This window comes from Pinus tabuliformis, chromosome 6, assembly GCF_031772625.1.
Source record: "Pinus tabuliformis cultivar Carrire ecotype Pingquan chromosome 6, CPIR1, whole genome shotgun sequence".
Taxonomy (NCBI): Eukaryota; Viridiplantae; Streptophyta; class Pinopsida; order Pinales; family Pinaceae; genus Pinus; species Pinus tabuliformis.
In genome coordinates this window covers 2,019,903,777-2,019,975,865 of record NC_142292.1, presented here as the reverse complement: position 1 = coordinate 2,019,975,865, position 72,089 = coordinate 2,019,903,777, and the positions used below count along the sequence as shown (strand labels likewise).

General features: G+C 38.1%; 1 protein-coding gene across 3 annotated transcripts; it reads left to right on the top strand.

Moving 5' to 3' along the window:
• Nucleotides 1–40,360: 40,360 nt before the first annotated feature.
• On the top strand, nt 40,361–52,610 carry LOC149267360 (rhamnogalacturonan I rhamnosyltransferase 1-like). 3 transcript variants are annotated; one of them, XM_089432338.1, is made up of 8 exons: nt 40,368–41,012; nt 49,756–49,823; nt 50,013–50,101; nt 50,255–50,420; nt 50,500–50,789; nt 50,890–51,094; nt 51,188–51,345; nt 51,779–52,610. In XM_089432338.1, exons 1-8 carry the CDS (start codon nt 40,751–40,753, stop codon nt 52,026–52,028), a joined length of 1,488 nt encoding a protein of 495 aa, XP_089288464.1. In that variant the 5' UTR covers nt 40,368–40,750; the 3' UTR covers nt 52,029–52,610. The 3 variants fall into 3 exon arrangements, with proteins under 3 accessions (XP_089288457.1, XP_089288464.1, XP_089288468.1); XM_089432331.1 differs by having other exon boundaries at nt 40,361–41,012; nt 50,013–50,420; XM_089432342.1 differs by lacking the exon at nt 40,368–41,012 and having other exon boundaries at nt 49,756–49,831.
• Nucleotides 52,611–72,089: the final 19,479 nt, after the last annotated feature.

Sequence of the window (72,089 nt, the reverse complement as noted above, 5' to 3'; positions counted from 1 at the left end):
AACCAAGTATATTTGCTACTTATCAAGAAATAAAAAGAAAGAATCTTGCACTTAAGGCCACTACATTCTCACAGTTTTGGAAGCAGACATCTACTTCCCAACACAGGCTCCTCTCAACCTTTGATTCAGAAAAAGGAAAAATGCAGATTGCTTTCTTGGAGCCCAAGGTTCCTCAACCTCAGTCAGCAGATGATTACAAGCAGTTAGTTTTCTCTTTTGATACAGGAACAATCCATCCCATAGACCAGATGGATTTGCACAAACAGTCTGGTGAGATGATTTTTAATACTTTAACTAATTCTTCTATGACAACTGGCAAACTTCAAACCACTATACATAATATTCACGCACAGTTAAAATTAGAGAAAGTCTCTTCTCTAGATAAAGATACAAAAATTAAATCTTTAGAGGAACTAGTGATCAAATTGGGATATGATCCCAATGATGCAAAAGAAGCAGAAGAGAAAATCAAAAGTAAAATACAGTTATAGCATCATTGAGAAAGCAGCTAAAGCTTCCTTCAACTAAAGATCCACAGGCCAAAGGATTTGGAGAATTGGAGAAGGAAAACGAAAATTTGTTCAAGCTTATTATTGAACAAAATGATTAGATTTCTAAAATGGAAAAGGAAATTGAAAAACTTATGAAAGAAAAAGAGGAGCAGACTGCCCCAGTGCAAGCAATTCCATTGACTTTCATTCCAACAATAGGTACAACAGTAGGGGAAACATCAACTTCAGCAGCAGCTTCAATAGCAAAGACACAATCCAGCACTACACCAGCATATTTGACTAAAGCAATGAATGATTTGTCTATCAAGGATCAAGAGATTGAGAAACTGACAGAGAAGTTAAACAATTTACAAGAACAAAAGATCAGAGTAGATAATACTTATCTGGCAGAACTACAAAAATCACATAAGATTTCACAAAGAATAGAATATTTAGAGAGCCAAAATATTATGGCAGATACCATTGCACAAGCTAAAGAGAACATTTGGGTGGAAATAAATGAAGAAATTACAAAAATCTGGCCATCCATAGAGATTATCTTCGAGCAAGATAAATTAGTACTAAGATCAAAATCTCTGATAGCTAATGTCAAGAGAGAACTTGACAACAAACCCAGCGATGCAGTTGCTATAATCAAATTCCTGAATTCAAAAACCAGAGAAGAATTAGAAGAGTTGGATATAGAGGACAGAACAGATACCATCTTGGAAGTAAGAAAAAATTTCACCAAGAAAAATCTAATGTTGCAATTAGAAAACAAGTCTGACAGTTTGCAAACGATGGTACAAAGATTTCATAAGAAGTTCAATGTTTTGTATCAAAAGGGTCTCCTTGGACTACAAGGAATGGGAGACGAATTAGTCAAGCTTGAAGACTATCAGTAGAAATTATTTACCATTGCTACAGACAAGTCCAAATTTGCAAATATCAAAGGTACTATTACAAGAAAGGCATTCATGGAAGGCCTCAATTATGATCTACTGATCAAGCATGAAATAAGCCATTTGTTTCCTGTTAAGCCTACTTTTGAAAAATACACAGAAGTAGATGAAGTCTATTAAAAGTTGATCAGATTTTCACTTCTAGATGAAAGAAAATGGGAAAGGTTATGTGAATTACTAGAGTAAAAGTTAGCAAACATCCAGAAGAAAGTCAACAATGAGGCAATTTTTTTCAGATCCAGTCATCACCAGAAATCCTCAAAAGCAGTGCCAACGACTTCAGCAGTTTTCATTTCCCTATATTTATGTACTATTTTTGTAGAAACAGATCTAGATATTTTTCCAATGTATCTAGATATTTACTTTAGATAATTTGGGAACACTTTGTATAAATAATTCCCAATTCGAATTGAAAAGGGTTGCACCCTTGGACTAAGTTTATTTGAAACAGAATTACATGTATATGAAGTTGTCTGATATCAATAAAAGGATTCTGAATTTGTTTCAAACATCTTGTTATCTCTGTGAGTTTTCTTCATGTTATTCATTCCATTCTATTATTTCAACATGTATTTAATTTTATGAAGAAATATGAGTAAGATATACACTGAATATCAGTCTATCTTAAATCTCCTACGAAGTTATAATCAATTACAGAGTATTTTATTAGACTATTTGTCTAAATGAACTCCTCTACATCAATTAATTGTCAATTCTTCATGAATTTAGATGCATTTTTGTTAGAAAGTGAACATAGTTTACTATCATTTGTCTTATGATTATTTTAAATATTCTATCTGAATACTTAAAACTCATATTTTCTTTGAATTCTTCATTCTAAACCTTTTAAAGCTAAATTATTGTTTAGAAGTGAAGAAACAACCCTTTCATTGTGTTGAAGAGAAATTAGGACACAATACATGTTTACATAAGCTTAAACATTGGTCTTCCACAAATTAAAAAACAACCAAAATATTTTAGATGCTCTGGCATAATTACCTAACCTAGAATTATCTCAGAGGAAAACATCAGATTGGCGTCGTTGTCGGGGAACAAAATTTGAATCTTTCTCCCTAGGACAATGATTAAGATTTTCCTTTAAGGTGAATAAAGGATTAGCAGGTTGAAATCTTTCACCTGGCGACTCCACAAGCCAAATTGGCTTCTTCCAGACATACCAGATCCCACTCTGACCCTGAATTATATTCCCCATTATTAGATCCAGAGAGACTGGTAAGAGAAGCTTCTTTAAGAAGAAGATTAGAAGCTTCCACTTCTTTTTATGTACCAACACAACCTAAAATTGTTTCAGTTACTGATCCTTTTGAGCGAGTTCCAATTCCCCCAGAATTGTTTGATCTACCCCCTAAGGTATTAGAACTTTTTTCCAGAGGAGTTGATTTGTAGTTAGCCCTTCTAGTCCATCAATTAGAATCTTATCAAATCCTTGAAACTCTTTTAGAATCACCTAAGTCAGAACAAGAATTTGATTTACACTTGCCTGAGTTAAAACCTACTAATTTTATCTCATTGGTTGTACATTCTTTTGCATCTACTTTGCCGAAGCTAAGGACACTTTTTATGTCTATACAAATCCTTTATTTGAAACTAAAGGAAAATTTCAACTAGAAGAGCAAAAGTTAGTTATCCAATCACCATTAGTAAAAGGTTTAAGAGGACCTCCTCCTACAACCACACCTCCATCTTCCTCCACAAATTCATCTTCATCTACAACATCTTCTTCAGAATCTTCCTCATCTTCTACAGACTCATCCTCATCTTCAGATATGGCTTTTCAACCTATCATTCAAGCTAGGTATGCTGCCTTACAGCTCCCTCGTCAACTTAATAATTTTCCTGATGGGTATTTAAAACATCTACCTAGATTTAATGGAGAAATTGGTCTATCTGCTGAAGATCACCTAGCTGCCTTTTTAGATTTTGCTGATAACATGAATATTGAACATGAAGATGTGTATATGAGGTTGTTTGTCCAATCACTTGAAGGAAATGTTAGAATTTGGTTTAGACAACTAAGAGCAAATTCTATTCCATCTTGGAATCAATTAACAAACATCTTTAAAAATCAATGGGGGGTTAAAAAGGATCCTGTATATTTTGTTACAGAATTTGAAGAACTGAAAAGAAATCTTGGTGAACCAGTGGCTGACTTTATAAAAAGATTTAACAAATTTTATCATAAGATGCCACCTGACTGTAAACCACCAGTATCAGCAACTAAAGTTAGATTTTCTAAAGCTTTTGATGATGATTTCGTAGTCATGCTAAGAGAAAGAACATCCATCACCCGAGAAGACATGCAAACAAATGCCATATAAGTTGAAACCAATAGATCAGCATCAGCTAAACTTAGGGCTAAAGCAGAGAAGGCTAAAAGAAAAATAAAATCTAAGGAAGAGGGTTCTTGATCAAAAAGTACAAAGGAAGATCAAAAGATAGATGAAATCACTTCACTTCTTACAAATCTTTCAAATAGGATTTCGAAAATGGAGGCTCAACCTAGAAGAATTCAACAAATAGAAAATAGACCTTAAGCTCCATTTAGAAGAACTACCCAACCACAAATTTTGCAAAGACCTAATATTTATCAGCAAATTCAACCTCCACTAATGATTGATGATCAGGAACCTGATGACACTGGCCCTCTGCTTACAAATGACATGAATAGTTTTGATAACTCATCAATTCAAAATGCCATTGTCCCCCTCCCTCAAAATCAATTCCCACAACAAAATCAAGAAAACTCACATGTGTCAAAATATCAGGCCTTCTCTGAATTCTTAATTGCATAATTAAATAGAAGATATGATTTAAGACCAAGACTAGGGCCCGGTAGACCTCCTAAGAATCCCACTGTAAATGAACCACCAATTAAATCTACTGAAACTCAGACAACAATAATTCAACCATTGAATCAATCAAATGAACCAAATTCAGTTGATAAAACAATTTTGGCTACTTTCAATGTGGAAAGAGAGCTTGAAAGGGTCAAAATACTTATTCCCTTATTTGAACTTTCCAAAAATCCAGGGTATAAAAATCAAGTTTCTAAATGGATTCAATCTTCAAGTGTTGATGTTGAAGGAGATGTTATAAGCTTGCAAGATGAGAAACCTTTAGTAATATTTGTTCCCAGCTACGATATGATTGATGAAAATGTACCACCTTTTTATGTCACTTTAAAAGTTCATGATTTTATGTTATACAATTGTATGTTAGATTCTGGGGCTTCCCATAATCTGATGCCTAAAGTGATCATGGATCAACTTCAATTACAGGTTACTAAACCCTATCATGATTTATATACTTTTGACTCAAAGAAGGTACCTTGCCTTACACTTATAAAATACTTAGTAGACACCCTAGCACAAATCCCTGTTAAGAGTGTAGTATTAGATATTGTAGTGATAGACATTCCTTCTAAATTTGGCATGTTATTGTCTAGATCATGTTGTGCCAAATTAGGAGGAAGCCTGCAAATGGACATGTCTTATGCTACTATTCCTGTATATGGAGGAGAACAACTAAGATTATAGAGGGAGGTTAGATTCATGAATATTATTTGTAGAGCTGATCAAGCAAGAAATCATCCCGTTTATGCAGTTGACCAAGATTTTGGATGTTGTTGAGATTGCAACAAGATGATGGAGCTTAGTGAAAAGAGTCGCCTTCACTAAGTGGGCCCGCAGGAAAATTATGGCAAAAGTTCTATTTTTGATCCCAGCAGGGATGATCACAGTGTGGGTGACCACAGTATGAGTGATCACAGTGTGGGTGACCACAGTGTGAGTGATCACAGTGTGAGTGATCAAAGTCTATTTTTAGACTGGGTGTCAAAAATAGAAAAGTCAAATATTATTGTCTCATAATAATATTTGGACTATAAACTTGATCTTATTCTCTTGGAGCACTTTAGGATGAGCTACGGATGTGGTACATGCAGATCCCAGAAGGAAATACGTGGTTACCTATGGGATGACTAATATTTGCATGCAGGACTTCAGTTAGAACTCAAGTGAGTTGAGTTTAGTGGACTGGAGGTGCAGTTGATGGAGTTGTGTTCAGTTTATCTTTGTTAAGCTGGTTGTATTTAGTCTAACTGGCAAATAGACTAGAGATGAGTTGGGTGAATTAGTTATTAATTAATTCACAAGTTATTAACTCATAATGCAACTATAGAATACATCAGTTAACTCAGTTGCGTGTCAGTGCATGTTCAGTTCAGCAGGGACAGGTGTTAGAGGATCAGATTGTTATCAGTTGTGACTATAGTTGTGCATGATGATTTGCACAATCAGAGGGATTGAGTATGCCAATGAATTGGCCAATATCAAGATTTGTAGCCTGTGCTCACATCCAACACAGTGTGAGTGATTCTTTGCAGGTGAAATACGAGTTTGGTAAACCATTCTCATCAGTTCTTGAGCAGGTATTGAGCTGGAGAGGCAGGCAAGCAGTGGAATAGATTTGGAGATCAGATCTGAGCTGTATTGTGTGTAACAGGTGGAGCTGGTACTGGATTGTTTGTGATAAGCATTGTACTTTGTAATGTTACATGGTCTCAAACATTAATATACAGATAGTGTGGGGTTTTTAGCGAGATGCTTTCCCCGGGTTACATACCGTGTTAATGTGTGAATGCTCTTGATGCTTTATTGTTATTGATGCTGCTATATTGATGATCAACGTAGAGGAGCTTATGTATTGTGTATGTATTCCGCAATAGTACATGATCAGGATAATCTCTGTTGAATATGTGTTAAATTATTCAAAATTTCTACATGGTATCAGAGGGAGCTAGATAATTGTAAAAAATGTTTCTACATGGTATCGGAGTTGTTGATCATCAGATCTACTATTCAGGAAGTGTCTACATTCTATTTCTTCAGGCAAAGTCTGTAATCGGGCTAGGTAGCCTCTGGATTCATCCTTCCTTTGGAAGGTGAGATATCTGGTGAATGCCCATACAGTCAATCTTTGTACGAGAAATATTGTGTTCTCACGAATTCTAGATCGGAAGCGGTTGAGTTGGTTGCTGGTGGAATTCGAATTTGCAGCAGTGTTGTTGAAATGTCTTTCAACGGATTGCAAATGTTATTCCAAAGCAAGAGCGACTTGGCGCTCAAGGATAAACTCAGAAACAATAAAGGTGAGAATGGATCTTCATCAAAGGTATCTGATGAAGAGAATTGCGCTTTGGCTGCCAAAGCAAAGAAAGGGAAGTGCAAGAAAGCTTCTCAGTCTGGTGCGAAAGGCAAGAAGCATGATATGTCCAAAGTGAAGTGTTTTCATTGTCACCAGCATGGACACTATGCCACTAATTGTCCGCAGAAGAAGAAGAACAAGCAGGTTGCTGGATCTTCAGCAGGAGAGGCTCTAGCCTCACAGTTTGAGCTTGATTTTTCATTGATCGCATGATTGGTTTCAAGTGTGATGGGATCAGTGTGGTTCTTGGACAGTGGTGCGTCTTTTCACATGATGGGAGATAGAGATTTGTTCTCTGATTTGGAGGAAAAAGATCTTGGAGTGCACATCGAGATGGGCGATGATGGTAGATACAGTGCGACCGGTATCGGTACCATTTCCTTTGAGAGGGAGTCTGGTAAACCCTTCGTATTGAAGGAAGTCATGCATGTTCCAAGATTGAAGAAGAATCTTATCTCAGTGGCGATGTTAGAAGATAAGGGGTATGATGTTGTTTTCAGCGAGGGAAAGGCTTTCCTGCGCAGCAAGAAAACTGGTGAGACCCGGAAGATAGGGGTTCGAGTGAGGAACCTTTATCAGTTGCATGTAGATGGATGCGCAGCAATGGCGGGCAAGGCAGAAGGATTGGTGAGCTGGGATGATGGCGAGTTGTGGCACGGGAGATTGGGTCACCTTCACCATGGAGCCTTGAAGATACTGCAGCAGATTACTACAGGGCTTCCTAAAGGCACACTTGCGCAGTCAGATCAGTGCAAGGGGTGTACTTTGGGGAAGTTTGTGAAAGCCACCTTTCACGAGAAGGATAGTCGCGCCACGACGATCCTTGAGAGAATTCACACAGATGTGTGTGGACCTTTCTCAGTTGCTTCGACAGCAAAACACAGGTATTATGTGATTTTTTTTTTATGATTTCTCTCGTAAGTGCTGGATCTTCTTCACGCAAAAGAAGAGCGAGACATATTCAAAGTTCTGTGAATTCAAAGCACTGGTCGAGAAGGAGTCGGGGAAGAAGGTGAAGGCTCTTAGGAGCGATAATGGTGGTGAATACATCTCGGACGAGTTCAAGGATTTCTGCAAGGTAGAAGGGCTTCGAAGAGAGCTCATAGCTCCCCATAACCCACAGCAGAACGGGGTAGCTGAGTGGAAGAATGGAATGATTGTGGGTGCTGCACGGGCAATGTTGCATGATCAGGGCCTACCCCTTCACTTGTGGGCGGAAGCATGCAATACAACAGTTTATGTGCAGAACCGTTGTCCTCATAGGATACTTGGCATGAGTACACCCGAGGAGGCTTATTCTGGTAAGAAGCCTGATCTTTCTCATTTGAGGATTTTTGGTGCTAACGTTTACATGCATGTGACGAAGGATGCCAGGAAGAAGTTGGAGCCGACCGTAGAGGTTGGGATATTTTTGGGGTACACTGATACGCCCCACAACTATTGTGTGTATTTGCCAGACAGTGGTAAAACTGTCGTGCGACGGGATATAAAATTTCAAGAGGAGAAAGCCATGAAGTGTTCGCTTGAGAGGGAGCTACACTTGCATGCAGATGAGGAGCTATTAGTTCCTAAGGATGAGCTTCAGGACGTGGATCAGCCACAGGACGAGGTTCATGGAGTGGAAGGGACCACTCATGCAGCGCCAACCATCAGAGGGCGAAAGCGCTTGACAGAAGCTGAGCGACTGGCTCAAGATGCAAAGAAAGTTGTAGGACCACCTACAGCCCAACGCAGGCAGAGACAGTCACCTGATCGGTACACTGGATACATGGCTCTTATGTTCAAGTGTGTTGTGATTGAGCCATCCTCTTTCGAGGAAGCTGTGGAGGATCCCGCATGGGTAGACGCCATGGTGGAAGAGTATGATTCTATTGTCAGAAACAGTGCATGGGAGATTGTTCCTAGACCAGAAGGGAAATCAGTGGTGGGTTCGAGATGGATCTACAAAGTTAAGCAGGCAGCTGACGGGAGTGTGGAGAAGTACAAGGCAAGATTTGTTGCCCGAGGATTTTCACAGATAGAGGGGATCAATTATGAGGAGACCTTTGCACCTGTCGCAAGGTATTCTTCCATACGGACGATTCTTGCTCTCTCAGCACAGATGGGATGGCACATTCATCAGATGGATGTGAAGACTGCGTTCCTCAACGGAGTCATTGAGGAGGAGGTGTACATTGAGCAACCCGAAGGCTTTGAGGTCTTCAGCAGCGAGTCGCCTGTGTGCAGGCTCAAGAGAGCGTTGTATGGGTTGAAGCAAGCACCACGTGCTTGGTACACACGGATAGACAACTATTTCACAGGACTTGGATTCTCCAAGAGCGAGGTGGATCATAACCTATACCAGATTGTGGTGGAGGGTAAGTTGCTTATCATCTTACTGTATGTTGATGTTTTGATTCTAACGGGTGATGAGCTGTTGATACTTTCATGCAAGAAGGATCTTGCTACAGAGTTTGAGATGAAGGATTTGGGCCTCCTTCACTATTTCCTAGGATTGGAAATATGGCAGCGCAGTGGTGGACTGTTTGTTTCTCAGGGCAAGTGTTACACTAAAAAATGTCACCATGGCTATTTACAGTTAGTATGGCTCTATCAACAGTCATGCTATCCTCCTAGGCAAGTCTTATGCCTCTGCTCTCCATGTCAAACTCCAAAAAGAGAGAAAGTCTTTGTAAATGTGTTTATCTCTGGGTACGCAGATTCTCTCGGCCTTACCTGCGTATACGCACCTAATGTTCACAAAAACTGCGTACTTGTACGCTCTGTATGTAAAGGGGCAGGTGCGTACCCCTGTAAAGGTCAAAAAGCGCAAGTTTCACTCCAAAAAAGTTACTTGTGGTCATTTCTAGAGGCTTCTAGAAGTATGTTTGACGTGTATGAAGCGCCTCCAGATGGTTCATGTATCCCTACCAAAGAGGAACTTATCCCATCAATAAGGGAGCTATCCCATCCAAAGAGGGGATTATCCCATTGATGGTGGACCTGATTAACTTCCTCTTGAGCACTATAAATACAGGCATTGGGCCAGAAGGAGGGGAGGTTGAAAGCTAAACATTTCTAAGGGTAGATGCTGCTGGAATTAGGACTCCCATTTAGAGGCTTGTGAGGAGAGATTACCATCTTTGCTTGTTCTATTTGGAAGTGGGTGAGCTTTGTCAAAGTAAAGGAGAACTCTTGATGGACCCTGGGAGGGACTTGCACAACACCAAGGCTCAGGTTGTAATTGTTCCTTTTGTTTCCTATTAATGCAAATGAGTCCATTCTTCTCAATAACTTGTTATTTATGAGTTGTTTCATGTACTCCTTGGTCTATGTGTTAAATATGTTTTATTTTATGAGATTATCAAGTGCTATTTAATCGTTTGATTGTTAGTGAATGCAGGTTTCGAAGTGAAGGAGGAGCTCATCCGGATCAGCGAGGCTGGATTGCTACAACAGCGTTGGACTACAGGTAGGATCTAAACACTTGATTTCTTATATAGTAAATGCATGTTTAGAGAAGGATTGCTCTTGTTTGTCTTGTTTGTCACTAGAGAGTCTTAGGCTCCTAGGGAGGTTGGTTGTGTCCGCACTATCGACTCTTTCCGCCTGACAAATTGGCGACTCCGCTGGGGAATCCATTAATGAGAAAGTTTTTTCCTTTGTATGCAACTTTGATCTGAGAAAAGTCATTTATTTTCTGGTTTTTGGCTCTGTGACTTTGTATTTGGGTGGGTTAGCTTAGGGTTAGATTGAATTTAGTTTTTCTTGGTTTTTTCAGTAGTACGCACCCTCTGAGTATTGCACAGTGCGTACCTGTACGCACTGTTGCTATGTGCACAGAGCGGGCCCGCACCTGTCTTAACAGGTTGCCTGCGTACCCTGCTAAAAATTAAGAAATTTCCATTTTTTACATTTTTCCTCTTAGATTTTGCTTTTTCTTAGTTTTTACTGCCCAGATCCATTAGTCTCTTGTCAAAGATCTTCACCTGAACTTGTTTCGATAGCATTGAGTGTTTTAGTGGATTTCATAGAAGTTTAAGCCCTAGGGTTTGATTTTTGAGTAGGTCCTGTAGTGACTTTGGCGGTAGAAGTTGTCAAGCCTTAGATCTCTCTGGTTTTGTCAGCCTTCTTAGGAGTCGGACCTGTCATAAAGTCTACCTGTGAGAGCAACTTACCTTTGAGTTGTCTCTTTGGCGAATTTCGAAGTGCTTGTTGATTGAGTATTGAATTCCATTTTACAAAAAGAACAAAAAGATTTGAGTTTTGTTTTGACTGGTCTTTTGATTCTGCATTAGCTGGTCCTTGGCTTGATTATGGTCAAGTAAAACAACCTAGAATCATCTTTGTAGGCTTTTGCCTCGTTAGGTTTGCTTTAGAGTAAATTTCTTTTTGATTTGCTTGTGAGTCAATTTTTCATAGATTTTATAGATTTTGAGATTGATTTTCGTTAAAATAGATTTATATGCTTTATTAAATAAGAGAAAATATAAAAACATCTCCTTTGAAAAGTTTTGTTTCAAGTAGCTTTGAGGTATTTTGAAAGAAAAAGAATTTTTCGTGCACGTAAGGAGTGGTCATGTTTATATGCTTGGAAAGATAAAGAGAATTGTTTCTTTGATTGTCTTTACTAAGAAAGTTGTTTTCTATAAAATTTGCATTTTCCAACTCTCTTAGTTAGGAGTTTCATTGAAAGAGAAAAGTAGCGTAAATCATCTTAGGTGCATCTTTGTAGTGGTTTGAGTCGAGTCTACACACCATTGGTTTCATTTCCGCTACCTTTTGTCTTTAAGAAAAACCATAAAATTAACGCTTAAAGTAAAATCAACGTAGTAACTTTTAATTACTAGGGCTCTGAAACACCAATTTAGATCAGGCTAGTGTCTTGGAGTAGGAGAGTAATTAACTCTCCAAGACAACAAAACCAAACAAGTAGCTTATCTTGTGATAGAATAAATCCAATTGTCTCATTTGTACTCTGGGAAAGCTCCTCTTAAAGGAGAAGCACGAGCTCGTGTCCGAACCAGTGAGGGGATCAATCCTCCCTCGTTGGGAACGACGCCAGACACGCACATATTACAAACGGTAAACCTCGGATTAACCATTGTCGAGGAGCCAGGGGTCACTTGTCGGTAAACCTTGGATTATTGTCAAGGAACCGGCAAGGGGATTGAGCTTGATACTCTGCCCTTGCGTGCTGTCGGAGTATAGACTGTTCCCCCAGGTGCATTTGTTGCGGTGGGTAACCTTAGTGACCATTATCTTTAGGATTCTACCGAGGTGACGGTGGAGGGAAGATCCCACTGTACCTGGAGCAGACGTCGGCTAAACTCACTTGGATTTTCCGGGGGGTTCACTTCACTCGAGACGGTTAAAGTGGAGGAACTTGTGCCGGTCTATTCATTAAGCAGGTTGCCGGGGTAACTGTTCCACCCGCCACTTCTGTACTGAATCCGGCGATGTTGGGTTTCATCTCCAACTAGCATTTTCGGTCTGGAAGGCTACTGTTTGTGCTTGGTTTGACGCCCTAGATTCTTTAGGCGTGTGATTCAAATTTGTTTGGTTCTTTAGCGACTTTAGGTGGTTTGATTTGAGATTTTACTTTGTTTTCGTGTGTAGTAGTTAAAAGTTTTTAGCTGTGGCGGAATTACCGAGACAGTCCCGTAGACTTCGGGGCAAGTCACCTGAGATTGTTACCGGAACTGATTTGTTGAGGAAACTCCGTAGATCACGGGGTGGATCTCCTGAAGACGTCCCGGGTCAGTACGAAGGATTGAAGGTCCTTGTAACTCCTCCTAGTGGCATTAGAGTAGGTTCACCTGAAGAAGGAGAATCTTCCTTGGTAGTCCAGCCAGATTACCAAAGTCTAGAGATAGGTTATAATCCCGAAGCTGTTACAGTTTCTGAGCTTGCTGGTAGTTTTTCGTCTACTAGTGATATAGGCGAAGAACCTGAAATATCTGAACCTGTTACTCCAACTTCTAGTGTTCCAGATTCACCAAGAGTAGAACGAGTTATCACCGAAAATCTTCCTACTGGTTTGATTGCTATTGAAGAACTTGCTCCAGAGGAAGAAATAGGTGTCTCTAACCTTGAAGATCAACTTACTATTGAGCTCAGGGAGCGTGAATCTATCTTTTACAGTCCTCCTAGAAGTACTACTTGGTACCTTTCGTTAACCAATTATTTAGACAACTCAGGGATAGGTTTTTCTACACCTCGTACTCCTTTTCCACCTGGAGGTATTTATACTCCTGTAAATATGTCTGGTCAGTCGTCCGTGTTCACTCAATCTCCTGAATCTTTCTTACACGGCGGTCCTTCTGTTCCCACCGGGTATCAGTCACTTTCTGGTATCTTTGCGGGGGCATCTCCTCAACCCATTGATCATGGGTTATTAGCTGGAAACAATGGTAATAAACCGTTGGGTGTAGGGGACATTTACATGATGTCAGGTTCAGTTCTCGTTTCTCAACCTCAAGGTGGCCAATTACCGCCTGGGGGGCAGCCTCAATTAACGCTTGGGGGGCAACCTCAAGGTACACAAATTGTGTCTGGAGGGCAACCTCAAGGTCAGTATGTACCTATGGTGCAATACATGCCTCAAGGTCAACCCCAGCCTCAATATGTACCCTAAGGTCAACCTCAGTATCAATATTTACCTCAAGGGTATCAACCCCAAGGGTATCAACCTCAAGGGTATCAACCTCAAGGTCAAGGTCAACCCCAGTATCAGTATTTACCCCAAGGTTATCAACCTCAAGGTCAATACTCGAGTCAAGGTTATCAACCACCTCAAGGTCAGTCATATGTTCAAGGTATGGGAACTGTACCTCTCAGTTATCAATCCTATCCTCAATCCGGTTATGGATCTCAGTATTCTCAACCTGTTACGGGTCAATACCCTGGAATGATAGTGTGGGATCCGTCACAGGGTCAACAGGTGTTGCAGCCAAGTATACAGTTGGTACCTCAAGCTGGACAACCCTAGTTTCTGGTCCACCCCAGCAACCGCAACCTGTCCAGTCAAATGTTCAAACTTCTGTAACTTCGGTAGTTACTCAGCCGCCAATTGCACCTAGTACTCCATCTCAAACGGCTGCTGCAACTACCGCAACATCTGCCGCACTTACTTCTGGAGTATCGACAGCTCCGGTTTCTACTGTCTCTGCAACCACTCCTCAGACATCTTTACCGTTGTCTAGATCTACGATTCAAACCACGGTCCAGATGCCTATAGGTCAGCCTGGTATAAGTACGGTTGTCACTACTCAACCTCAATTTGTTCATCAACCGTACCAGGGACAGTACCAATATGGGCAAGCTGTCTAGCAGCCGGTTTACCAGTATCAACTGTATCCTGGGTACACTTATCAACAACCTCAACAACCCCAGTACGGTCCGGTTAATCCTGGTTTTCCAGGAGGATATAATATCCCTAATGCGATTCCTGTTCCTAGTTATCCTGGATATCCTCCTCCTGGGACTGGTCTTGTGACCCAGAGTTTTAAAGATCCTAACCGGCAATTACCGTTTATCGCAACTTTGGATTTACCAGACTTGACGCGCCTAACGAACGATCCAATTCAATATCTTCCGTTCTGGCCGCCAATGCCAAATAAGTTGCCCAGTGATATACCCAAGTTCGAAGGTAAGTCTGGAGAGGATCCGTCCAATCATGTGATGACTTACCACCTCTGGTGTGCTTCAAATTCTATCTCGGATGATTCGATCCGCTTACGTCTTTTCCAGCGTACACTCATTGGTCTCGCGGCCAAGTGGTACATTGAGTTACCACGGGCCTCTTTTTACAATTTTAGCCAGTTAGCTACCTCATTCTTAACTCACTTTCAGTTGCCGGTCAGATACGATAACGGCACGGAGTTATTAACTTCACTAAAACAATCGACGTCCACGTATATTTCTGATCACATTCATGAGTGGAGACGTCGAAGAAGGTTAGTGAAAGTTTTTATTCCGGACCAAATCTTAGCTGAATGGTTTGTTAAATCATTATTACCGAAGATTACTGAAGATGTAGCCAAGGCCGGAGTAGTTACTGAGGAGCAAGTCATTGCTCAGGCGCAGTACCTTGACTTAGTTTATACTCAGTCAGGTACGTTACACGAGAAGATCCCAGATCTTCCAAAATCGAATCAAATCGCTGCTGCTCCTTTGGGATCTCATGCCGCTGATGGTATGATTGGTACGGTGAACACAAAGAGCAAGAAGAAATCTTCCAAGAATTCTACTACTCCTATAATCACCTTGCCTGATTCCCCGACAGGAGAGTCTTCTCCTGAACTTTCCGCCGATATTCACGCTGTAGAGTCATCTACGGCCAAATCAAAAAACGGTGGAAAGAAGAAAGGAAAGAAGAAGGCTAAAGCAGACAAGGCTCCGAAGGAGAAAACAGAAAAGTCGGAAACCAATGACGAAAAGCGCAAACCTCGATATCCTTGTCTTATTTGTGAAGAGGATCATTTTACAAGAGATTGCCCTCATCGGGCCGAGGTTGTGAAAATAGTCAAAGGTTCTCCCACTCCTGCTGTGTTAAAATATCCATTTCCAAAGCAGGAGAGTAAGATGATAGGTTCTTCCTCGACTGCCAGTGAAGAACCCATTTTGATGATGTCTCATGTGAGGATTGCGACTCGGTCGCAAGATTATGGTAGTAAGAATCCTGTTGATGGTAAGGAAGCAGAATCTTCTCATTCTAATCCATCAACCTCAGCTCCTGGTTCCGATCCACTACAGATCAAAAAACCTAACCCGGACTTAGTAATCAAACCGCCCGCCAAGGGTGTACTTCGAAGGTCTGCTTTCAATCCACATGCGAGAGCGGCCCAGAATTACAACATTGTTGAGGACTTAGCTGTTTCACCCTCAGCAATGTCGGCTTTAGAAGTGCTGCAATCATGCCCAGCACAGCGAAAATTACTTTTGTCGGCTATCGGAGCTGTTGATGTTCAGGACCCGAATCTGATAATCTTCGATCTAGAAAATAGTACACCGCATCTACCTCAAATGGCTTTCCAGATTCCAGTGATAGTCAAAAACAGGCCTATTCATCGGACTGTAATTGATGAGGGAGCTTCTACGTGTATTATGTCGATTCAGTGTTGGAGATCGCTTGGTTCTCCTTCGCTGAACCAATCCCCGACCATCCTTAAGGCCTTTGATGGCCGTGGGTTCCGTCCGTTTGGTATTCTACAAGAATTGCCTATAGGGGTAGAAGGTAAAACCATTAGTCTGGATGTGGAGGTGGTTGATGCCCCTCTAGACTACAACCTTCTTTTGGGTCGAAGTTGGTCATATGCTATGACAGCGGTCGTTTCATCGGTCTTCAGAGTAATAAAGTTTCCACATAACAGTAAGATCGTGACCATTGATCAGCTGACATACTTTTCATCCGACCCAGCCTCTTCAGAGAGTATCCAGCATGTCGGTAAGACGACAATCCCTTACAGGGACGTTGGCGTAGGTTTAGTTAAAGATTCCGGTTTACTGGGAACTTTTCCTTTCCCTCCAATCAACGCAGACCCTTCATTTGCGTCAATTCATATGATTACATCAGACACCATTATTTATGACGATCCTTGGATTGTCCCGTCTGAATATGAGATAGACTCATTTGGTGATGCTATGCCTTTGAGTCCATATGAAATTGCTTATGAAGCCGTCATGTCTTTTACCGACTCGCGTTCAACCCAAATCGACCAAATGAATGTGGTCAGTGAGGAATCACTTTTCACATCAACCTCAGAATGGATAGCGTTTCCCGAAGTCGTGTCATCTGACGAGCAACTTCGTGAAATCCTAAGTGTAGACGATCTACCATGGGAAGATCTCCATCATAGATCTTCGTTTTTACCTGAGGATGATGCTTTTGAAAACGATTTTTCATTTATTTTTACTGCTGAATATGTCAAAGACGCTCAGAATCCAACGAAACATTCTGATTCAGAGTTGAATTTAGGGAATATTTCTCGCACTATTCCCATTGACATTTCAGTGAAGCCGGAATTGAGGAAAACATTCATATAGGTGCCTCATGTACAGAAGATGAAATTCAAACTTACAAGGCCCTATTCCAAGAATTCCGCGATGTGTTTGCCTGGTCTTACGAGGAAATGCCAGGAATCGATCCTGTCATTGTTGTTCATGAAATAAAGACCTACCCAAACGCTAAACCCGTCCGGCAACGGTTGCGTTAGATTCACCCTCGGAAAGCGGCTGCGATTAAAGCAGAAGTCGAGAAGCTGTTGAAAGCAGGTTTCATTTATCCAATCCCGTTAACGGATTGGGTATCGAATATTGTTCCGGTTAACAAGAAACAAGGAACAATAAGAATCTGTATCGACTATAGGGATATAAATCGAGCTTGTCCAAAAGACAACTATCCTACGCCTTATATCGATCAAATTATTGATGATTGTGCCGGAAGTGAAATGTTTTCCTTTATGGATGGTTTTTCGGGCTATAATCAAATCAATATTCTACCTGCCGATCAACCAAAAACGACATTCATTTGTCCATGGGGGACATTTTCTTACTGCAAATTACCTTTTGGGCTTAAGAATGCCGGAGCCACTTTTCGACGGGCGATGTCTTACGCATTTCATGACATCAAGCACATTGTGCAACCGTACCTCGATGATTTGCCTGCTCATTCTTTACATCGAGCTGATCACCTTGTCCACTTACGAGCAATTTTTATGAGGTGTAGGCATTATCGTATTCGGTTGAATCCCCACAAGTGTGTATTCTGTATAGAAACAGGTCGATTGCTGGGATTTGTTGTTTCAAAGGCCGGCATTCGCGTCGATCCCTCGAAGGTCGAAGCTATCATCAAATTGCCTCCTCCTTCGAGTTTGCGCCAACTCCAAAGTTTGCAAGGGAAAGCAAACTTTTTACGCCGATTCATTCCAAACTACGCTGAGGTCACTAAAGGTTTTACACGGTTGTTGAAACAGAACGCTCAATTCTTTTGGGACGAGATTGCCCAACAATCTTTTGATGCACTTAAGCACGCGTTGACCCATGCACCGTTGTTGCATCCTCCCAACTACAACCAGGACTACTTCTTATACCTCGCAGCTTCGCATTCCACTATTGGAATGGTGCTAGTCCAAGAAGATGAATTCGGAGTGGAACATGTGATATATTATCTTAGTAGGACATTAAACCCCACTGAGCTAAAATATTCGCATGTGGAGAAATTGGCCCTGGCAGCCGTTCAAGCTGTCCAGCGTTTTCGTCACTACATTCTTCTCCGTAAAACTACAGTTATTTCGGATTGCAACCCTATGATTTATATTTTGACAAAAAAATTGCTAGGGGGCAAGTACTCTAAATGGATCGTTATTCTGCAAGAGTTCGACTTGGAGTTCGAGAAGTCCAAGTCTAAGAAATCCTTAGTTTTTGCGGAATTGATGTGTGATTTCCCGCATGCTGACACAGAAACTGTGGCAGAGGAGTCCATTGCGGACGAATCTTTGTTTCTTATCAGTACTTTAGATCCGTGGTACGGGGATATAATCATCTATCTCCAAACCCAAACCTTTCGGCCTGAAGCTTCAAAGTCGGACCGTCGAAAAATTCGGTTTCAATCCCAGCAATACAGAATTATTGGAGATACACTTTATCGCCGGGGGGCAGACTTAGTTTTTCGACGTTGTTTAACTCACGAAGAGGCTGAGAGGGTTTTGAATGATTGTCACTCTGGAGCATGTGGCGGTCATATGTCTGGGTATGCCACAGCTCAGAAGGTGTTGCGTGCTGGCTATTTCTAGCCGCCCATGTTTAAAGATTGTATCATTGCAGTCCGAAAGTGCCACAACTGTCAAGTGTTTGATCGCAAGATGCGCGCACCACCTGCTCCTCTCCATCCTATAATTGCCGTTGGTCCTTTCGCCAAATGGGGTATCGATTTTATTACTTGTAACCCTCACTCGGCCGGGGGGCATGCGTATATCATTCTCGCGGTTGATTATTTTACTAAATGGGCCGAGGCGATGCCTACATTCGACGCAAGCGGCAAAACAGCTGCAGTTTTCGTATTCAATCACATTATAACTAGGTTTGGTGTCCCACAAGCAATCATCACTGACCATGGGAGCCATTTTCGAAACATCATGATGACTGAGCTTACAAGCCAGCTTGGTTTGCGCCACGATAGCTCTACTCCTTATTATCCGCAAGCCAACGGTTTGGTTGAGTCTATCAACAAAGTTCTGGTTATCATGATCCGACGAATCATTGGTATTCATCGGTCGAATTGGCACAACATGTTATTTTCAGCGCTATGGGCATACCGAACTTCAGTGAAAACTTCAACAGGGTTCACTCCTTTCCAGCTAGTTTATGGCTTGGAAGCTGTGTTACCCATTGAATGCGAAATCCCATCACTTCAAATGGCTGTCGAATTACTCCCAGCTACTTCCGAAGAGGAGAAACGTTTATTATACTTAGCTCAGTTAGATGAGACTCGACGTGACGCTGCATTGGCAATCGAGACTCACGCGAAGCGAATGAAAGCTCAGTATGATAGAAATGTGACCCCTAGAAGTTTTTCGGAGGGAGACCTAGTGCTATTATATGATCAAGCTAACGATAAGCTAGGTGCTGGAAAATTTGTTCCTATGTGGCATGGACCCTACATTGTAAAGCGAAAGCTAGCAAAAGGGGCCTATGAGTTGGTAGATTTTGATGGGGACTCTTTGGGTAAACCCAGAAATGGACTTTACCTAAAGAGGTATTATGCTTAAATGGTGGGTATGGAGAAATTTTAGTTAGGTTAGGTTTTCTTTCTAGCTAGTATGTTTGTTAGTTTAGATAGTGTCCTTAACTTAGAAAGTGTGTTTTTCGTCGTTATTCTGGCTTATCTTGGTTTTACTCTTGATATTGCAGATGTCGACGCCTCTCCAAACGTACATTGGATTTGCCGATGGTGCTTGTCGTAGTACACGGAATATCTCTTCCGCAGCTTGGGTTATATATTCGCCCTCTGACGAGTTAGTTTCTATGCATGGGGTGAGCCTCGGTCAAACGACGAACAACATTGCAGAGTACAGTGCAGTGGTTGAATTATTGTCTGAATCTATTTCATTCGGAATTCGACATTTGATAGTGAGGTTAGATTCTGAACTCGTTGTATTATAGCTTAATAGAGTATATGCCATTAGAAATCCTGTGTTATTAAGGTTGTTTTTGAGAGTGCGCCTCTTGGAACGTGAATTTGATTACATTGAATATCAGCATATTCCAAGGTCTTTAAATACATTAGCAGATGCAATTGCTTCTCGAATGTTGGACAGACATTTACGATAATCATGCAAGTAAATTTAAAAACATTTCATCACATATGTTAAACAAGATGAGCCGGTAATAATGATATATATATATATAGATAGGAGTGTGTCAAAAAATATACATCGTCTTCGATCATAGGTTGAAAAACACCTTATGATCGGCAAAAATGATAAGTACAAAAAACCAAAAAATGTCATATGTGTCTACAAAAGTGACTAGCCAATCACTGGTGGTGCTCTCTATACGAGACCACTGCCCGCGCTACCCTACACAAGAACCTCCTAAAAGGTCTTGGGACTGCGACCACATAGCGCTGAAGTCGAATGGGAATGTCATCTATGGTGGTCTCTGGTATATCCGCCGTCAGACGCTCTAGATCCTGTTCCAGCTCGGCTAAGGTCTCTGCGGCTGCATCCTGTGGGGCTGATGCTGGTACAGCTGGTACTCTCCTCTCAAAAGCCCGGAGGTTGGCTGGACGCCGTGGACCTACATCTGCATTTTGAAAATTTGTGCTGTCAGTTTTGAGGCGATATATAAAAACAAAAAAAATATACATAATTTAAAAACTTGTGAAAAATGAAATACCTCTGTCGTCCCACTGTTCTCCCTGTGGAAGAACCATGTCCGGATCATTCCGAAAATCCATTCCGGCATAAGGAAAGTCCTGAATAGCAAAGACCTGGCTCTCTAGCCAGCGAAAGTAACCATCAGGAAATCGAACAACTGCTGCTCCCTCGTCAGGATGCCGGGCCATTACCGCAACCCATCTCGTCAACTTAGGCTCCCGAGGAGCCCCAACTGGAACTGTAAGATGCTGGGGGATCAGCATTGGAACTCTCTCTAGGGCAAAGCTCACGACTAAAGGCCCATATCCAAAGGTCTTCAGTTGTCCTCTCTTTGCCCTGGTTAGTTGGCCCTTCATATTGGCCAACACAGCATCGCACCAGTTGAAAATGGTGCCTTGGAAGCAATCTATAGCCATCCGTATTTGGGACCCGGTGGCATGGTGCAAAGCGGCCGCGCCGCAAAGTCTGGTAACAGTAAAGGCTATCACCATAAGTTCAGGTCGGGATATGTACTTGATTTCTATCCCCTTCTCCTGGTTTTGATTGTTGCACCACTCTAGACGGAGACTAGCAAGGGATTGGCCACCCGGCCTAGTCCCGAATAGAGAGAGTTGCTCGCCCCTGTTAGGCAAGCCAGTGAGAAAATATATGTCGGGGGGCTCTATCTCGAGCTGGTGCTCTCCGATGTAGAAACATTGCTCCTGAATGTTCCACCTTTCAACCAGCCACTCAAGGAATGGCACCTGGCCCCTCATGCCAGGTATGGCCCAGTATTTGTACAGTCCGCATGCTTTTAACGCATCAATGGAAGGTTGATGACCTATTGCGGCCAAATCAACATTCTCGTGTTCTCTTTCACGCCAATCAAGCATGGTGTGTACCCTGCACATCATAAAACATCTGTTAGAGTCCATAAAATTTTAAAATTTTGGTTCATTTTGGAGAAATGAGGGTTTCAAAATGCGTTTTGCAGGGTACGCACCCCGGCTTTTAGGAACAGAGCGTCTGGACGCAGCTTCCCTTAAGGCCGAGTGCGTACACCTGGTATTTTCCCCATTGAGAAAATATCGGGGTACGCGGGTCAGCAGTGCATGACCTGCGTACCCCGAAGGGCGCATCTTGAAACCCCAAGACCCCCAAAAAATCAAATAAAAGCTTAAAAATGAATTTTAAACGGATGGAAAGCAAGAGAAGGATGTTGTAGAATACCTGATGAGACGGCGTTCGATTCTGACGGTCGGATTCTCCGCAATGACCACAGGAAGTTTTCTTGTCAAAAGCCCTGTTCTCAACCTCAACAGTAAAATGGTAAAAATGACATGGTAAAAAGTCTTTTTATAGGTTTTTTGGATGAATGAATGCTAAGTTTGTTTATTTTTCACCATGAAAGGACATTTTTCAATGTATTTTTACCCATCTTAAACAGGTATGAGTAATGTGTCGTTTTTGTGCAGGACAAAAGGACTTTAGAGTAAAATCATCATTTTTCACGAACCAAAACATCAGAGTCATCTTTTAAGCTCTTTTCTGACTCCTAAAATATGAAAAGATTGCCGAGCGTTTCTTTTACACTCGTTAAAACGGAATTAAAAGGCGGTCCCCTTATAGCTCTTTTCTGACCGTAAAAACAGGAAAAGATTGCCAGGTTTTTGTCGTTTCAAACTCGATATGGAAATAAAACGACGTGTCCTTGATCACTTTTTACTTTTCAGGTCAGAGGCACTAATCATGAAAGTACTCCTTGGTCGTAAGATCAAGCGGTTCTCCCAGGTATTATTTTATACTTTTTCGGGCTTGGGGGACACAAATTTACGAAAAAGTTCAACTTGGAGTCTTCTTAAGTTTTTCAGACTCTCTAAAATTGAAAAACGCCAAGTTTCTCCTATACTGGGCTCGTTAAAATTTCACAGTAAAGGACCTGTTCAATTACAAACAGGAACGAACCACTCCTTCCTAGGGTTCGAATCAAAACTAGGTTGGACTCATCCGAAGGATGAGCTTATAATCAAGCATATGTTATCCTCCTCAAGCTTGTTAAAAATAAAGAGGTACTTGCCAGAAATGGTGGGGGAAAAGAGAGAAGAATGAACCTATTTGTTATCCTTTGTTACAGAAGAACCTTATCACCGCTCTTGAACACGACACTTTCCGTTCACCTGGGTTGGGAAATCCTTTACCTCACAGTTGATCAAACCACATTGAAAGTCTTCAGCCAGGTTCCGGGGATTAACTTTGAGTCATTCGTCACCAAGCCATCTGTTGTGTCGTTATGTGTTCAAGAGGTCTGCAAACAAAACTTTCATCTGCAAAATACTTGTCGTCCATTTGACCATCCCTGAGTCAGTCCTTACAGCAACATTTCTTCAACTTGAACAATGATTTCGTGTTGTGGGCTTGCCTGCAACGGGTCGCTTTCTATCGACATCAGCACATTATCTAGAGAGATGACTTAGAAATCGTCAGTACCTTGAAGTCTGCATGCATCAATGGCAGGTTTCTCGCCTTTGACGTCAGTTTACATCATTGACTTTCGATCGAAGGATTCCGTGAAATGTTCGACATCAACTCATTCATTCACATCTCATGGATTGTACTGGGTACTTTGAGAACCATTGACATTACTGGTGGTTTCTCTCACACTTGTTAACAGTTTACATCATCGACTGGTAATCAAGTGGTTTCTACCATGTTCGACATCAACTCATTTATTCGCATGGCTAGAATCGTACCAATTCGGGAAGTAGAAATGAAGACCCTGGATCTAGTTTCCACCATCCAGGCTGCGAGGAGTTTTGTATTCATTATCTAGTAGACTAATCATAAACAGATGGCTGCGCCCATACTGTGTCTACAAAAGTCTATGATTATGATGTACTGCAAGATCATTCCTGTATCAGAGTAGTTAGTCTGTTAGTTAAAGTTTTGATCTGAGTATGGGAATGCCTACCTCAGCGATGATATAATCTTATACATGTATTTTGTGTTGAAAATTGCAGGTTCTGACCAGGCTCTCCACGAGATAATCCTTGAAATGATAAAGCACTTCACCCTTCCTAGATAATACAAAACCCTAATCTACTACAGGCTTCGCACTTTAGGGGGCAATCTGTTACACTAAAAAATGTCACCATGGCTATTTACAGTTAGTATGGCTCTATCAACAGTCATGCTATCCTCCTGGGCAAGTCTTATGCCTCTGCTCTCCATGTCAAACTCCAAAAAGAGAGAAAGTCTTTGTAAATGTGTTTATCTCTGGGTACGCAGATTCTCTCGGCCTTACCTGCGTATACGCACCTAATGTTCACAAAAACTACGTACTTGTACGCTCTGTATGTAAAGGGGCAGGTGCGCACCCCTGTAAAGGTCAAAAAGCGCAAGTTTCACTCCAAAAAAGTTACTTGTGGTCATTTCTAGAGGCTTCTAGAAGTATGTTTGACGTGTATGAAGCGCCTCCAGATGGTTCATGTATCCCTACCAAAGAGGAACTTATCCCATCAATAAGGGAGCTATCCCATCCAAAGAGGGGATTATCCCATTGATGGTGGACTTGATTAACTTCCTCTTGAGCACTATAAATACAGGCATTGGGCCAGAAGGAGGGGAGGTTGAAAGCTAAACATTTCTAAGGGTAGATGCTGCTGGAATTAGGACTCCCATTTAGAGGCTTGTGAGGAGAGATTACCATCTTTGCTTGTTCTATTTGGAAGTGGGTGAGCTTTGTCAAAGTAAAGGAGAACTCTTGATGGACCCTGGGAGGGACTTGCACAACACCAAGGCTCAGGTTGTAATTGTTCCTTTTGTTTCCTATTAATGCAAATGAGTCCATTCTTCTCAATAACTTGTTATTTATGAGTTGTTTCATGTACTCCTTGGTCTATGTGTTAAATATGTTTTATTTTATGAGATTATCAAGTGCTATTTAATCGTTTGATTGTTAGTGAATGCAGGTTTCGAAGTGAAGGAGGAGCTCATCCGGATCAGCGAGGCTGGATTGCTACAACAGCGTTGGACTACAGGTAGGATCTAAACACTTGATTTCTTATATAGTAAATGCATGTTTAGAGAAGGATTGCTCTTGTTTGTCTTGTTTGTCACTAGAGAGTCTTAGGCTCCTAGGGAGGTTGGTTGTGTCCGCACTATCGACTCTTTCCGCCTGACAGCAAGTATGCTCGGGAGATACTAGAGAAGTTCAACATGCATGGCTGCAAGCCTGTTGATACTCCTCTTCCTGGAGGTTGGAGGAATGAGGATGCCACTTCGGGAGAAGAAGTGGATGCCACTGTTTATCGACAGTTGGTGGGGTCGCTGATGTATTTGGTCAATACACGACCTGATATATGCTATGCAGTTAACCATCTTTCACAAGCTATGGTTAAGCCTACCAAGCTCTTCTGGAAGGCGGGCAAGCATGTATTGCGCTACTTGAGAGGCACATCGGGATATGGTTTATGGTACAGACAGGAGGATGAGGTGAAGCTATGTGGCTTCACGGATGCAGATTGGGCAGGGAGCCCAACGGACAGAAAGAGCACATCAGGAGGGGTCTTCAGTATTGGATCGACAGCAGTTTCTTGGTACAGCAGGAAGCAGAGATCCGTGGCACTCAGTTCAGCGGAGGCCGAGTATATGGCAACAAGTTTGGCTGCATGCGAGGCTATATGGATGAGGAAGATCCTGGTTGGTTTGTTCAGTTCTCATTTGGATCCTACTGTGATAACCAGAGTTGCATTAAACTCTCGGCTAATCCTGTATTTCATTATAGATCTAAGCATATTGACATCAGGTACCATCATATCAGAGATTGTGTACAGCGGAGGATCATGTTGCTTTCATACATTCCAACGGAGGATCAGGATGCTGATATTCTGACGAAGGCTCTCACCAGGATCAAATTTGAGTACCACCGAGGCATGATAGGGGTTGCTGATAATCCATATCTTGTCGAGAGGGAGTGTTGAGATTGCAACAAGATGATAGAGCTTAGTGAAAAGAGTCGCCTTCACTAAGTGGGCCCGCAGGAAAATTATGGCGCAAGTTCTATTTTTTATCCCAGCAGGGATGATCACAGTGTGGGTGACCACAGTATGAGTGATCACAGTGTGGGTGACCACAGTGTGAGTGATCACAGTGTGAGTGATCAAAGTCTATTTTTAGACTGGCTGTCAAAAATAGAAAAGTCAAATATTATTATCTCATAATAATATTTGGACTATAAACTTGATCTTATTCTCTTGGAGCACTTCAGGATGAGCTACGGATGTGGTACATGCAGATCCCAGAAGGAAATACGTGGTTACCTATGGGATGACTAATATTTGCATGCAGGACTTCAGTTAGAACTCAAGTGAGTTGAGTTTAGTGGACTGGAGGTGCAGTTGATGGAGTTGTGTTCAGTTTAGCTTTGTTAAACTGGTTGTATTTAGTCTAACTGGCAAATAGACTAGAGATGAGTTGGGTGAATTAGTTATTAATTAATTCACAAGTTATTAACTCATAATGCAACTATATAATACATCAGTTAACTCAGTTGCATGTCAGTGCATGTTCAGTTCAGCAGGGACAGGTGTTAGAGGATCAGATTGCTATCAATTGTGACTATAGTTGTGCATGATGATTTGCACAATCAGAGGGATTGAGTATGCCAATGAATTGGCCAATATCAAGATTTGTAGCATGTGCTCACGTCCAACACAGTGTGAGTGATTCTTTGCAGGTGAAATACGAGTTTGGTAAACCATTCTCATCAGTTCTTGAGCAGGTATTGAGCTGGAGAGGCAGGCAAGTAGTGGAATAGATTTGGAGATCAGATCTGAGTTGTATTGTGTGTAACAGGTGGAGCTGGTACTGGATTGCTTGTGATAAGCATTGTACTTTGTAATGTTACATGGTCTCAATCATTAATATACAGATAGTGTGGGGTTTTTAGCGAGATGCTTTCCCCGGGTTACATACTGTGTTAATGTGTGAATGCTCTTGATGTTTTATTGTTATTGATGCTGCTATATTGATGATCAACGTAGAGGAGCTTATGTATTGTGTATGTATTCCGCAATAGTACATGATCAGGATAATCTCTGTTGAATATGTGTTAAACTATTCAAAATTTCTACAGATGTTTCACATTATCATCAAAGAATTTACAAAACACTCAACTTACCATTGAACAGATTGTGGATAAACCTGAGATTGTCAAAACTCATATTTGGAAATTATACGTTGATGGAGCTTTTACATAAGAAGGAGCTGGATCTGGTATTGTACTTATTTCACTAGACAAAGAGAACATAACTCAATCCTATAAGTTAGAATTTGATGTTACAAAAAATGTAGCAAAATATGAAGCTTTACTTCTAGGGTTGGAATTAGCTAAAAGTCTTAAACTACAAAATTTAAGAGTATTTAGTGACTCAGAACTCATTGTTAAACAAGTCATGAATCTTTGTCAAACCAAACATCCCAGACTTAGATCATACAGAAAAGAGGTATGGGACTCAATGGATAATTTCTTTCAGGCATTTAACATCATATTATTCCGAGAAATGAAAATATTCATGCAGATTCTTTAGTTGTTTCAGCTAGTTCTTTAAAAATTCCCAACCAAATGCAATTACAATATCAGATTCAAGTAAAATATAGACCATCAATTTCTGATAATCTTAAATACTGGCAAATATTTGAAGATGATGAACAACTAAAGTCATTTTTGCCGGTAATTGATGAAATTTCAGTCTTACAAATCGAAGAAGAACAACTTGATGATAAAGAGTTGAATAATGAAAATGAAACTTCACAATTACACTAAAAAATAGTTGCTCATAACATCATTCAATTACCCACCAATTTCATCAAAAGGACATAGTCCCTCTTGAAAAAATATTTGACCATAATGATGTTCCAAAAAACAGATTATCAGATTCATCTGAAGAAGATATAGAAGAATGCAACATAGGATCTCAAGAAGAAACCAGAAATGTTAAAATCTCTACATCATTACCAGAGGAAATAAAAGATAAATATTTATCTCTCCTTAGGGGTTACAAAGATGTTTTTTCTTAGTCTTATGATAGCTAAAAACCTATGATACATCACTCATCGAACATAAAATTCCTTTGAAACCAGATGTTAGACCTTTTAAGCAAACATTTAGGAGAATAAATCCAGTCTTGCTACCCACAATTGAAAAAGAACTTAAAAATCTATTAGATGCCAAGATCATAATTCCCTTAAGATATTCTGATTGGATATCAAATTTGGTTGCAGTTAGAAAGAAAACAATGAAATTAGATTGTGTGTGGATTTCAGGAACTTAAACAAGTCATCCTTAAAAGATAATTATCCATTACCCAAGATGGATCAATTACTTCAAAGGGTTTCTGGTTCTAATAGAATTTCTATGTTAGATGGTTTTTCTGGATACAATCAAATTATGGTGAGTCCAGATGATAGAGAAAAGACAACATTCACAACTCCTTGGGGTACATTCATGTATGCAAGGATGCCTTTTGGACTAACAAATGTTGGAGCTACTTTCCAAAGAGCCATGGATCTAGCATTTGTTGGTAAGATTAACAAGTTTGTTTTCATTTATCTAGATGATTTAACTATATTTTCAAATTCAGATAAAAAACATTTAAAACACTTGAGAAAGGTTTTTGACAGGTGCAGGAAGTTTGGGATATCACTAAATCCAAAGAAGTCCTTGTTTGCCATTAAAGAAGGAAAATTACTGGGTCATATTATTTCAAAGGAAGGAGTATTCATTGACCCAAAAAGAGTTTCAGCCATCCAAGCACTTTCATTACCAAGGAATAAAAAGGAAGTTCAAGCTTTTCTTGGGAAAATCAACTTTCTCAAGAGATTCATACCTAACTATGCTGAAATAGTTAAAGATATCACTGATATGTTGAGAAAGGGCCATGAGGTAAAATGGACAGTTCAAGCAATATTTTCTTTTAACCAAATTAAGAAAGCCATCTCTGAAGCCCCAGTATTAGCTAGTCCAAACTATTCTAAACCTTTCAACATTTTTTCCTTTGCTTCTGAAAACACCCTAGTTGTTGTCCTTTTGCAAAAAAATGAAAATGGAGATGACCAACCTATTTCCTTTTTCAGTAAAGTCACGAGGGATGTCGAATTAAAATATGACATTATTGAAAAACAAGCCTATGCCTTAGTTCAAGCCTTAAAAGCTTTCAGAGTCTATATCCTTCACTCTTCCATTATTGCCTATGTTCCAAATAGTGTTGTTAAAATTGTCTTATCACAGCCTGATACAGATGGTCGAAGAGGAAGATGGATTACCAAGATATTAGAATTTGATCTCATTATGAAAACTACAAAATTGATAAAGGGTCAGGGTTTAGCTAAAATGTTAGCAGAATCCAATTGTAAAGTTTTGGGAAACATTTCTGTAATGCAGATTTCAACTTAGAAGAATCCACAAGAACCTTCTCCAATAGAGGAGAATCCACAAGAACCTTCTCCAATAGAGAAGAACCCACAAGAACCTTCTCCAATAGAGGAGAATCCACAAGAACCTCCATCTTTAGCTGAAACCATTCCCCTTCCACTCCACATCAATGACAAATTCCTTCTTTCTGAATGGTACACTGATATTGTGCATTTTCTTCGAAATTTTGAGTATCCACCTGAATTCACAAAAAACCAATGCAAAACCCTCAAGTTAAAGGCCATACAAAATTGCATCATCAATGCAAATTTGTATTGGAAGAATCCACTAGACATCCTTTTATTATGCTTAAGAGAAAGTGAGGCAGAAGGACCTATAAATCAGTTTCATGCAAGTATTTGTGGGAGTCATTATGCTTGGAGAGCAACATCATACAAAATTAAGAGTTGGGTTTTATTGGCCCAAATTGTTTCCACAAGTAGGAGAAAAGGCTAGAGTTTGCATACCATGTCAATTTTTTGCTAGAAAGCAAAAATTATCATCACTCCCTCTAGTTCCAATTCTAGTTGAAAGACCTTTCCTACAGTGGGGATTAGACTTTATTGGGGAGATTCACCCAGCCTCTAGTAATCAACACAGATGGATTTTGACTACCACAAACTATTTTACAAAGTGGGTAGAAGCCATACCAGTCAGGAATGCTACTGATATTGTTGTTATTAAATTCATTGAAGAGAACATTCTATCTAGATTTGGATGTCCTCAACAAATAGTTATAGACAATGCATAGGCATTCAATAGTGTCAAAATGATTGAATTTTGCCAAAAATATCAAATTCTTCTACATCATTCTACTCCTTATTATCCTCAAGGAAATGGATTGGCAGAGTCATCAAACAAAAGTCTAGTCAAGGTCATTAAAAAGGTACTTGCAGATCACAAAAGAAATTGGGACAGTCATCTCAAGTATGCAGTCTGGGAAAATAGAATTTCACCAAAAAGATCAACAGGTAAATCACCTTTTCAACTTGTTTATGGCACTGAGGCACTTTTTCCTACACAACTAGCTTTTCCTGTTGTCAAATTCTTACAAGAAGCAAATGAAGAGCCTGATGATTTTTCTAGGAGAATCAATCAGATCATAGAACTTAATGAAGACAGGGATGAAGTCCAATATAAGCTTAGGAAATATCAGAACAAAATGAAAAGATTATTTGACAGAAAGGCTAGAGAAAGGGACTTCAAGGAAGGAGATTTAGTACTAAAATGGGATGCTAGAAGAGAAGAAAATGGAAAGCATGGAAAGTTTGATAATCTCTGGTTGGGACCTTTCAACATTGCACAGGTTAAAGGCAACAATACTTTTGTTTTGCAAAACTTAGAAGGCCAATATTCTTCATTGCCAGTCAATGGAAAATATTTGAAACACTACATTCAGTACTGAGATTGCTTTAATCATTCATCATTTGTACATTACCGGTTTGTTACATTTTTCTGCAAGTATGATGGATTTCAACAGAGACTTCATCAGCCCAAGGAGAAGGCACATGGATCTACAAGTTTTCTGCATCCTGCAGGAGGAAGCAGTCCCCAGTTGGAGCCGATATTGTAACACAAATGGTTTTGATAAGTTAGATATTCCTTTTGTAGTTAGAAGAAAAATAAAAATAAAAATAAAAATGTTAGATAAAAAAAGGAAGAAAAAAATAGAAAAAGAAACAAAGAAAAATAAGGAAAAATGTGAAATGAAAAAATAAGGAAGGGAAAACAAAAGAAAATAAAAAAATATATATGTTTTCCATTGTATTAGCGCGCACATTTAAATGCCACATTATATTACTTTTAATATTTTTTAAAGTTGTCATTAGCATGTAATAAAGTATGCTTAGTAAAGTAAGCATATTTGAAAAAAACCTTTTGTCATTGAAGTGACAGTTTGTCACTATGTAATAAAAATTGATTGGTTTTCAATGGTTTTGATCTGGCTCGTCCAGATCAACGGTGATCGGGCTAACCTGCATCCCCCATCCCCATCTGAACTTTATCCGACGGGGGGGTTTGAGACGACGGTTTCAAATATACTGCCTAGATATACGTGGTGCCATCCTATCTCATCGCACCCTCCCTTCCAAAACCAATTACCACCTACCCCCCACCCCACTCCGGTTCCCCTCAAAAAACTACCATTCACTCCGACTTACTGTTTATTGAATTTTCATGGCTATGATTACTCCACCACGCAACATGCCACCTGTCCCTCTCTCGATTATTAAATAAATATACCTCCCACCATAAATCTATATGTTTGCCTATCGTTTGCCCATTCGTTATAATAAATCCGTTAGCATTAACTTCTCCCGCCCCTAATAAACGGTATTATTTTAACGACTTATATCATATTTTTATAAATCCAGTCCCTGGACCCTGTAGACCTGTTTGCTAAGATATTCACGGGTAAAAGACTCGAGTACCTTCATTGCAAGATTCTACGAAGCAATCGTTCATTATCTAGTTGCTCAATCGATCAAATATCCTTTACTAGGTATTTACATGCATTTTCCCCACTATCCGTTGAATTATCTCTTCCAGAAAGAAAAAATACTTCTGCAAAAAGTCTAATGCTTCCTCCACCTGTAGATTTGGATCACAAACCATTAGTTGACAAATTATACCAAATTTCTGCAACCAATTGTGAATTCGATCTTTATGAACTTCACAATTGGCTCAAGCAGAAAAATCTTGACCTTAGTGATAATTTAGGACTGTGGGATTCTACCTTACCCTAGTTTATTTTCCCTCAAACCTATAACTTTCCTGAATTTGTCACCTGCTGTCAATTTTGATATCTTCCGAGTTAGAGAACTATTGTAGCCCAAAATGGTGGAGTTATTTTCACCATCAATGTCAGTCCCATCTCAGAAATGCTCCAAGTCTATAATTCTAACACAATGCAAACTTTTCACCCTGACATACTCATGGATATATACAACAAGATCGACTTCTCAAAAATAACTAAAATATTTGAGACTTTTCTGCCAGAGAATGCTTAGTTACCTAGAGCCAACCCTCCTTATCGATCTTCCATGTTCCCATAGATGACCAAACAAATAATCTCAATTATTTCATGTCTGTTAGGATACCATTCAAATCAGTGGATTGATGAAACCATCTTAGCCTTCCTTCCGGTGTTTTCCTCTAATGAAAATTTTCATGTTCTGTTATGTTATAGTGAGTTTTTGGCAAAATCCATTCATGACCAATTCATGAAATTCTCAACCGAAGGAGATTTAAGTATGAATCTATCCTATTATATTTATTTCTTTATTATCAATCAGACAGGTTTCCTTTCCAGTTACAGAAGCTAGACAGTCAAGGAAACCCTCAATCAGTAATTCACTGGACCTCTCTGGTCAGAAAGAACAACACTGAATTTACTTTCAGTGATTTTGTAGATTAGTTTTTACATGTGACTTCTAGTTTGTTAAATAATGATGTAGAGCCCAGGATACATCCAGAAATCAAAAGAATCGTGCAGTCGAGTGACCAGACTTAGAGAGGAGATTGGTATCTGTGTCAATCTTACTCAGAAATTAGAATATATGGATGTGAACTACCACCTTACAAACTCCCCAAGTTTGTACCAATTAGAATATTTTCTCTAGAATATATTAGACAAATGATCAATATGGATCAAATACATTTTCTAACAGCAAAGAAGAAAGCATAGTTCAAGATAAAAGCAGAGGTTGTCCCATTCATCTGCAACACAAGAGTAGGAGGACAGGATGCATATGGCATTCTGAAGCAAATGAATTTCAAGCACACCTTTACATGGTCCTATGATCCTCTATGTATAATTTCAAAATTGAGGATGGAACATCAATATGGTCCTTATACACATACTCCTAGGCTAGAAATAGAACAATTCATGAATCAAGAAAGCTGGCAGGAGAATACATTGCAGGAAGCAAAAGAACAAGTGTTGTCAACAAGCTACACTCCAGTTCAACAAGAGAAAGGAAAGAGACCAAGGGAAAACATTTCCCCTTCGGTAACTGAGATTTCAACAAAGGATTTCAAAGTATAGAATAAAAGACAGAAGACCATAGATGTAGGGGAGACACAACAAGAAAACACATAACACATAAAACCAATTGTTCTTACAGGAACATGCACCCCTTCAATGTCAGGGAGAGAGGACATCATTCCTTCATCCCTAATGACTCCAAAGATAGAAGATACACCAATTTCATCACCATCAGGAGATTTGAGACAGATTCAGAAAGAACCAAGTATATTTGCTACTTACCAAGAAATAAAAAGAAATAATCTTGCACTTAAGGCCACTACATTCACACAGTTTTGGAAGCAGACATCTACTTCCTGACATAGGCTCCTCTCAACCTTTGATTCAGAGAAAGGAAAAATGCAAATTTCTTTCTTGGAGCCCAAGGTTTCTCAACTTCAGTCAGCAGATGATTACAAGCAGTTTGTTTTCTCTTTTGATACATGAACAATCATCCCATAAACGAGATGGATTTGCACAAACAATCTGGTGAGATGATTTTTAATACTGTAACTAATTCTGCTATGACAACTGCCAAGCTTCAAACCATTGTACATAATATTCAGGCACAGTTAAAATTAGAGAAAGTCTCTTCTCTAGCTAAAGATACAAAAATTAAATCTTTAGAGGAACTAGTGATCAAATTGGGATATGATCCCAATGATGTAAAAGCAGCAGAAGAGATAATCAAAAATAAAAATACAGATATAGCAGCATTGAGAAAGCAGCTAAAGCTTCCTTCAACTGAAGATCCACAAGCCAAAGAATTTGGAGAATTGGAGAAGGAAAAGGAAAATTTGTTCAAGCTTATTATTGAACAGAATGATCAGATTTCTAAAATGGAAAAGGAAATCAAAAAGCTTCTGAAAGAAAAAGAGGAGCATACTGCTCCAATGCAAGCAATTGCATTAACTATCATTCCAACAAGAGGGGAAAGATCAACTTCAACAACAACTTCAATAGAAGAGACATAATCCAGCACTACACTAGCGGATTTGACTAAAGCAATGAATGATTTGACTATCAAGGATCAGGAGATTGAGAAACTGACAGAGAAGTTAAACAATATACAAGAACAGAAGACTAGAGTAGATAATACTTATCTAGGAGAACTACAAAAATCACATAAGCTTGCACAAAGAATAGAATATTTAGAGAGCCAAAATATTATGGCAGATACCACTGCACAAGCTAAAGAGAACATTTGGGTGGAAGTAAATGAAGAAATTACAAAGATCTGGCCACCCATAGAGATTATCTTCGAGCAAGATAACTTAGTACTAAGATCAAAATCTCTGATAGCTTATGTCAAGAGAGAACTTGACAACAAACCCAGTGATGCAATGGTTATAATCAATTTCTTGAATTCAAAAACCAGAGAAGAATTAGAAGAGTTGGATATAGAGGACATAACATATACCATCTTGGAAGTAAGAAAAATTATCACCAAGAACAGTCTAATGTTGCAATTAGAAAACAAGTCTGGCAATTTGCAAACAATGGTACAAAGATTTCATTAGAAGTTCAATGTTTTGTATCAAAAGGTTCTCTCTAGACTACAAGGAACGGGAGACAAATATGTCAAGCTTGAAGACTATTAGCAGAAATTATTTACCATTGCTGCAGATAGGTCCAAATTTGCAAAGATCAAAGGTACTATTATAGGAAATGCATTCATCGAAGGCCTCAATTATGATCTACTGATCAAGCATGCAATAAGTCATATGTTTCCTATTAAGCCTACTTTTGAAAAATACACAGAAGTAAATGAAGTCTATCAAAAGTTGATCAGATTTTCACTTCCAGATGAAAGAAAATGGGGAAAGTTATGTGAATTAATAGAGTAAAAGTTAGCAAACATCTAGAGGAAATTCAACAACGAGGCAATTATTTTTTAGATCTAGTCATCACCAGAAATCCTCAAAAGTTGTGCCAGCGACTTCAACGATTTTCATTTCCCTATATTTATGTATTATTTTTGTAGAAACAGATCTAGATATTTACTTTAGATAATTTGGGAAGACTTTGTATAAATAATTCCCATTTCGAATTGAAAAGGGTTGCACCCTTGGACTAAGTTTATTTGAAGCAAAATTACATGTATCTGAAGTTGTCTGATATCAATAAAAGGATTCTGAATTTGTTTCAAACAACTTGTTATCTCTATGAGTTTTCTTCATGTTATTCATTCCATTATGTTATTTCAACATGTATTTAGTTTTATGAAGAAATATGAGTAAGATATAAACTGAATATCAATCTATCTTAAATCTCCTACGAAGTTATAATCAATTACAGAGATTAGTTTATTAGACTATTTGTCTAAATAAACTCCTCTACATCAATTAATTGTCAATTCTTCATGAATTTAGATGCATTTTTGTTGGTTAGTGAACATAGTTTACTAGCATCTGTCTTATGATTATTTTAAATATTCTATCTGAATACTTAAAACTCATATTTTCTTTGAATTCTTCATTCCAAATCTTTTAAAGCTAAATTACTGTTTAGAAGTGAAGAAACAACTCTTTCATTACGTTGAAGAGAAATTAGGACACAATGCATGTTCCCATAAGCTTAAACATTAGTCTTCCACAAATTAAAAAACAACCAAAATATTTTAGATGCACTGGCATAATTACCTAACCTAGAATTATCCCAGAGGGGACAAGGTGTACTGTTAAGTCACTCCTTCATGTGAAGGTCACCTATTCGAAACTTCATCAAAGAAAACTTTACTCTTGTTCTTTTAAGCCATTACTAAATTTATATTAAAAATCAACCATTCTCTAATCTCATTGAATACATTTCTTATATAAATCTAAAAAATAATTAAAAAATTACACTATATTATAATTTCTTTAAGTTAAACTAAAACTTAACTTCCAACCAATTCCATTAGTGCACGCATGTTTTTCATGATTTTTTTTAATATATATATATATATATATATAAAACTCAAAAAAATTATACAAGCAATTATATATACAAGTCAAGGTGAATAGATATGTATTTATTATTCATGAAAGAATTTAGAAATATTGAATATCAACATCTATCACAACTTTTTCTAAAAGAAGATATTTTTTTAATGATATATTATGAAAATAAAGATTAACAAATACCATTCTCATCTAAAGATAATTGCTAACTCAAAATTGGATTGAAATTTAATTTTATCAAAAACAAAATTATTGATAAATCTAATTAACTAATTTTCTCAAACTTTTACCTAGAGGTCACAAAGAGTTGAAACTTCATTCTAATACCATATGTATTAACCCACAATTAAAATAACTAATTATATCAATTATGTGATTAATAATCAACACACAAACAATTCAATTAATTAGCATAGAATTTTCGAAAAACACAAGCAAAGACGACTCAAGTGTTGCGACGATATTCCTTATTTGTAATTTCAAAATTGAACATTATTTGAACATCGCTAACCGCAACAAAGTTTTCGGGGACAACTCTCCACCCAATCACAAGCTCAACTGCACATAATCTTTCTACAACTGGCCACCCGTGAGCCCTCAATCAACTACTACTACCAGGGAACACTTTCTTTCCAAAGGAGTGAATAATGAATAATGCTTCTTATCCCCCTTTTCATCCATGAAATAGCACAAACAATTCCAAAAATGGAAAGAGATCCACATACACACAATCCATATGTCAACATGCCAAATTATTATTATTTTTTTACTTAATTCAATATTTCTCAAAATTTAACTATTTCTTATTTTATTATTTTTTACTTTTTGTTAACTTTATTTATTCTTACTATTTTTATAGTTTACTTTTATATATATCTATTTAGAACTCCAGTTTATTATTTATTATTTTATTTATTTACTATTATTATATTTTCTTCATTATTTATTATTTATTTACTATTAATATATTTTATTTAATATTAAGTATTTATTTACTTATATATTAATATTATTTTATTTATTATTATTATTATGGGTCATTACAAACCATTAAAAGAAGGGATGGACAATTTCTCCAAATTCTATGGAAGATCATAATTTTGTGAGCCTCTATTGTACTCTTTTGGTATGTTCATGTATTTAATGGTACAAAAATATTGTAAGGACATGGCTACATCAAATTCTTCACTAAGAACCTGATACTCCCTCAAATAATCATATAACCCTTCACTTTGTCCTTATTTTCCTTGATTTCCTATTGGTTGTTCTTCCAAGAATTGATGTAAGAGAGGTCTAGGAGTCACTCTACTCATTGTATGAGGGTTATTATGAATTGGGATATGGGTGTTGCTCCCTTCAACATGGTTCCTATTGTTACCATTTGACCCTCTTGAACCATTGTTGTTGGCATTGTTTTGGTTCCCTTGATTATTTGTTATAAGCTAGGTGATAAGTTGAACCAATTATTGTTGCCCCCTTGCAAGGTCATTTAGAATATTCATAGTGCTTCCCCCATGTTGTTTTTTCCTATCCTCCATGTCTACCTCTCTTTCTAATTTTGAGTGAAGATTGTTATTGCCCTTTCTTTGTCTCCTATAGGTGACATATTCCCTGTCCTTCAGAGACATCAAGATAGCATGCACTCACAAGTTGACAAGAAAACCCTCTCTCTGATACCATTGTAAAATCCCTTCTTTCTAGACAAGAAACTCAACCAATATACCCAAAACAAATTATCACAACAAATAAATTCAACTACTATAACAAATTTGTTTATTAATACCACTCTAAAATCCCTTCCCTCTAAACAAATTACTCAATCGTCATACCACAACAAACAAACATAGATAATATATTTTGTTATGTTTTATTAATCTGATTTGGAATCACATGTTGGAGCAACCTTTTGAGTTAAAAAATAGATTTATGGAAGCCCATAAACAACCATGGCTAATGACATGATTTGTTGGGTAAATAGGAGATGATGACAGCTGAAATATCCCTTTACACTACTGTAAATTATTATATAGGAGTAGATTGGATCACTGGTTTGACCCTCCATTTGATGCCAAGACCCAACAAATGATGGGTCAAACTGCTGAAAACTTAGGGTGTTGGATAAGGTAACAAAAATCAGGGTTGAAACTACCCACAAAAAGATACCCTCAACATGTTGATAATAAGTAGCACAACCTCCTCATGTGATCCCATGGGTTGAAAATGAGTGAGTCAACCCCCTTTTTCCCACACGAACTGCAGATGGAAAATACGACTTCCAAAAATCCCACGATCCCTGGTTGTACTCACGACCTAACAATGAGATGAATCTTCAATAATAAATACATGTGAAATATTTGAGTGATCTTTCTGTTTGATCAACTAGGGTGGATTTCTTTCACCACTGAAATTAATTCGCTCAAGGGTTTCGCCTTTAGCACTGCAAAGCCACAAGAGCTCTCCAAATTTATATGAGGAAATGATTATGCATGTCGAAAGGGTGAACTCCAATATCTCCTTTATCATCAAAATACCATGGGTCTCTCTTTTATAGCTTGTTTATTTATTTAATTTCCTTTTACGTTTTGACTAAATTAATGTCACCTTCACATGTTGCTTTTTCACCCATATTAGATTAAGTGATTCCCTTTTTGACTGACTATAACCTACAAGAATCAAATAGACTCCTAAGTTGTTCTCTTAGAGTGATCATTCAAAGAAAGACATTACAATCTCTCTTTATGAATCCCCAAAGGCACATGCTCAATAAGTCTTAAAACCCAAAATGAATCCAATTATGTGTATTTAAATGACATAATTATGAATTTTATTTATTAGGTGTTATTAACCTCTAAGCTATTTTTTAAAGTAAAGGTAATAATATTTTTCACATAGTGAATGTTGTTAACCCTAATGTAAACGTTTTACCATGCTCCATCTTAACTACCAGTCCATGTCCATGACACGACTCCTCTAATCCTTTGACATAAATCAAAAGACAATTTAAACAAGTTACAATTAAATTGTTGGTGTAAAATCCTAAACAAAAGTAACATGTGCCAAAACCAATTTAGGATGTAACGATGTTTTCATTGTTATGTAAATGTTTAGTTATTCTTATTATCCAATTTTAAGGTCACGGCCAAGCTAGGCACCAAATTGGTATATGAGACCACCTTGTTTGTGGGACAAGGGACCCACCTCCGCACAACGATTACATTGTCAAGTCTATGAAGGCATACATACTCTATGCCCCTCCAGGTTTGAACCTGTGACCTCTTAGGAGGAAACACATGCTCTTAATCATTAGGCCCACTCAAGCTGTATACAATGTATGCTCATGCTTTGTGAAAGAGAGTGACAAAAACTATGCTTTCCTAAAACCATAATGTTATAATGTTTTTCTTCAAAATTTGTTAGAAAAAGTCATTAATATAGTGAGTTAAAATTATCAATCATCACACATAAATTATTGTGTAATATAGTAGAGATGTAATATAATATAATATAACTGTCATCACTACACAAAAATTATATGTTGTAATATAATGTAATGTATTTTGACTTCAAAATAAAATAAATTCAAATAATTAATAATTAAATTAGTTTAGATCTATTTTAACTCTGGATTTACCAAGCATAAAAAAGATCCAATATCTTGATATAAAAACCTCCTGTAGAATGACAAGAGATTTGATCACTTTACAAGCTTGGTAAATCAAGTGTTAAAGTAGATATGAAACCTGAAACCCAAGCTTCAGAGAAATAAATCTAAATAAGATTTTTTAAAAAGAATCTAGATCTAGTTTCCTCAACCCTTTGTTCTTTATGTGATTTTTCCAAAAAATCTTAACATTATAGCATGAATCACAAAAACATAAAATCTTAAAAAAATATCACCTAATGCAATGACTGCTAAGTGGACCATTCAAAAATCATAAAAAATTAGTCAGATTAGCTCTCATGGAAATAGTCATAGATAAAGTAATTGAATCTAAAAATAATATCTAATAAAAATATTTAAAATATATATACATATTTCCTTTTATTCAATCACCAACCAATAAAAACATTTCGCTTTAGAATTGAATTTTAATTTCAATATTTATTTTTATTGCATATTAGTGTGTGCAAATTTGCAAATGTGTAGTTGTGAAGCACTTTCATCACCGGCATCATCATTGATGATCAGCGGCGTCGAGCAGCGGCGTCCAAAGAATCTCCTCGCAATCAAATCCCGAAGACCAACAACAGACATCAGAGAGAGCATCCGCCACGTGTATGTCCAGGCTGGCCGTGACAGTGACCCTCGTGATCACAACCGTCTGACGATCACATGACGACTCTCCCCTAAACCGTCAGCGGTTACTAGATCTTGACGGACGGAATGCAATGGAATGAAAAGCCCCGCCGGCGGCCATACCGTCGCCGGGAAACGAGGTTCGGAGATGCCGAAACTTGAAAACACGCGCACATATCTTATTGTAAGCAGGCAATTCAGTTCAATCCCGCGATTGGATCCTCGCAGAGTTCCGCTATCTCGGTTCCCAGCAGCCAGGACTGCCCAAAGGCAAGGCCATAAGCATCTCTGTTCTTCCTGCTTTTGATCGGCCCAAAACGATGTGGATTCGGCTATATTTGGAGCAAAAATTCTGGATTCCCGGGATTCATTCGATTATAACAGCAAAAATAGAACATAACAGAAGAGTTTTCACACAGTAAAATGCGAGCCAGGACAAGGCTCCAGGGAACGGTCATATAGAGTTTGATTATAATAAGAGTAATAAGTCCCTGGTGATGACTCCACGGTGCCGGGGTGGGAAGGTGTGGATTATTCGTGCCAGCACCAGCATTGTGCTGTGGACTTGCATGGTGCAGTTGGTGGCGTTGGGTCATGTCTGGGGCCCTCGGGTGCTTAAGAGCTTGCCTGCTTGCTTCACTGCCGCCTCCTTTTTCTCCGATTCTGGCTATAGGTCTCCTCCCCCTTTAGCAGACGGAGGAGGATTGGATCCTGCAACCTCTAAAAATAAAGCCAAAATCGTCGTCCTCCCTCCCAGGAGTAAGTGGTACTAATAGAAGTAATTCTAACTTGGACTCTTGTCATTATGTACTTTTTTCTGCTATTCTTATAGATGTGCATGTATTTGAAGTTCTTTAGGATTTGGGTTTCTTGAATTACTAATGAACATGCTCAGAAGTGTTCTTTATCTGTGGAAACTTATGCTGGTTTCTGAATGTGCATGAAGAAGTCAATCTGTCTAGCCATTCACTTCTTTAGCCATGCATAAAACATGTTGTGACACATGCTGATAATTCTGTTTGTATTGTTTCCATGTTAGAGTTTATCTGTAATTTCAGTAACCAGAATAGGGCATCCTTTTCAATCTTATATGCATAATGTACGGGATGGGTTCACCTTCCTCATCCCCGAGCCCTGTTTCACGTCGTTACCGTTTAACTTTCTATTTCCCTTTATCCATTTCTCCTGTTCCCGTCCTCATTATCTTGTTACATTACTATTCAATTTTATGTGCATAATGGACATGGGGAGTGAGTCAGGTTTCTTATCCCCCATTACCCTTTAGATCCCTTTCTCATTTCCTGATACTCGTGTTCTCGTTCTTGTTCCCATTCTCATCTGCACACTACATGAGTACATTACTAATCGAATTTATAGGCATAATATATGCCGGGAGGGGGATAAGTTCACCTTCCCCAAAACCCCTATAGCACCGTTTCTTGTTCTATTCCATTTAATTTTCCATTTCCCTTTATCTATTTCTTCTGTTCCCATTCTCATTCTAGTTCTCATTCCCTGTGACACTACATCTCTACATTACTAATCAATTTTCTATGTATAATGCACATGGGGAGTGGGTTTGGGGTTCTCATACCCAAAACCCTCCAGCTACCTCATCGCATTAGTTCCGTTCCCTTCTCCTTCTTGTTCGGATTTTCATCTCAACGCCACATTAGTACATTACTAATCAATGCTATATGTACGCTGTATGCTGGGGTGAGTCTGTTTCTTATCCACGGAAACTCTTTAGCCCTGTTTCTTGTTTCATTCCTGATTCACATTTCCACTAGTCATTTCATGGTCCATTCCCTCGCTCGATCTTGCTTCTTTTGCATTCCAGTGTTGAACTTCATTTGTAGATTACTAATCCACTTTATATGCATAATATAAGCTAGGAGGGAGGAGGGGAGGGGCTGGTGATGTGCTCACTTTTCTTATCCCCTGGAACCCTCTAACTTGGTTTCTTTTTTGTTTCTCATAGTCCATTTTTCGTACCAGTCCCACATTGTTGTTCCCGTTTCCATATTGATATTACCATATACAATTACTAATCGATTTTATATGCATAATAACTGCCAGGAGGGGTGGTGGGTTCATGCTTCATATCCTTCAAATTCTCCAGCACATTTTTTGTTTTGTTAACGTTTCACGTTCCATTTTCCATCTCTGGCAACAAAAATTTCACCAAAAATATTTATTAATTCTTGTTTCAACTGCCTTTGGCATTGGTTTCTCACTGTGGGAAATACTGAGTGCACGATTTGAGCTACACATTGTTTTGTTTGAATTGATGAATAGGCAGAGTCCTTGTGTAGAAAATCCACGAAATTCTGATCTTCTAATATGAGCAATCTGAAATAAAATTTCTTTTCACATAAACACAAAAAATTTCTACTAGATGCAGTGGAATAAGAACAGAAATAAAAGCACAGTCACACCATAATAACATTGTTTTTTCTGGGGAAGCCAAATGGGAAAACCCTCTGCTTGAAGAGATTTTTTTGGATAGAAAATTCAAAAAACTAAGTGATCCCTTACAAAATAAAACTGTTTCAATCTGAAAGACACACTTGTCTTTCCTGCTTGTTCCAATCTTGAAACCCTCGCAAGACTACTGATCTTTGCTTCTCTCTACCAACCTGTGTATAAGCTTCTCTTACACACTCTTTGTCTCACAAGCTCCACACACAAACTCATGCTTGTTATTGCTTGGTCTCACCAACTCATGCTCACCAAAACAATCATTAAACTTGAGCCTTCGTTCTGCTGAAGAATGTAACTAGTGTCAGTCTTCATAATGGTATTTGAATATATTTATCAAAAGAAAGAAAAAAAAATTTTATTATTAAATAAATTGACTTATTAAAAAGCATGGGTTTCATCATGCAATTGTAACAACTGAGAAGCATTTGAAATACTGAATCAATTGTGTTCAATATGATGCATTTACCTCCCGAGTCTCTGGCTGCTACTGGCCTTTGCACTGTCTCTAAAGAATCTGCGCTGTGCCATTTTTCACCGCTGCCAACTCTGCACTGTGCCATTTTTCACCGCTGCCAACTCTGCACTACGCTCTCCAACATCTGACTACAACTAGTCTGCAACTATCACTCCGAACTAATCTCTTGATACTGATCCATCTTGCTATTGAATACTGTGGGCCCCCGTAGCCAAGCAATGATCCATGAGGTGGACTTGTTAGTGGACCCTGCGCAAGTTTGTAGCTCTTTGGGGCTACAACTCCAAGTCACCCCACCTCACTTCTGGAGGTATGGTTGCAACCTACCAAAATCGCGAAGTCGTCCTCCAACCTAGAAGACAGCTTGCCGATCTCTATTGACGTTGTCGGCTAGTCCTCTCCTGTTTGTCCTTCTTCCTAAGAGGACACTACGTGTTGTAGTGACCGAGCTCACCACATCTGAAACACTTGACCTTTGGAAAATCATTCTTCTTTCTCTACGCCCCCTACCCTTGACTAGGACCCTTAGATGCTAGGGCCACATTCTCCTCGTCCTTCACACTCTTCAATCCGATGTTGTTGTTGCCGCTGATGGAGCTCTTTAGCAAAACTCGCCTCAACTCCTCTTGCTGCAAATCGGCCCACATCCCGCCCCATCTTGGCAAAGTGTCTCTGCCCAATATACTTTTGACGAATACTTGCCAATCTCAGAGACACTGTTTAGTGCTAATCACACTAGCTTTGATGGTTGTGGCGCCGCCCCAATAGCTGTAATCTAATCTTGGACCTCCTAAATTCTGGTGAGGAAGGGATTTATACCTTCTCTCTTCTGCATCCTTATGCATCTCAGTTTTTCTTCCAGGAACATCTTCCCCTGCTTGGAAGTACCTTGATATAGCGTGGAGAAAGCATCCCACATCTCTTTGGCTGTACCCTTGTCTACCACTTGTGAGAATATATGATCTCGGACTCCATCCAAGATCAACTGCTTCGCCCTCGCCATCTCCTTTATGTATTATTTCTGTTGATCAACATCCTGGGGAACTGCCACCACATTATCTATGTAGGCTTTCAGGTCATATTCATTAGAAGGAAGGATATCCTAGCCTTCCAGATGATATAGTTGGAGGCTCCATCCAGATTCCAACCTATCCTGATCTCTAAGCCCTAAAGTGGTCATCTCTGATCAACTTGAAAACTCCCTCTTTCCCTTTGCTCGGCTGCTGCTCTACTACTCACACTCCCTTTTGGAATGTGCAGATTTGTTAATTGCTACTGCCAATTTGTGTTCGAAAATTGAACTTTTGAGACTCGAAGTTCCTTGAGAGAAATTTCCCCTCTGTTGTGTGTGTTTTTCTCTTCCACCCGACGTTGGTTCTGCTGCTGCAAAACCCTCTGCATCCAACCATAAATCTGCTCAGCGAAAATCTGAGTTGATGTTGCTCCTTTGACTACTAGAATCACTATTCCGGGCAATTCAACTTTTTAGCAACCTTGCAACTGAAAATTGAACTTTTTCCACAACAATTCGGCCTGCCTGTCAAGGAACTACTCAACCTCTAAGAATTTCGGCTTCTTGCTCCCTCTGAGCGTCGAAATTCTTTCCTCCGCTTCTGAGCTTTCTCGCTGATCACTTACGCTCTAATACCATGTGAAAATTTCAAATCTGAAATCCTATTGTAGCAATTGGAATTAATTCTTCTAATTTTTAATTAATTTAACAATTTTATTTGCTACGAAAAATACCAAATTAACCACACTGCAACCTTCACAAATAAACTATGGAAAAATAATAGCGCTAGAAACTGAAAAAAACTAGCACACACACATAAAAATGACACTGTTATTTTTGACAAATGTCCCCAGAAAAACCCAACTTGGGAAAACCGGTGCAGCAGCTGAGGGTTTTATTATTGAGCAACAGTGAAATCTGAGTACAATTTGGATGAAGAAACTGACAATCCACTACAGGAGAAACTAACCTCAAAAAAATTAGTGAGATAAATTTTTTCTCACCCAACACTGATCCAACTCCGAAACTGGTTCTAAATGGGCTCCACGAAACCCCTGTGTCAACCACCGCGTCAAGCCTGCATAGATACTAGAATGCTTTGCTTGGAACCACAACTGATCAAGCCATTTGCCCAATTTAGCCTCTGAGAATGACTCACCAATACCTTCCGGAAATCTTCCCGATCTCCAACAACTGAATCGACCCTTTGTTTGGCCAAATCGAACTTTGCCTCTGAAGCTCTTGCGCTACTTTTGTGTAGCCTCACTGAGGAAACTCGACCCTCCTGTCGCTAACTCTTCGAATTTGGAAAATCTCTTCTAGGCTCACTGTCCCTGCCCCTTACTGTGTTTGCTTCCTCTTGAAGCTCAAATCCTCTTATAGTTGACTGTTGCTACTCTGGAAAATCGAATTCTCCAAGTGTCCTTGGTGTATCTGGTGTATTCTCCAAGTTCCCATCGACTTCCTCTTATAATCCTCTGTTGGAGCACCAACGACCAAGATTAAAACTTAATCAAGGGCTAGGATCATCTTGGAGTTGATTCATGTGAGTTTTTAGAGAATTCTCACCTTGACTTAATTAATTATTATTTATGAACAATATTCCCTAAGTTTAAACTTATGAAATATTTAAAAATTGGTTAATAATCCAATTAAGCCATCTCTAAGTGGAATTTTCAAAAACGATTTCTGGGTTTTGGAGATCTCATGTATTCTAACCTCTTTACCAAATTTCATGGCTAGAACACATCCAATGCTACAAAAACTAACAGAAAACCCTCTGCTTGATGATCTTTTTTTGATAGAAAACACTAAGCAATTTATCTCTTACAAAATAAAACTCTTTCAATCTGAAAGACACACTAGTCTTTCCTGCTTGTTTCAAGCTTGAAACCCTTGCAACATTGTTGATCTCTGCTACCCTCTACCAACCTGTGCATAAGCTTCTCTTGCACACTCTTCCTCTCACAAGCTCCATGCACAAACTTGTGCTTCCTATTGCTTGGTTTCACCAACCCGTGCTCACCAAAACAATTATTAAACTTGTACCTTCGTTCCTCCTTTTAAAGGCAGTTTGAATGGTTAAAATTAGTGAGTTTTCTAATTAAGGAATGATTTTGCAATTGATTGAGTTAGCGTGAGCTAACTGCTCATGCAAATCGTCCTATCTCTTTGAGATTCAACTACAAGTTATTTTCCTCAATTAAATCACACTAGAAAATCAAGAACTCAACTTTCAATTTCAAAACATTAGTTAACTGCATCCTAACTCATCCTAATTTTTAGGGATTGATTCCTAAATAATAGGAACTCATCCCAATTTATAGGGAATATCCTATTTTTTATGAACTCGAGTCATGCACAAGAAGGAACTCGTTCTGGCTCCTATGATTAAGGCACAAATCAAGGAACCCTTTTCTCACTAATATTTTCAACACCTTGATCTAGTTGGTTCTTTAACAGAGAAATGTATGCATCGTCTGCATTGTTTCTTTCTTTTAATTCAAAGCGTCAAGGCACTGCACTGCATAAAGCATACTTGCTTCCACATAGGTGTCAACCAAAGGGTAGTTCCACTCAAATTGCCAGGACTTGCGCCTGGCCTCATCCCTTTCAAACCCATGCCATTTGGGTGAGGCAGACCAACGGGAGTGGAAACCCAACGGACAACTAAACACAATGTCAATCTCATTAAATGGAAAGCAGACTTGGTATGGTTATCTACAAACTCAGATTGCATGGTATTAGATGAAAAGAAAAATCACTTGATATGTCCATCTACAAACTAATTTTGGATACAGTCTAATGGACAACGAAAATAGAGTACAATAACATTGCAGCTAAATAATACTAGCTGCCCTTCTGTCTGGTTCTCTGGAGCAAAGTGGTGTGTTGTGATCGAAGGCAGAGTGAGATGCTTGTAGCACTGAATAAGAAAGCAAGTCTATCTCCATCATCAATATGCCAAGGGACACACTATATAAACCTGCATTGGCTGGTGGGTGTTCGCAAGCATCAAATCCTACCAGTACAAACCCGATAGTGATCTCTGGTTTAGGGAGCTTTGGAACCAGGCCCATAGGGATGACTAGCTTGGAAGTTTGCTGGAACAATTTTTGCCCATGGGGAAACAACTTAAGCAATTAAATTATGGTTACCTGAGTTAGAAGGTAAGGTTATAACTTACCTGAGTGTACAAACACCCTGTTGGCATCTATCTATAATCATAGTTTAGTTCTTATTAGACATTCAACCTTACCAGAATTTCTTCTAGCTATTACCTTCATGCCTTGAGTCCTCGCCTTAAGAGCAAGGAATCAGAAGCAAAGGCATGTCTAGTGAATGGAGTGAAGTTGCAACAAGGTAGTTGTAGTAGAAGGTGCAATTGAATCACTACCTTTCAAGGGGAGCCAATGCTTGTGCGGTATTTTGGTTTTGCTGAGCCTGTACCTCAAAGGAAGTTAAAACCGATGGAAGTTTTCTTTCCCTTCATATAGGTGCTTTTTTGTCAACCACACACTCGATTAAGTTTGAAATTCGATTGTCAAGAAAATCCCTCTATAGATGAGAAGTGAAAATCCATTCTTATTTTTGCTAGCTTGTTTAGTTTCAAATTGATCTCATCCACTTTACTTTGTCGATTATCAAGATTCATAATCTTGCATTGCTTTAATGGCACCAAGAGTAACATAGATTATATTTTTAGGCTTTCACTGTTAACTGCCCTTGTAGAAGGTATGCTATCACAATAGACAAATAGCAACTCCATTATGTCTATGGAAGTCCTAACTCTTACCTACTTCTAGATGACCAGGGTTAGAGATAATGCCTCGACAAGTTTAACTTTTAACATGCACTTATAGTGTTCCAATGATAGCAACAAGCTCTGAAAACGATGAAACTGATTAGTACAACATCCTCCCCATAAGTAAACCACAATTAGTAAATTATGAATAAATGACTTGAATGGTGCTCATGTTATGTGACTGAGCTTTTTGAAATTGAAAACAAATCAGTGTTTTATGCCAAACTAAATGAACAATGCTACTTAGAGTAATGACTAACTTCTCTATTTATTTCTAGTGCAAAGAACTATCGAGCTTTTAGATAAGCTAGTGTTCCATGGGGATGTGTCCCTTAGGGTCAAGTGTATGCACCTCTTGCACCCCATGCACCTAGGATGAGGGGATGTATGGGGAAACGTTTTCCCACGCCCCCTTTTTGGGGAGTCACAAGGAGATGCAGGGGGAATGTTTCTCCAATGTGCAGGTTGTGACTCCCCAAAAGAGGGACACCTAGGCATACCCCCTCAGAAAGGGCTAGGCATGCCCTCTTAACTTCGCTTGAAAACAATAATTTACGAGTGGGGAAGCTTGATATTCAACCCTATGTCCCTACTAATGCCATGCTATGTAATTCATGGTAATGTTAAATTCTTAAAGTAAAAGGATGAAAATGAAACCTTATTACGTAAATTTTTTACATTACCATGAAATGACTCAGGATGTTTGAGAGTGGTTCCAACCTCATCAGACTTGATATGGAGAAAGTAGAATTTTAGATCCCACTCAAAATCCACCAGACTTAACAGTTTTCAGTATTTCAGGATTGGGGGGATTACAATGTTTCCATTGGATACTATCATGTATGAGGGTCTAGAACTAGCATTTAATCAAGAGCACCAAGCCTAGAAGCACCCTCTTTTGATGGGGGATGCATCCTCTTCAATTTTGTATAATAACCCTTGAAATTTAAAAAATAAAACAAAAAAGCATAATTTATATTGAAACTCAATCTAATTTGTAATCCATAACTCACTCATTCGACTCACCAAGCTTACCTCTACTTGGCTTACCCCACAATGCTATCTGACTTACTAGTCAACTGTTGTCTCTCCTCACCTGTGACACTCCAATGCTCATTCTGCATTTTCAGTTTTAACTTTTGAGTCTGGACTCTAGATATCAATTTACTATTCCAGTTCTTAGACTTCAATATCTATTATAGTCTATTTTGCTTAGTACTAATCAGATTATAGAATGATGAATAGTGAAAGATAAATATGGATCAATGTATTTATGCTTTTTCATTATTGAAAATGAATTTGAATTATATATATATTAAAAAAATTATATACCCTGACGTCTCCCCGTCCCCCCTAAATTTCCCTACAATTTGAGGGTACTCCCACACCTGCGTCCCTCTGTCCCAGAGTCTTGGTGGAACATAGAGATACGCTTATTGCATTTTCATGGTTTTCCAGATTAAGTAATAGTTGCTGACCTAGACTGTGAGTAAACATGATTTTTTTAGGCATCATCTTGTTTGTACCTTTAAATTCAAATGAAATCGAATGTTTTCAGAGTAATTACTCCATTATTTCTTGTAAGGACAAATTTCTCTGGCCATCAGTTTGCAAAGAAAACAGTTCTCTTCTCCCAGTTAATTTTAGTTTTTCCCTCCTTTTCATTTCTATTTTAGAAAATCTTGTATATTAAACTGAAATTCTTGAATATGAAAATTGCTGACAGGACTATATAAAAGCAATGGATACCTAATGGTCTCTTGCAATGGAGGCCTGAATCAGATGCGAGCTGCGGTATGCAAGTTGGTTTCTCTCTACCTTTTAGAATTAGGCACAATTCTCCTTTAGCCATGACCTTGATTATGGTTCTTCAAACTCTGTAATTATTTGCTTCATGTTGTCACTGTGTTTGCTGCATTTTCTTTTGTGGCTGTTTTGTGATATATTGTCATTTGATCAAGGTCAGTGTTTTTTTCATGTTAGATATGTGACATGGTTACAATTGCAAGATTTCTCAATGTGACTCTGGTTGTCCCAGAGCTGGACAAGGCTTCATTTTGGGCAGATCCGAGGTTTTTAACTTGCTCCTATCTATTAAGAGATTTTCAGTATGTTTTATTGATGCCTTTCAGTATTGGGTATTACATGGCATTAATTACTTGTGGGGGTGGTCCATCCTTCATGTTTCCTTTTGCAGAAATTAATCTTTATTTTTATGTGAACAGTGAATTTGAAGACATATTTGATGTGGATCACTTTATCACATCTCTCAGAGGCGAGGTTCGGATAGTCAAGAAGCTTCCTTTAAAGCTGAAGGCAAAGGCAGAAGATGGGGCAATCTTCACCATGCCTCCTGTGAGCTGGTCAAACATGTCCTATTACCTGCATCAGGTTGGGTATTGAAGACTATCATTTCATACTTTGGGCTTTGCACAGAAGGACGCTAACAAAGTTTCCTACCATGATACAGATCCTTCCCCTTATAAGAAAGCACAAAGTTCTGCATTTGAATAAGACAGATGCACGTCTGGCAAATAATGGTCTGCCACTTGAGCTTCAAAAGCTACGATGCCATGTTAATTACAACACTCTGCTTTTCACTTCAAAAATTGATGCATTGGGTCAAAAAATTTTGAAAATATTGCAACAGAATGGTCCTTTCGTGGCTCTTCATCTTCGTTATGAAATGGATATGTTGGCTTTTTCTGGTTGCACTCTTGGTTGTACTGATGAAGAAGCCGAGGAACTCACCAGACTGAGGTATATTACATGTTTAGAAATCATAATATTATCCTGGTCAAATCAAAATCTTTATTGTTAATAATGTTGATCCTGTTATCTTGCATTATTTCTTTCGTAGGCATGCCTACCCATGGTGGAAGGAGAAGGTCATAATTTCTGAAATGAAGAGGAAGGATGGACTGTGTCCCCTAACACCAGAGGAGACTGCATTAGTTCTGAAAGCTTTTGATTTTGATAGAAATATTCAGATATATATTGCTGCTGGAGAAATCTATGGGGGAGAAAGAAGGATGGCTGCCCTCTATTCAGCTTATCCAAATATTGTAAGTTGACCGATTCACTCACTTCAACTCATTTTCCTTTGAAGTTGGCTTTTCTTATGTCATGTACTCATGCTGATCAACGAAAATCTGCAGGTGAGGAAGGAGACTCTTCTTAGTCCTATGGATATAATGCCATTCCAAAATCATTCATCTCAAATGGCTGCACTGGATTACATGGTGTCTTTGGCCAGCGATGTGTTTATTCCTACATATGATGGCAACATGGCAAAAGTTATGGAAGGGCATCGCAGGTAATCTTATATTGTTTTGCATATATCTGACAAAGAGAATATAGTGGTTACCTGGTAGTACGTGTTATAGTGGTGACAAATTTAGTTCTCTTAGAACAGACATTTGTTCTCATAGTACAACCATCAACATGAAACCATTTCCTGATATGCCAATAAATGGGCGTGTTGGGCAGCACTACCTTTGGGAGCTCAGCTTACCATGGTTTCCTTGTGTTCTTGCATTTCATCGTAGCAACGAATAAATGTTTACAGAATATAGAGCCTTTTTTTCACTTTTGGTAATTTCATATATATATATATAGCCAAATGTTTGAATAAAATCTGCTTGAATTGTATGTATGATGATGATTGAACTGGTTGACACTGAATGATTATGTATTTTCAAATTTAGCAACATTGTGTGATATGTTCATTGTTACATTACGTGTGGCAGGTTCCTTGGATTTCGACAAACAATTTTGCTGGATCGGATACGTCTGGTTGAACTTATAGACCAATATAATAATGGTTTACTGTGCTGGGAAGAATTTTCCCTTGCTGTTAAAATTGCACATGCAGATCGTATTGGAGGACCAGCACCTAGATTGGCAATACCTGATAAACCTAAGGATGAGGAGTACTTTTATGCCAATCCTCAAGAGTGCTTGCAGCAGAGATTTGATGGAAAACTTAGTTCCTTTTAGTTCTTTATTATCACCACTAGAAGTATAATTTTTGGATCAGTGTGCCAAAATTGAGCACCATAATATAGGTGCTAAGTTATTTTCATGATCAAAAGAAATAGCTCTAACGGAGTATACCGACATCCAAGCATGGCATAGCCGTTATCATTCATTGAAACACTGAGAGATATGAGATTGCTTGTATAACTGTTGATGAGTCCTGCCTTGTGGAACCCAACTATCTAGAGAATCAGCCATATGACAGTTTCAAGCATCTTGGTCTATTTCAGTGCGGATACTAAAAATAACTGCAATCATCCAAAACTTTATGTAACATGACTAGTCTCATCTTGTATGGTTCTGTTCTGGTGGCAAACCAAATAATATTCATACGAAATTTGTCTGAGATGTAATCACATCTTCATACCACATCTATCTTCTGTAGGATAAACACGAAGTGGCATGATGGAATGTACAGAGATATTTATTCATTGTTGGATCACGCCCCTAGAAATGCATTTTTCTATATGGCCAAGGCCCAAGATGGAGTTGTACTAGCAGAAAAATTGAGGAAATTAATCAGTTGTTATGTTTTATCTGATATATGATGACTGCCAGATCTTTTGTTCTAACTATACTATTTCTCTTTTTTATGGGCATCTTATATTTCATTACTGAACAAAAGAAAGTACATATACAAATTAAATCATTAGACTGGGGCTTGGCTGTGCAACTTCCCCTGTCTATTGTCATAACAAAATCTATATATACTTTGCTGCTGGAGAAATCTAAGGGGTACAAAGAAGGATGGCCACCCTATATTCGGCTTATACAAATATTGTAAGTTGACAGATTTAATTAGACATACTTTGACTAATTTCAAGATAAGGGCCGGATGAGGGTCAGTCCAGATCAGAGCTGGCCCAAACTAGCTGGCCAGCTGGTTCGGCAACCTAAGTTTGAATGGTTACTGAACCATCTGGTTTCAGAAGGAACCAGCCAACCGTTTTGGTTCAGAAATCGATTCTGGATGGAATCTGCCAACCAGTCTGGTTCAGAGACCTGTTGGGGTTGAAATCTGCAACTTCAACCAGTTTGGACCTGCCAAGGTGGTTGGTTCCAATAACAGTGGGGCCAGCATATGCATTTTTGGCTCCAGAGTCAACAGAGTTAACATCTTTTCTAAAGATGCCATCCTTGTTATTGCTAGATCTGATCTGAAAATTTAGACTTGTGGGGCCAGCATATCTTTTTGGATTCATAGTCAACACAGTTTATACCTTTTCTAAAGATCCCATCCTTGTTAGTGCTAGATCTGGTCTGAAAACTTAGACTTTCCCCGGATGATGCTGTCTACTATATGCCATTAAATAACGTTCTACATCATCTCTTAGACAAAAAAGAGATGGCAGCTGATTTTATGGTGTCTTACATGGTTAGAACTGCATCCCTGAGCATCTCCATTTGCCTCCAAAGATGACCCCTTTCTAATAAACGCAGGCGGCAAAGAGAATGTTGTACTCGGAAATGACACATTCCTTGAAGGCTATAACCATGCACCCTGGAAGTGACCCATTCCTTTGAAGACTGCAACTTTGCATCCCTACAAAGAATGTTTTGAATGCTATCTTTTTAAGGGAAAATGTGCAACAATCATCTTTTAGCCCTTTGCAGTGGATCCCTTCTTTAACGAGTGCAGGCCACCCAATGACTCTAGACTAAAAAGACAAGTGGGCTTTCCCATATACCCTGAAATCTTGAAAGCAATCTAGCAGCTAGCCTCATTTTCCCCCAAAAATCCATCCTCTGCTGAGTTCTATGGTTCTATGGTTGAAGAAAGGACCATTTCCAATCTCTTTCAAATGGGCCGTGAGCATCCAAATTTATTTGGAACAAGCTAATGTCTAGAATGGCTTTCTACAATGCTGTGAAAGCTGGTCTGCAAATGGTTTGTAGTCTTCAAATGTAATTAATAGTTCTCCATGGCAGCCAATCACCGAACTACTTGGCCCACAAATTACCCTTCCATGCATGACACCATTTCTTTGGCAAGTGTCTTTCTTGTTAAGTAAAGTTGAAACCTAGTGACTAATGTTCTTTTGCACTAACTTCCAAGCTTGCCACACTCTTGAGAATAGTTACACAATTGTTAATGTGAGACCAACATTGTTTCATAACCCAAAATGTTGTTATTTAGTTGGATTTAACCAGCCTAGATCCATCTTAACTCCGGATCTACCAAGCGCTCAGAGGGATCAAATCACCGTAGTCTAAGTAGCTGGAGGAATTGCCTAGACGTTTTTGATGGCGTTGAATCCATTTCCATCATCAAAAACACGATTCAAACACTGCGTCTGGAAGATTTTTTGAAATTTTTTTGCCCAGATTCCAACCACTTTTGGCCATCCGGGCAATTCCTCTACCTCGCTAGACGACTCCGATCAAATCTCTTTTCATTTTAAAGGAGCTTGACATCTCAAGAAATTTGATCCATCTCAGCGCTTTGTAGAGCCGGAGTTGAGATGGATCTACAATTATAATTATTAATTTTATGTTTTTTCTTAGTCAAAATGTTAAAGATTACAACATCTCTATTATACTAGGATCAAATGCTTACATAGGAGTCAAGTTTACTTATGAACCTCAAATATAAAGATTTTTTTAATAAAAAGTGAATTGGGTGAGGGGAAATCTTGGATAAAATATAATATTACAATATTATAGGTTACGCAATATTTATTACCAATCCCACCCAATAAAAAGTGGCTAGGGGTGGGGAGAAATACTAATTAAAATGTAATATTATTACATTTTACTTAATATTTATCTTCACACCTCGCCTAAATATTACATTTTACTCAATTATCCTCCCTCTTAATTTTATAATTGGGTTTGTTTACTTTTAAACTTCAAATATAAAGAAAAATTACAAGTGACACTGTTGAGGGGAAATATTGGGTAAAATATAATATTGTAGTATTATATTTTGCCCAATATAACCTCGTAAAAGGTGGATGTAGGTAGACAGAAATATATAAAATGTAATAATTACATTTTTCCTAATATTCCCCTACCTCCAATCACATCCAAACAAATGCCCACGAGAACGTATCATAAAAAAGTTTTACTTTTATAGGCTACATGGATTCAACACCATTTTCTACAGTTAATTATGTATATAAATATAACATCAAACTAAAATGGATCTAGGCTAGTTTAATTTCCCCCTTAAATATGTTATAATCCACATGAATACCATAGGTCAATACCATTGATTTTTTTTTTTTTTTGTTTGTCAAGTTGTTTGTGATCCTCCAGGCTTGACATGTGGCTTGAAGAGTCACGACCCAGGGGGCATCTAAGCCATCAAAGTCATCCAGGGATTGCCCCCGACTTGGGCCGCACCACCCTTCGCTGATTGGATTTTTTAGCATGTCTCCTCCTCCTAGCACAAGGCATAACCACCCCCCATGAGGTTTGATCCTAAGTCGCCTTGTTGACGAAACCCAACATCAACCGGTTGTGCTAGTGGGATTTGAACAATATTGTTGATTCTTAAAACCATGGGTCATTATTATTAATTTTATTATTTAATTTTTATAGAGTTATTTTTATTTTATTTTCACAGAGTTAAAATGTTTACATTAGGTTTACTATAGACATTAGATCTCAGGTCAACGAAGGAATTACATATATCTCTCACACTAAAGAGTAATATTTTTTTTTAATTTCAATTACTTTGTCTCACTATATTAAGTCTGATGTAAAATAAAGGTGAAAATTGAAGTATTTTATTTATAGCCGACATTGATTTTTAAAATAACGTTATTAATTTTACACACTTGCATATACATATATTAGCTGGCACACACACATACACACACACACACACATATATAATGTAACATTATGTGACAACATCTCCCTCATATACTGGGTTGTAGAGTGCCTCTCAGCACAATCACTAGTTTTTCATAACCCAAAACGACCTTTTATGCTATTGAGATGGATGGTTATTTGGAGATAATCACGAACAATAAGCATCTAAGATGTGTCCTCACACATAGTCGTCACAATCTCTTTAATTGTTAGGGTCCAAACCTATCCTATGAGTTAAACAATCAATTAACCTAAGTTTAATATCTCCAAGCCAAGAAGCAAATATCCCAAGCAACCAAGGTTTCTCTTGTAAAGTTGTTTTCTCCAAACGAGTTTTTTTTAGTCTTATAGGGTTGCTTTCCCATAGAAGTTTTTTTTGTTTTTGTTTTTTCTTCTTTCTCTAGAGAACTTTCTTAAATCATCTAGGGTGTTTTCCTCAAAAAAAAAAAAAAAACAAAAAAAGTTTTCTAGAAGTTCTAATTTCCTATATCCTAAGATGGTAGGAAAAATACCAGAGTAACGAATATGTGTTTTGGTATATGTGTTTTGGTTTAATAGTCTATCTATTATGGCAATGGAATATCTCAAGATAACTACTCATTATGCTCTTAATGTTGAAATCTATTTAAAACACAATCACACATATCTTTTGCCAACATATCAATTTCAAATGGTATCCCCAATTTCTTATTATTTTCCTTGACTAGATGATCTTTCATTTTTTTGATTGGCCACAAAAAAAAAAACTTGTTCAATAATGATAACATGTTTGGTCCTCACCACTTGTCTAAAATTTAGTAAAATTCCAAACAATCCAAAATTTCTTCAATGTGATTTTGGAATTATTTCACATCTATGTTATGCGACCAGTTCACAAAATAGAAGAAGAGATAGATCAACGACTTAAAAATAAGCTTCTTCAAGGGGGCAACCTCCTTTACATTACACAAATGAATAATTTTTAGATGATACAAATGACAAAACCTCATTTTTATATATAAGAGTCTAAGGGGTCACAATATAGTCAGAGTCGACATAACAATAATAATGTAAGGGCACAACAATAACAATAGTGGGCTTCTATGGGGCACAATAATAACAATATGGGGATACCATTGACACAACAATAACAATAAGGGGTTGCAATGACAATAATAATGGGGGAATACACTAGTATTATAGGGATCTAACATGCCCATCTCCTTCAAAAAAGTGTTGTCCTCAACACTTGAGTAGTTATGGATGCTTATGTATAAAATTTTCATCTTCCCATGTGGAATTTTCAGCGGGTAAGTTCTTCCACTTAATGAGATACTATGAAATTGATCGATTTCGTAGTTGTTGAGTCCTTGTTTATGTGACTGCTTCAGGTTACAATATGATTTTTTCTTCCTCGTCAAGTTCTAGCAATATCGTTTGAACTGGGTGCTTGTCACCTATAATCTTCTTTAAGCATGAAACATGGAAAAATGAGTGCGCTCGGGAAGATGCAAGAAGCTCCAATTTGTATTTCATAGTACCAATCTTTGGGTTTCCATGTAGCTTTTGAATTGTTTCCATGAAAGCAATAGCAACTGTATTGGCTTTAAATGGATGAGATAATGCACAAAAGTGTACATACTTGGTAAGTCTATCAACTACCACCATGATGACACTCTTTCCTTCGGACTTGGGTAAACTTGTGATAAAATCCATTGAAACCTCCTCCCAACGTTGACTTGGAATGGATAAAGGTTGTAACAGACTTGGGGTCTTAATTGTCTCAACTTTATTTTGTTGGCAAATCAAACATCCCGTCACAAACTTTTGAATACCAAATTTAAGGCCATCCCAAAAAAAATCCTTCTTAACCCTGTGTTAAGTTTTTAAAAATCCTGAGTGCCCTCCTAAGTGAGAGGTGTACAATTCCAGAGGAATCTTTTGTTTGAGTTGGGAATTCTTACAAAGGTATAAGCAATCTTTGTACCATAACAAATCATTTTTTCAGCTAAATGTATCAGATGTATTGGGATCTTGCTGCAACTTTTGAATGAGTGCCCACACTTCTTCGTCATTCTTCCATTCATCCCCTGCTTCGTTTATCCAATCTGGTTGGATAATAGAAATGACACAAAGCAATGCTTCCACACCCTCATCCTTTCTTGAGAGCGCATATGCAACAACATTTTGCTTCCCTTTTTTTGTAGATGATTTCAAAGTCATAACCCAACATTTTTGTGACCCATTTTTGTTGCTCTTCTGAAGATAATTTTTGTTTTAAAAAGTATTTAAGACCATTATGATCCGTTTTTACCTTAAAGTGTCCTCCCATTAGGTAAGATCACCATTTCTTAAGTGCACGTAATATTGCCAACATTTCCTTCTCATAAATAGCTTTGTGTAAATACTTTTCTTTGATTGGACGACTTTCAAAAGAAATGGGTCTCCCTTCTTGCATTAAAACAACACCAATTCCATTTCTTGAGGCTCTGAAACCAATACCCAAAGATTGTAGCCATTAGACACCTAGTAAGCAACCCAAAAGCTCTGAAAACAATACCCAAAAAACTACCGTCCATCCTCTTTCTGTCACTTTTTACGAAATTTGCATCCGATGCTCAGAGAGAAAGTGATGATGATTTTCCCTCGGTTCATATCTTCGAAAATATAGCGAGAAACGGTCTGAATTTCAGACACAAAGTTCATCATCTTCTCAAATGAGTTTTTTTCCCACTTTATGAAGTTTCATAGAAAAAAAGTTATAGCGAAAATGTCATGATGACCTGTTTGAAGTAGCAAAACCCTAAAATCCAAAGCTCTTATTCCAAAGGTTATGCAACCAATTCACAAAATAGAAGAAGAGATAAATCAACGACTTAAAAATAAGTCTTTTCAAGGGGGAAAAATCCTTTACATTACACAAATGAATAATTCTTAGATGATACAAATGACAAAACCTCCTTTCTATATATGGGAGAGTCTAAGGGGTCACACTATAGTCAGAGCCGACATAACTACAATAATGTAAGGGCACAACAATAACAATAGTGGGCTTCTATAAGGCACAATAATAACAATATGGGGACAACATTGACATAACAATAACAATAAGAGGCTGCAATGACAATAATAATGGAGGAAAACACTAAAATTATAGAGACCTATCAATCTAAAATTATCATATGAATTTTTAAGTTTAAGATAATGAGATAAATTTTCCATATTATAAATTGATTCAATATCATAAAACTTTGATTTGATGTCTTTTCAATCACAACAAAGAACAATTAAATGACATTATCAAATAATGCATTAACATAATACATGGAACATACACATTAACATAGTATATATAACATACACATTAACCTATTCACTTGCGATAGCTCAATTGGCAATGGCCATGGAAATGAAGTCTCACCGAATTGGATGTCTTGAGTTCAAATCTTGTGCTACCTCCATCGAAGTGAGAAGTTGGACATGATTAAGATATAGTCATACCAAGCTTACAAAAACACATACATATTAACCTAAAATATATAAGATATAAATTAACATAATATATAAAATATTTTTTCAATGTTATCATCTAACCATCTCCTACATAAAATATGAACATGGGCCTCATCTAAGAGAACTCGTGGCTTTAACGAATTCCTTCACCATTGTTTCCTTAAATGAAAATGCAACTTCATTATTGTTTTCCATGGATAAATGTGACTTAAGTGTATGTGATTTTTGGTTTATATATATATATATATAATAGTGGTTCTAAAATCAAAATAGAATAATGTAGTAAAGTATAATAAAATTTATTTTTATTTATCTCAAATATGATTGGTTGAAATATCTCCCCTCTTATTGTGTAATGATGGCAAGAATTGACTTTTGTGTACTCTATTATTAATTACTATGTACTATATCACTAATTACTACGTACAATAATATAAATAATTTGAAAAATAACATTATATATTAATTACTATGTACCATAAACACAAATGGTTTGTAATTTAATTCCACAATTTCATTTTCTCATTGGTGGAAAGTATTGAATAGACCACTTTTATGGGTTTTATTTTTTAATTCACAAAAAATTAAATTAAAAATATAAATTTGAAAAGATATGTAAAAATAACATGGGTACAATTTATACCACTCACATTATATCAATCTATACTCTAATTACATGACATGTGTACTATAATATGAGCATTATATATAAAAAAAATTGTCATCATTCAATATTAAATTATTGGTCTCTTATTATTCTCTATTGTTAATTATTATGTACTATATCACTAATTACTATGTACAATAAATATAAATAATTTGAAAAATAACATTATATATTAATTCTTTACCATAAACACAAATGGTTTGTAAAATTCAAAAATTCCATTTTTTCATTGGTCTAAAGTATTGAATAGACAATTTTTATGGGTTTTATTTTTTAATTTACAAAAAATATGTAAAAATAACATGTGTATAATTTGTACAACTCTCATTATATCAAACTATACTCTAATGACATGACATGCGTACTATAATATGAGCATTATATTAAAAAAAATGCCATCATTCAATATTAAATAAATAATTATTAACTTGTTATCATTCTCTTCAATGCCAATTTTATATATGTGTGTGTGTGTGTGTGTGTAACCTTTATCTACCAAAAATGTTTAATTATATTTAAAAAAATTAATAAAAAGAAAGTTAAACAAATATTCATATAACTCATTTCACAATTTTATTATTGTTTGGAGTACATACAACATATCATGACATTAAAATATTTTACTAAACTAAGCGGCAAGGAACATTAGCTATGTGGTTTTGTTAATTTTAATAAGGATGACATAAGTTTAAATACAAAATGAGTGCCTTAGGGCATAATTGATGTGGTTATGGTTATAAATTTTCACTAATCATGCATGAATCACGAGGCCAAATAGGGTTATATTAAGTTTAAATGTAGCGGATGTGCACTGGAAATCATGCTTGTGCTAGCGAAAAGGTATCTTATTGGATGTTCTTATTGGTTGGTTGTGTAAACATAAATATAGGCACATTATTTTCATGAACATGATTATGAAGTGGCAACCCACTGGAGCTTGAATTATGTGTTATTGACTTGTTGTGGAGTAATACATGTCTAAAGATGTGTGGGGTGGCATTTATTAGTTTTTGGTTACTCTAAGTTGTTGTTCTATTAGTAAGAGTTCACATGCATGCTAGAGGGGATTCCTTGTAGGATGGGTGTGTTACACAGGAGAGAGATTTCCTTACACCCCTGCAACATACTCCTTACAGATATGATGTTTGGCATCTATTTTTGGCTAATGTGAAGTTATGACAAATTCTATGATAGTGATGACTAATTTCCTTATATAGATACTTATGATAGTGTTATGACAAGGGAGGGAGATTCCCTTACACCCCTACAACATGTTCCTTACAATTATGATGCTTAGCATCTTCTATTTTTGGTCAATGTGAAGTTATGACAAATTCTATGATAGTGATGACTAATTTCCCTATATAGATAGTTATGATAGTGTCATGATTGATTCCTTATGCTTATAATTAAAGGGTCTAGCCAATAATACAACTATAATGATAAAAATGTAATAACTCAATCTATAGGACTTATCATGGAGGTTTATGTTTAGCATGGGCTTTGTCTAGGGCTTAACATGCACCTTCCCTTCAAACAAAATGTTCCCTCAACACTTGATTAGTTGCAAATGTTTATGTGTAAAGTACTCATCTTTTCATGTCACCTCTTCTATTGGTAGGTTATCCATTTTATGAGATGATCAAGAATTTCTCAATTTCATGACTACTTAATCCTAGTTTTAATTATTGTTTTCTAGCTCTAATATGATTTTCCCTTTGTAATACACCCAACCCCCTCTAATTGAGGGTAAGGGGTATCAATTTTTCATCTTCACTATCTTGATGAATAACTCTTAGCTCTTATACCACTCTATGACAACACCTAGTCCTTTAATACGTAAATAAGGATATGAGATATCGAATCTTTATTTTTTTTATTCAGCTCAAAACTCTTTTGTGATATCATCGTGGCCTTTTGCTTGTTAAGATCTTTCCAATGTTATAAAATTTATTAAAATTCAACTTGGGATCATCAAGATATGGGCACTTGAAGATTTTCACCTTTAACACCATGTCCCTTAATGCGTAAATAAGGATACGAGGCATCAAATTTATTTATTTTATTCAACTCAAAACTCTTTTGTGATATCGTCGTGGCCTTCTGCTTGTCAAGAGCTTTCCAATGTTATAAAATGTTGGAAATAATACTGAGAGGGGGGGTGAATCAGTATTATCAGATCAATCAAACCTTTTCAATGCTCAGAAACATATACGCTACTTCAGTTAAGTAAAACAGCGTGTACACGCTACTGTGACTAAATAAAACAGCGTATAAGCAGAAAACTCATAACTTAGTTAGCTTATTCTTCAGTTAAGTTCATCAGGACATTATTCAGCACATTAACAGTAAGCAGATGCAGTATAACAGAACGGATCAAAAGTCACACACATGAACACCAAGATATAAGGTGGAAACCCAATGTGGGTGAAAACCACCTGCTGCAAGTTATCTCTATCTTTCTTTAAGAAACTTCAGTTTACAATCTTTTGTACTGGTGCAGCCTTATACCAGTACGCAGGCTACAACCTGCAGAAGGCTACAACCTTCTCTCGTTCTCCAAACTTCCTTGGAAGGGAGCTCCAACCCCCTTTGTTCTTGTACTAGCCAAGATACTAGTACGTAGGTGCTGACCTACAATCTTCTTTTCTTCAGGTATCACCTTTCATACATTTTCAGACTTGAATATTCCTGAAGCACAACATTACAATCTGAAGACCACAATTCATTCAATTTCCACAACAGATCATTGAAGCATAAAACAACCAAACTCTGAATCACTGAACCACTGAACCCTGTCAATCACCAGTTATCAGAACACAGAGCAGACTACAGAACTCTGCAATAACTGTCAGACCCCACTGTAAACCCAAAAACAAGCTTCAAAAGATATACGCTACTTCAAGGAGCCAAACCCGCGTATACACGCTCTTTTACCGAAGCCAACCTGCGTACAGATCTAAAAATAAACTTTCTCAATTTGCAGCTGTACCAGACATTAGTTAGACCCAGAACATAGCATTGCGACAATATGCAGATCTAGAAATAAGCATAATCAACCATATCATGATAGTGCATTTCAAACCATTAGATCCCGATCTATCCTTAGATCTAGTCTTCCATCAACCAATGTGATCTCTCCTTGGCTTAGATCAAGCAACCCAGCACCTGCAAATCAGATCTCTTTCACTCTTAGATATTCAAGCCTTGTCGAAAGATGATTTTGCCTAATGATCTTCTTCTCCTTATATAGTCTTAGGCCTAGCTCAATACCAAGAGCCAAAACCATAGTAACACAATACCATCAACTTCAAAACTAGGGATCGACACGCCCGTCGAGACACAATGGTCCGAAATCATAGGCACAACTTCCAAGGACTAACCACCATGGACCAAAGGAACCTTTCCACATACACGCGCTTTTTATGAATCGAACTAGCGTGTACACGCGACTTGGGCTTAACGAAACGGCGTGTATGAGCTTCCTTGGCATGCTGTACTGAGATCTGTCTTCTGATTAAGATGCCATCACTTGTACCAACCTCTGAGCACTTGTACCATCCTCTGAGTGAGTTGCCATCAAGGACAACACTTGAATCATAATGCCAACAATCTCCCCCTTTGGACTTGATGGCAACCACCACACCAAGTCACTCTCCCCCTTTGACATCAAGAGCAAAGGGCTGTGCTCCCCCTGAGGACATGCTGATACCTCTGCTTGGCTGTGCTGACTCGTGCTCCCCCTGACAGTAGGCCAGATCTGAAAAAGATGTTCTTCAACAAGAGCCAAGATTTATACACCATAAGGGACCTTCCTATCACCAAAAGACTCAATACATACATCCATACTCCCTACCAAGAGGGGACATATCAGAAACAACCAATTATATTACAGCATTCATCCCAGGCATAGTGGGGAAACCAACATAGGCCGTTACATGACCTTGACACCATAAAAGAGATATGACAAGAGAGATACATGACATAGAGACAACAGATCTAGACCAAGACTTAGGAAAGACACCAGCAGCATCTGATAAACATCTTGTTAGATCAGCAACCAGAATTTCTTTCTGAGCTCCTTCTCCTGAAACCAACAACCAAAACATCTGAATGCCAACAATGCTTTATGAGACTTTTGAGCTGCTCCCCCTGAACCTGTGCCTGTTGCACTCCCTGAAACTGTGCCTGAAGAATTCTGACATTCCTATTGCTTTTCAGAACTTCAGAGTTTTCCCTTGCTGTTCAGAACTTCATATACGCGTTTTATCCTGTATAAAACAGCGTATGTACGCGGATATTCTTTCTGCAACAAGCGTCCAGCATACACGCGACTTACCCACCATAAATCCGCGTGTATACGCTCATATCCCTTCCGTAACCTGCGTATACCAACTTTTCTGTAGAACAAACAATCTTCAACAACAGGATGAAGCATCAACTACTCCCAGCTTTTGTCTGAGATATTCAAAAGTTTCCCTGGGCAGTGGTTTTGTGAGAATATCAGCAACTTGCTCCTTAGAAGGAACATACTCCAACTTGACCTTCTGCTCAAGCACTTGTTCCCGAAGAAAATGGTACTTGATTGGTATGTGCTTGGTCTTTGAGTGCATGACAGGATTCTTTGAAATGCTGATTGCACTTGTATTATCACATAAGATAGAGACAGGTGGAGTGCAAGTGATTTGAAAGTCCTGCAAGGTCTGCATCATCCAAAGAAGTTGTGTGCAACAAGATGCTGCAGCCACATATTCTGCTTCAGCTGTAGATAAGGCAATCGAACTTTGTTTCTTGCTGAACCAAGATACTAATCTGGAACCCATGAAGAAAGCACCTCCACTTGTGCTTTTCCTATCATCCACACTTCCAGCCCAATCTGCATCTGTGTAAGCATGAAGAGTGAGATCAGTATTTCTAGGATACCATAAGCCATAGTTTTGGGTCCCTTGAAGATATTTGAAGATTCTTTTGACTGCCTGAAGATGAGTTTCCTTTGGGTTGGCTTGAAATCTTCCAACCATTCCTACTGCATGTGTAATATCTGGTCGAGTACCTGTCAAATAAAGCAAACTCCCAATCATGGATCTATAAGTGGGTTGGTGAACTGCTGCTGATTCATCATTTGCACTGAGGCTGCATCCTGTAACCATGGGTGTACATACTGGTTTTGACTCTTCCATGCCATACTTCTTCAAGATCTGCTTGAGGTATTTGGTTTGAGACAAGAAGATACCTCCTTCATTTTGTTGGATTTGCAATCCAAGAAAATATGTCAATTCTCCAAGAAGTGACATTTCGAATTCTTTCTGCATAACCAAGGCAAAGTTTTGACTCATGGTCTCTTCATTGCTGCCAAAAATAATATCATCTACATAAACAACAAGAATTAGCAATTTGTTATTTTCAACTTTTATATAGAGATTGCTATCTGCTGATCCTTTTGAAAAGCCTTGTTGGTGAAGATATTTGTCCAACCGATAGTACCAAGCCCTTGGAGCTTGTTTGAGCCCATAGAGTGCCTTTTTCAATCTGCATACAAGGTTTGGATCATTTCCAAGAATGAACCCATCTGGCTGCTCAATATATACTTCTTCTTCTAAGTCTCCATTTAGGAAGGCTGATTTCACGTCCATTTGAAATACCTTGAAGTTTTGAAAGCTTGAGAGAGCAAGGAACATTCGGATGGCCTCTAGTCTTGCCACAGGAGCAAAGGTCTCTTCAAAATCTATTCCTTCTTGCTGTGCATACCCTTTACAAACAAGTCTGGCCTTGTTTCTAATTACTTCTCCATTTTCATTTAACTTATTCTTGAAGACCCATTTTGTTCCTATTACATTCTTATCTTTTGGTCTAGGAACTAATTCCCAAGTGTTGTTCCTTTCGATTTGCTCAAGTTCTTCATCCATTGCTTTGACCCAACATTCATCTTTGCATGCTTCTTTCACATTTTGTGGTTCAATGGAGGAGAGTAGAGCCAAGTAGCTTGAAGCTTCTGCAAGTGTCCTTCTTGTTTGTACTCCTGCTTCTTTCTGCCCCACAATCTGAGTTTCTGGATGATTCTTTTGGACATATCTGGATGGAGTCTTCTCTTCTATTCTTGTCTGCTCCTCTGGTTCTTCTTGAGATTCTTCTTCTTCATCATTTCGCCTTTGAGAGTAACCTTCATCTTCTTCAATGTCTTCATGATGAACTTGCCTAGGAATATATCCCTTCTCATCAACCACTATATCAATACTGTCAACAATTCTGCCAAGTCTTTTATTGTAGCACTTGTATGCTTTGCTATGTGGAGAATAACCAAGAAGAATGCCCTCATCTGCTCTAGGTTCAAGTTTGCCAAGTTGCTCATCAGTATTCTTAATATAACATTTGCTCCCAAAGATTTTGAAATGCTTCACGGAAGGAGTTTTACCACTCCAAAGCTCATGAGGTGTTTGAGTGCTGTTTACTCGGACATTTGTTTTGTTAAGAATGATAACAGCAGCATGTGCAGCTTCACCCCAGAAGGTTGCAGGAGTACCTGATTCATCGAGCATAGCACGAGCCATTTGTTGGATAGTTCTGTTCATTCTTTCCACAACCCCATTTTGCTGAGGAGTTCTAGCTGTAGAGAATTCTCTTCTTATCCCATGTTCATCGCAGAAATCGAAAAATTCATTTGATGTGAACTCCCCACCTCTGTCAGATCTGAGGCACTTAATTTTGTGTCCTGATTCATTTTCAGCCAATGCTTTGAAGGATTTGAATTTTTCGAATGCTTCATCTTTGTGCTTCATAAGCCCTAACCAAACAAACCTTGAGAAATCATCAATGAATAATATCAGATATTCTTCTCCTCGAGGTGTCCTTTTCCTAAATGGACCACATACATCTGTATGGACTAGCTCAAGAGGCAAGCTAGCTGATCCTTCCTTTTCTGGAAAGTTAGTTCTGGTTTGCTTTCCAAACTGACAAGATTTGCATATGGTGTTGTCTGGAATTTTGATATCTGGAAGATCGCGAACTGCCTGATATTTGCATGCTTTTCTTATTTGTGAGAAGCTTAGATGTCCCAACCTTCGATGCCATAACCAGTGCTCTTCATCCTTGCTAAGATAGCATTGTTGTTGTCCTTCTTCAAATATGTACAGATTATTTGGAGTTCTTTTGCCTTTGAGAACTGTTTTACCTGTATCAAGATCACGAACAAGACATCCATTCGATCTGAAAATAACCTCGGTTTTTTGATCACACATCTGACTGACACTTAGAAGATTATGCTTCAATCCATCAACATACAAAACATTTCCAGCCTTGACCTTTTCTTTCAAAGGAGCAATACCTTTTCCTTTTATAGTTGCAGGAGTATCATTTCCAAAAGAAACTTTCTTTCCCTTTTCTAAAGTAGAATAAGATTCAAGTTTTTCTTTATCACCTGTCATATGTTTCGAACATCCACTGTCAATGTACCATAGATTTTCCTGTCCTTCTGCATAAAACGCTATCCCACATCTTTCTGTCTGAGGTTCTTTTATTCTCCATTTTTTGGTGCTCGTGGCTTGTTCCTTTTTCTCCTGAAACCTGCTCCTGCATTCAGATTCTTTATGACCAAAATTATTGCAAATAGAACATTCAACTTCATTTTCAAGAACCGAAAAGTTGTTATAGGTCCTCTTTGTAATCCCTGTCATACTTCTTTGTTTTTGAGCTTCCCTAGTCATGATTGTTTTATATGCAACACATTGAGCTGCTTTGTGACCAAAGTTATGGCAAGAAAAGCATTGTCCATTGAAGAAGCTTCTGCGGTTATTGAATCTACCAGCCAACTGATTGTAATTTCTATTTTCATCTATTCTTGTGCCAAACTGAGAAGATTTTACCTGTGGTTGGTTGTAGCTTTTGTTCACCCTTAAGAAGGATTGTCCCTGATAGTTTCTGTTTGTAATTCGTCCCTGCTTTACCTGATTATCTTCATTGTTCTTCTGCTCATTTCTTCTTGCTGCATCAAGATAATTCTTTGAGGTGGATGCTTGAGAGGTTTCTCCATTATAGCCCAAACCTGTCTTGTTTAGAGGAGACCGCTGCACATTGATAATCTCATCCAAAGTTTCAGATCCTTTGACAAACTTAAGATTAATAGCTTTTGTTTTCTCAATTTCTTTTCTGAGACCAACAATTTCACCTTCTAGTTTTTCAAGATGTTTTTCCTTTTCATCAATTTGAAATTGCAAAGTATCAATGATCACACTCTTTTCTTCTATGCATCTCTTGAGTCTAGTAATTTCATTATAGAGATTATCCACATCTACAGCATCCTCATAATCATCATCTTCAAATGCCATTAATAGCTTATATTTATTACCTTGTTCATCTTCATCACTGTTTGATAAGCCATCACTATCTTCATGGGTGTAGTAGCTTTTCTTATTTGCACTTTGTTTCTTATTCCATCTAGCAGGTTCTTTTCCTTTATCCTTATTAGGACATTTTGCAGCATAATGACCTACTCTTCCACAAGCAAAGCATTTGAAAGGTAGCTTACCTCTGAACCTTCCAGCACCCCTTTGAAGATTTCTGACAAAATTTGATTCTTCTTCCTCTTCTTCTGGAACATGGCTTGCTTCATAGTAATCTTCTTTTCCTGATGCCTTAAAAGCAGCTTCCCTTCTGTCTGATGGACCTCCCTTTCTCATTTCATAAGCAGTTAGAATTCCATGTAACTGAGACATAGTGAGAACTTTGAGATTTTCCTTTTCTTCTATTGCAGATACTTTAGATTCAAACTTGGGGGATAATGATCTTAGAATCTTTGAACTACTATAGTCTCTTTTATTTCTTCACCCAAATTTTTCATACAATTAACAATCTCATCTACCCGAAGAAAATAATTTGCCACACTTTCATCATTATACATCTTGAGAGTCTCATATTGAATCCTGAGAGTTTGAAGTTTAGCTTCCTTTACCTGTTCATCTCCTTCATAGCTAGTGATCATTTTGTCCCATATCTCTTTTGCTGATTTGAAGTGCATGACCTTCATGAATTCTGTTTGGGATATACTTCCTAATAGAGTACTGACTGCTTTTGCATTTGTTTCATATGTCTTTTTCTCAGCTGGATCTGTAGGAGTAGCTGAAGGAAAAGCATAGCCTGTTTCTACAATGTTCCAAACTTCTGTACCAAGAGATTGAAGATATGCAGTAACTCTTACCTTCCAATAATTGAAATTTGTTCCATCAAAAACCGGTGGCCTGATTGATGCTTCTTTCTCGTAGTTGCTCATGATGAATGATCTACCTTCAAGCGATCAAGCTTCTCTGAAGGACCTGCTCTGATACCAATTGTTGGAAATAATACTGAGAGGGGGGGTGAATCAGTATTATCAGATCAATCAAACCTTTTCAATGCTCAGAAACATATACGCTACTTCAGTTAAGTAAAACAGCGTGTACACGCTACTGTGACTAAATAAAACAGCGTATAAGCAGAAAACTCATAATTTAGTTAGCTTATTCTTCAGTTAAGTTCATCAGGACATTATTCACCACATTAACAGTAAGCAGATGCAGTATAACAGAACAGATCAAAAGCCACACACATGAACACCAAGATATAAGGTGGAAACCCAATGTGGGTGAAAACCACCTGCTGCAAGTTGTCTCTATCTTTCTTTAATAAGAAACTTCAGTTTACAATCTTTTGTACTGGTGCAGCCTTATACCAGTACGCAGGCTACAACCTGCAGAAGGCTACAACCTTCTCTCGTTCTCCAAACTTCCTTGGAAGGGAGCTCCAACCCCCTTTTGTTCTTGTACTAGCCAAGATACTAGTACGTAGGTGCTGACCTACAATCTTCTTTCCTTCAGATATCACCTTTCATACATTTTCAGACTTGAATATTCCTGAAGCACAACATTACAATCTGAAGACCACAATTCATTCAATTTCCACAACAGATCATTGAAGCATAAAACAACCAAACTCTGAATCACTGAACCACTGAACCCTGTCAATCACCAGTTATCAGAACACAGAGCAGACTACAGAACTCTGCAATAACTGTCAGACCCCACTGTAAACCCAAAAACAAGCTTCAAAAGATATACGCTACTTCAAGGAGCAAACCCGCGTATACACGCTCTTTTACCGAAGCCAACCTGCGTACAGATCTAAAAATAAACTTTCTCAATTTGCAGCTGTACCAGACATTAGTTAGACCCAGAACATAGCATTGCGACAATATGTAGATCTAGAAATAAGCATAATCAACCATATCATGATAGTGCATTTCAAACCATTAGATCCCGATCTATCCTTAGATCTAGTCTTCCATCAACCAATGTGATCTCTCCTTGGCTTAGATCAAGCAACCCAGCACCTGCAAATCAGATCTCTTTCACTCTTAGATATTCAAGCCCTTGTCGAAAGATGATTTTGCCTAATGATCTTCTTCTCCTTATATAGTCTTAGGCCTAGCTCAATACCAAGAGCCAAAACCATAGTAACACAATACCATCAACTTCAAAACTAGGGATCGACACGCCCGTCGAGACACAATGGTCCGAAATCATAGGCACAACTTCCAAGAACTAACCACCATGGACCAAAGGAACCTTTCCACATACACGCGCTTTTTATGAATCGAACTAGCGTGTACACGCGACTTGGGCTTAACGAAACGGCGTGTATGAGCTTCCTTGGCATGCTGTACTGAGATCTGTCTTCTGATTAAGATGCCATCACTTGTACCAACCTCTGAGCACTTGTACCATCCTCTGAGTGAGTTGCCATCAAGGACAACACTTGAATCATAATGCCAACATAAAATTTATTAAAATTCAACTTGGGATCATCAAGATATGGGCACTTGAAGATTTTCACCTTTAACACCATGTCAATGTATTGCTCAGCCGACATGTGACAAATGACATGGCACCCTAATCGATGTGTCAGCCTGGGGGATGGTGCCAAATTAGCATCAAGGCCATCTGGAATTACCATGTAATTTGTTTGCTCAAATTAATTTTCTTTACATATATTTACATGAGTGAGAATTAAATAAAACTTTAATTCATCAATCCATGTATACATAGATTTCACCATTATTATATAATAAATAAATATATCTCGCCTCAATTTCCATATGTTAATTTCCATGGTGCCAATGGCTTCATCAACCATTCATAAAATCCATAGTTTGTCCATAGTAAAACCCAAAATATTTCCCTAATAGTTAATGAGGTCAAACACTTTTAGATAAGGTGAACTCCAATTTTTTTATTGTTGATGAGATCAAACACTTTTAGATAAGGTGAACTCCAAACATTCTTGTCGATAGCCATTGGCCATTGGTGAAATCAAATACTTTGTCGATAGTTAATACTTTTGACTCTATGAAACTTAATCAAGATCGTTGATCTCCGATGATTAGTCATCAGTGAAATTTAATATTTTTACCCTTTGAAACCTTTAAGCTCGATGAATTCCACAAATATTACCCCTCTTTGATAGTTGGTGCCCATGAAACAAGTCATAAAGAAGTTTCAGGAAAAAAATTCCTCTCTTTAGACACTAAGCAACCACCTTGAGGCAATCATCTCCCACTTGGAATCCATTGCACAAGAGATCCTCAATTACTATGCTCCTTGCTCAAACATTTTGGATATTGATGACTTTATAAGGAAGTATTTCTTTTGAACTATGGGTAATGTCCTCTCTATTATAACAAGGATTCCTCCTATTTATTTCCAAAAACATTCCCTCACTTGATCAGTCCATATCCAAGCTAGCCTTGTCCATAGACTTAGGTACGCCATGTATTTCGAAAACTTGAGAAATTTCTTTGAATTGTAGATTGTGATTTTTTTTGCATCAAATCTAAGAGAATTTGCATTAAACATTAAAAAGTATGATCTATATTGATGAAATCAATTAATTTTAAGAGGAGAGAATTTCAGAAGATCATAGTTTGGGTAATTTTTTTTTCTTAGAATTCCCTTCTTCATGTATGAAATATCTGTGAATATAAATAATACATTGGGGAAAATTTCACTTCTGGAATGGAT

Coding starts and splice junctions, on each gene's coding strand:
- LOC149267360 (XM_089432331.1), top strand. CDS start 40,751: ATGACTCCACGGTGCCGGGGTGGGAAGGTGTGGATTATTCGTGCCAGC. Junction 49,824..50,012: donor TGAATCAGATGCGAGCTGCG/GTATGCAAGTTG, acceptor TTTTCATGTTAG/ATATGTGACATGGTTACAAT. Junction 50,421..50,499: donor TGTCCTATTACCTGCATCAG/GTTGGGTATTGA, acceptor ACCATGATACAG/ATCCTTCCCCTTATAAGAAA.